Here is a 72089-nt window from a genome sequence, read left to right on the forward strand (position 1 = left end):
ATGAAAATTTTTTGCTGGACATAAAATTAAAAGTGTTAGTTTTCTACATGATATTTTGGTTTCAATGAAATTTTTTCGTTATCGATAAGATGCCTTTTAGAAATTTCAGTTTGAAAAACTGTTCTATTTTCAGTTTTTTCTGAATTATTTGTACCTTCTTTTAGTAATATTTTACTTTTGTGGTCAAGAAGAAAACCCACAGTATCGTATTAAATTATTATTGAAATTGGATGATAATACTGCTTTAATGAATTAATAGCTGTTAGTACAACTGGTTTTATTGTATTAAATTTCTTAATTGTCAGAGTGGATAGACCCACAGACAGTGATTTTCAAACAAAAAAATAAAATATATAAAATAAAGCACTGAAAATTTTAGTTATAATTTGTAAAACAATTTCATTTCCTTATCTGTAACGACTTCTTATACAAACAAATACTATAAAAGTTAAAAATCTAAAATTTAATTTCATATGTCTGATAAAATGGAAGATATGGAAATACACTCATACCCGCCTTTTAAATTTGGCCGTTTTCTATTTTAGCAATACAACCAAAAATATACCATAAATCATTCAGGTCACCAAGTTTCATCATAAATTGAATTATTTGTTCTTAGTTCATTGTTATTATCTACACCCCCTATACCATTTTCTGTGTTTTCTCTAGAACCAGTAATCTGTTCTGAAGAAGCACCAAATTCTGTCTGCACAATGGACTTGTCAACACCACTGGCCTGCATTCCTTTACTTTCATTAGACCTACTATCAAAGAGAGCAGAAAAGGCCTGCTCTAAATCATTATCACTAGAAATTGCTTTATCCTTGTCATCTACCCTATCCTTGATATCAAAACAATCTAAAGAATTTTCTCCAAAGTTATTTCCATTACCAAACAACGGTTCTTTTTGCTCTACTTGTACTAGTGTTTCACTTTCACTAAAAATACTGATGTGTTCTGTATCTACATGTAGTAAACCTGTGTCACAACTACTACTGTTATCCGTAAAGCTATCTTGAGCAGTATTCTTCACTGTTTCTATATCTGAAATTTTGTCATTGCACAAATCCTGCTGGCCTATACATGTAGATTGTTCAGTTGATTGTTCTATAGTATTTGTTCTAGTGGCCGAGGTATGAAGATTTCTCCAATTAGCCGTGTCCGAGGAGCCGGAAAGAAACCCGCTTAACTCTTCTACATCGTTTTCTTCAGTAGACTAAAATGATAAAAATGTTACAAGAGAAAATATTGTGTCAATATATTTTTTTATTCCAGTCAATATTTTTTAAAATTATATTTGAAGCAACATTCATCATTTGACCCAACTGTAACATGAAAGAAAATTTCTGAGAAGTAAACTTAACAATGATAAGAATAAATTCTTTAGAAAAATATACATATATATGTAAGACAATCATATATCTATATTTAAATTCCACTTCAGGATTTCAGTAAAATACATGTTCTGTGCATACAATTATTCAAATCTGTATCAATTTAATACTGATCAATAGAAAATATAACAATGATACATTGATATTGTTGCTACCGAAGACATCTCATGATTAGCATTTGGACCATGACATTTAAAGTTCTCCCCCTCTTAAAATGTGACCTTGACCTTCAAACATTATCTCACCTTGGTGAACATTTTACTTTAAAATCCTCCATACAAGGTAAAATGTACTTGTACATTGAAACTGTGATACATGAAACTTTATCAAGCTTTGTACTGGCAGACACAACACGAAATAAATAGGAAACAAATTCTTTGTTACAATAACATACATGCCATAATTTTTAGGCAAATGTCTGGGACACTTTTCACTTGGAGGTGGGGCATTGATGAGCAGCCGTATAATATGCACAGTATAAATTTACCTGGAATCCTCCAAATAATGCTGAAGCAAGTTCTTGCTGTCTCTTCTCCTCCTCTGTCTGAACACTTGTCTGAAAATACATAAACAGGGACTTATATATATCAAAATGTACTTTTTGTTCAATGGCATTGCTTCACAAACTGACTGATACAATCAGGAAAATAATGACATCTTTTTTGACAGAGCCTCTGCATATTCATGATAGAAAACTTGGATAGCGCTTTCTTGCATATCAGACTGGCGTTTCCGTTAGTTTTACCCATGCCGGAAATTTCATCTGGCATGGGGGTTCCAGATGAGTCGTGTGCTGTACAATGGCACGATAAAGATGACGTCATTTTACCGTTATGAATGATTTTGTAATTCATACGCTGTTGAATGAAAGTAGTTACGGTTGTAATGATATAAATTTTCATTGAAAATAAAGATAAAGAATTTAAAATATAATTGAATATTGTAGAAAATGCAAGAAAAAATATCTGACATATGTTTGCGGTTCGGATCAGAATATCCGTCCCTTGGTCACCCGCCCATGGGCGGTAACTCGGCAAGCCTCGTTACCGCCCAATGGGCGGGTCACCTCGGGACGGATATTCCGATCCGAACCGCAAAATATGACAGATATTATTATTTTAAAACTAAAAGTGGAAAATGAAAATAATGACAATATGAAATAAGTAACCCATTATGATGTAGAAATTTAAAAACAAGCTAAACAAGAAAAATTTACTGTTAAGGAAGACGTTTCCATGTTGGTTTTAGGAGAAATGTCCAATCTCCCCTGTTTTCCCCATACCCTCTTTACACTTGGTACTTTGAGGACACTTTCACTGCAAGAAAATCAAATCATATGTCAAAAAACTGTATAAGATATTACATTCATGTAATAAACATTAAAAGATATTTTTCCATAAGATTAAATTTCAAAAGTAAATTAAAACTTCATTTTTCCAGATAGAGTAACTTGTCAAGGATTATATATAAATCTATTTGGAAGACCCTGTCTCAACTAATAAAAGTTTGCCAGTTAAACTAAGTGAATAAAATGCAGCCAGGTATATATGTCTGTGATTTTAACTTTAATGTCAATTTACAAACTACTTCAGCTTACAGCATGTCTCATATTGAGTAAGTGCCTTTATATTATAAAAACTGTCTGTTAGAAATAACTTTTCAACAAATATATTTTTTGTGAACATACAGTATTTTTTAATGAGCATAAAGTTAAATGAAATATTTGAGACAGACCTTTCTTCTGCTGTTTTCATTGAGGAAGAGTTACTTTCAGTTCTAGGTCTTCCACTAGAATAGGTGTCATCTTGCCCAGTTGGTTCACTCATTACACCACTGAATAAACCAGGTGAAGCCTCGGGCTCTACAATGTTACAGTAAATGTTTATTGCAGCATGCTTTCTTTCAAACATCAGCATATAAGTTAATAGCATGAAATACAATTTTCTGAAGGATAAAACACAAAAATTTAGCTAAAAGGATATAAAATAATGGCAGTCTATACCAAAATTTATTTATTTCAAGCATTAATTTAAACACAAATTTTGAGAAAAAAAACAAGAATAAATGTAAAGTTGGTTAACCACTAATATGTCAAAATTATGCTTGTTAAATTAGTTTTACAGTTTTAAAGCTCAAAGCTTATAACGCACACAGATGTGTATCTTTCATCCATTGAGGTTTCAACATATCCTAACAAACGCCACTTACTAATAAATATTTAGAAACACCTAAAAATAGCCCTCTTGTTGATGTGAATGCCACTAAAGCATAGGAAGTTTGGTTGCTGTATTGATCTAAAACAATGCATTAAATGGAAAGTCCAACATCATCTTTAACAATGCCTCTCTACAACCTTTCTTGGGATTGTGGATTCAAGCTAAATTACTACTTACCATTGTTTAACAGGTTTATAATTAATCTTGAGTAAGATTCAATTAAGATGACAGATTCCATCTCCTTGAAACAAGACCATAAAAACACAAGTTTCTTTTGTATATCCTGTAAACTTTATTTAGTACCATAAGTGTGTTGGCTTCACCTTATAATATGATTTTTGTCGTTTACTGAATATATTTTTATTTGTAATACAGACTTTAATATGGTCGGCAGCGAGATTCAGGGTTAGTTAAAAACTGAAAACAAGCATTTGATTAAGTCATTAATTTGAAGAAATAGTTTAACTTGCAGATCATTTATGGCGGCAAATTTTAGGTACTACCTGAAGTAACACCTCTCAGATGTGGAGGTATATAAGCTTTTCCACCTTGTTCAAGGTCATCAGTCACAAGGTCATCCAAAAAGGTTAAGGTCGTATCAATGTTTCCACTGAAGGTAATTGTCAGACCATATTTACACACCCCTAGTAACACAGAAAGACTCTGAAATGAACCCAAAATTACATTTTTCATTTGTCTTACATGCGGTGTCATTTGCCCCTAGTCTTCTAGGGGCAAATGAATATACATGTACTCGGGCAACCTGTGCAGACCAAGATTACCCAGCACATCTGTGGCTTTTGATCAGGGTCTGCACTATTAGATATTCAGTCTGTACATATTTCAATATTTTTTTTTTAATTTCTCTAAAAATGATGAATGATTTTGTCTAGACTGAAAGATAGACAAGTCCATGTAAGAAAATTTAAAACAGAATATTTATTTTGCAATTATTGTGATGGATAAAAAATGGCTTAGTTCTCCAATATTTCAAATTAGGACAAATCTATTTAAAAGAAAAATGTAACAAGAGGGCCATGATGGCCCTGAGGTCGCTCACCTGTATATAGGCCCCCCAACCCCCCCCCCCCCCAAACGTTGCAGGGCCAATTTAACCAAAGGGCTTTTATTTGCACAAACTTGGTAGACACCCATAAGAAGATGTTTCATGCTAAACATCTAAGCTCTAGCTCATTGGGCTATTTAAAAGAAGATTTTTTTAAAGTTTTTACTATACACATATAGTTAAAAACAATGACACCCCTGGGGCCGGGCTAGTTATGACCCCAGGGTTTTTATTTGAACAAACTTTGTAGACACTTACTAGAATATGTTTCATGCTTAATATCTAAACTCTAGCTATTTGGGTTTTTTCAAAGAAGATTTTAAGTTTTTGCTATACACATATAAGGAAAATCAATGACCCCGAGGCGGGGCCAATTTTGACCCCAGGTCTTTTATTTGAACAAACTTTGTAGACACTCACTAAAAGATGTTTCATGCTTAATATCTTAACTCTAGCTATTTGGGTTTTTTTTTCAAAAAAGATTTTTTAAGTTTTTGCTATACACATTTAAGGAAAATCAATGAACCCCCGGGCGGGGCCAATTCTGACCCCAGGGCTTTTATTTGAACAAACTTGGTAGACACCTATTAGAACATGTTTGATGCTAAATATCTTAACCATAGCTCTTTGAGTTCTTTAAAAGAAGATTTTTTAAGTTTTTACTATATGCATATAATAGGAAAATCAATGACCCCCCGGGGCGGGGTCAATTTTGATCCCAGGGCTTTTATTTGAACAAACTTGGTAGACACTTATTAGAACATGTTTCATGCTAAATATCTTAGCTCTAACTCTTTTGGTTCTTTAAAAGAAGATTTTTTAAGTTTTTACTATATGCATATAGGGAAAATCAATGACCCCCTGGGGCGGGGCCAATTTTGACCCCAGGGCTTTTCTTTGAACAAACTTGGTAGACACCTATTAGAACATGTTTGATGCTCAATATCTTAGCCATAGCTCTTTGAGTTCTTTAAAAGAAGATTTTTAAGTTTTTACTATATGCATATAGGGAAAATCAATGACCCCCCGGGGCGGGGCCAATTTTGACCCCAGGGCTTTTATTTGAACAAACTTGGTAGACACTGACTAGAAGATGTTTCATGCCAAATATCTAAGCTCTAGCTCTTTTGGTTTTTTAAAAGAAGATATTTAAAGTTTTTTCTTTCGGTTGCCATGGCAACCAGAGTTCTGCATGGAATTAAATTCTTTGAACAATTTTTAAAGGTGACCACCAAAGGAACATTCCTGTGAAGTTTGGATGAAATTGGCCTTGTGGTTTATGAGGAGATGTCATTTAAAGTAAAAGTTTACGGACGCCGGACGGACGACGGACGGACGCCGGACGAAAAGCGATCACAAAAGCTCACCCTGTCACTTTGTGACAGGTGAGCTAAAAACTGAAGAAAAGATAAAGATTACACTATAGATGAAGTTCAAGTCAGTAATAAAGCATAGCTGACAAGTGATAATTTAAAATACTTAAACAATCTGATTTATTTACTAACTATATTTGTTATACACATAGTATGGAAACACAAATTATTTTTGGAACCTTGTAAGAATTGCATGCTAAAGATACTTTGGGCATATAATGTTTAATACAAATACCTACTTTGTGTAAAAACAAAATAGTATATGGAAAGACAGACAGGAAAAACAAATAAGACAAAATCATATAATCTGTCACAAAATAGTTTATGCATACAAACAGTAATTATTATTAATTTTACCTGTTTTATCACTATAGGTAGCTGTTCCATTAAACACTCATTTATTTTTGTTGACATATTATCACAATTAACAACCCCTTTTATCACAAGGTTCTGTAATGCAGTTACAATACAGCTCTGTGTCGAATATCCAAGCTTCTCATTACCCAGATGACGTGTAAAAAGGGAGATTACTTTGTCATCTGGCATATTCTTTAAAATGGGACATAACTCTCCTAAAACCTGAAAAATTATAGTTGACATTATTATGGATAATTGAAAAAAGTATATATATATAGTTAAAGTGAATTGTTCCATAACTGAAGGTCTATAATACCATGAATAATTATGTTGCTACTGCATGTATTTAAAATATCATACTTGACAAGCAAAAACATGAAATAATTTTATCTGAATGCTGTTGTTAAGTGTGAGATACATGATCCAATGTTATGTGTAGCAGATAATAAATTGTTCTAGAACAAAATATTATTATTCCTAAAATAAGAATCCATGATTAAATCATTTAGAACTCTATCAACATTATGTTTTCCAGAAATATCTTTATAAGAACAGCCACACCAAAGCTCTTCATTTTATATCTAACTTGTTTTCAAACATAATGTGCGAATAAAAAATAATACTGTTTTGAACTGAAATTTCATTATTTAGCACAAAATCAGTGACATTGAGTTCAACTATTAAACACTGGTATGAATTATTCTGTTTGAATGTCTTCTCAATCTGTCAGTCATACTGTAATTGTATTTCTTTCATGTACATCTAGCATGTACAGCTTCAAGTCCATAAATAAACATGTACCTGCCTAATTAATCATATCACAAAACAGTTTTCAGTTCAAGAAATCCTATTTTTCGCAAATATTTCCACACGCAAAACATCAATTTTTTAACATTCGCAAAATTTTTGTGACAAATAAATATCCACTTTTACAGTATTATGCGGGTAACTGACGATGATGAAAATTATTCATACATGTGCATATATTAGCAGTATCTCGGGATTTTTCTCCTTATAGAGTAAAAAGAAAAGCAAAAGCAACAAGAGCTGTCAGAGGACAGTGACACTCGACAATCTGAAAAAATGGTCACAAGGGTGTTTCATTGAGTATAATAATGCTTACCTATATGAATACATGAAATTGTCCAAAAAGGTACAAATGCTTGTTATTAAGATGTTTATCGAGTAAATTACTGCTTGATTATTATGAATGCATAAAATTGTCACAAAAAAAGGCACAAACCCTTCAATAGTTAACCAGCTTACAAGCAAAAAGTTAACCAAGAATTTCTAAGTCGAAAAGGGAGCATAATTACGCAAAAAAGCAAATCAGAGTTTTGGGGCTTGTGCCAATCATGTTAGATAATCACAGCAAACAATTCTGTGAAGTTTCAATCCATTCCCTTCAGTAGTTATGGAGATACCAGCTTGCACGCAAAAACTTAACCACAGGGACACCGATGCCAACAAACAGGTGACTGAATTTGCCCAATTATTCTGTGAATAGTCAAGCTAAAAACTGGTTATACACTGATGTCATGATTTGATTTTTTCCATATTAAATGTTATATATCCAGAATCAAATGAGAAAGTGAACTTGTCTTTAATTTGATTTCATTTTCATTTCTTAAGCGATTTTGTAATTAATCTTGTCAAGTTAGCTCTAAGCCTATGAATAATTTACTTTGAAAACAAAAACATACTGACCCATGTTGCTATATGCAGGCTGGTAGTTGGAGAATTTTTATTTACAAGAACTTCCACACATTTCTGAACCAGTAACTTCTGTCTTCTCTCATCTGCTCCATACAACATAAATTCTGCAAAAATATTAAACAACAACCAGTACATGTGTATACCTTTATGCACAAGAGAAGTACAGTAGAACACCCGTATGTTCATAATGTACCTAAGTACACCAGTATGTACAAAAGTACACCAGTATATTATGTACAAAAATACATCAGTATGTACATAAGTACACCAGCTTGTACTGGAGCATAACAATATGAGTACACCAGTAAGTAGATATGTATGTCATTATGCACATGAGTAAGCAATCAATATATACTCAACATCACTAATTCCGCGTCATCACTTATCTCACAGTAATGGCATATTTTCATGTTACCAGTGTTAAAATTGGTCAGAATTGACACATTTTATTCAAACACCTTAACAACAAAATTTTTGTGCAAAATAATTTAAATCTATAGATTTTTACGTAAAACTGAACAACATTTTACAAACTTCTGCAAAACACAACAATAGTCCATTAAATTTGTGCATACGTCTGAAACAATCATCATTTTCTAAATGTTCTTGTTTGTTGAAAAAATAAATTTTGAGTTACAATGTGAAGATACTTTTAATATTTAAAATTATGCAAAATAACTTAAAACAGTGTATTATTTGAAGATGGAATAATTATTAAACCTGGAATACACTTAAAAATCATTTCCTGAGATTTAGTTCATCTAAGAGGGGGTTAGTTGTTGCGGCACATCAACTTATGGGGGTTAGTTCATCTAATGTGGGGTTAGTTGCTGCCTGGCATTAACTATGGGGTCTTAGTCCATGTAAAGGGGGGTTAGTTGATGCGCCGCATCAACTAACCCTTATATAGTCTAAATGGGGTTAGTTGATGCGCCGCATCAACTAACCCTGAAACATAGAAAATAGGGTTAGTTGATGCGGCGCATCGACTAACCCTGTATTCAGTCTAAAGGGGGTTAGTTGATGCGGCGCATCAACTAACCCTATTTTCTATGTTTCAGGGTTAGTTGATGCGGCGCATCAACTAACCCTATGGTGCTTTATAAAACAGCACTGAAGAGTATTAACTGGTTAGAAATGGCCTTTTTAACAAGGATTTTGGGAAGATGGATCAACTTTACCTGATGCACTAGAATGAACACTTTTATAATCTTACCACTTTTCCAAAAACTGACAACAAACTGACCTCTATCCATTTTCATAGGTTCATTTCAAGTGGTAGGTCATAGTATTTATGATTTTTGCACTGGTAAGTTTGTGTTGAATCAGTATATAATGTTTATGTCATATTTTTTTCTCCTTTTCTAATAGGTGCAGCAGAATAATGTATGAGGAAATATTTTCATTCCACTAATTCTTGTATAAAGGTAAATTGACAACAACAACAAAACTAGCAAGTGAAGGGACATATTTAATAACTGAAATGGAAGAACCATCAAGCCATCGAATTAACGATGTACCTTCTTTTGTTTATCACAGTTTTTTCTAAAATAAATTTAATGTAATAGGTAATCCAAATAATTAAATGAACAATTAAAAAATCAATATAAATACATAATTAATTAATTGTAATACATTTATTTTTAACATTTACACAGTAACATGGCTGGCTTTGTCTTCAGAAGATCAGAAATGAAGCATGTGAGACATGAAATATTTATCAATTTTTCTTAAAGCAGCACGCCTCCAGAATCATACTAATTTCCACGAAAATTTTGAAAATGTATTTGAATGTTTAATATTGTGAACAAATTAAAAGGAAGGAATTTACACTTTATTGATGGCACTTATAAACCACCTATATTAATCACCAAAAAATGGTCAAAATATTCCATAAATAATCTTTACTTAGTTAATAACACATTAGAATATATTTGTAAATACTGAAAATTCAGTCAAAAATTGCAATTAAATGATATGTAAGATATATCTAGAATCTTGACTTTCTTTACTTTTTCTTACATTTTAAAGCAATTTTCTCATGTTTGCTTTTATTAAAATTTTTTTACTCATCTGGGGGCATGTAGCTTTTATGCTATATTTTACAATTATAAATGATTCATGAGGAAAATACACATACATACTAAATACATTTTTTTTAAAAACTAATACAGATAAATGTTTCAATTGAAATCAACAATAATATATTTGTTACAAATATTTTTGAAAGGTTATATGCCCCTGTATAAACAACCGTTTGAAATTATAATCCGTCCCGCTATAGATGAGGGTTATATTGCAAACAACTGTTTATATATGGTCATTTAACCTTTCAGGAGTATTTGTTACAAATGTTAATACAGCAGCCGTGTTTATAAAACTATAAAAACATCACGATTGTCTAATGAAATTTGATGTTACAAAAGTGCAGTGTTGTAAAAATTCCATTTATGCACTATGAATTAAAATTTATATGCTTATCAATTATTGTTATTTAACCTTCCATAGGAAATATTGAAAAATTTGTTGAAATACAATCTAAAATTGGATAAATTTAAGGAATATCCAGTAAATTTTTGGAAAAGTTCCCAATAAATTTGAGTATTTCTATAAGTTCACTTTTTTAATACAATTTCACAAGTTGAATAATCACATACTTTGCAACCAACTGTAAGCAACATGTACTTAATTTTTGTCTATTACACTGACAATGTAAAATACCATTTACAATTTGAAAGTTATTGAAAAATTAGTTTTCCAACAGTAATATTTATCACGAAATACATATTTCAATGGACAACCATCTGCAGTCCCTAAAGCATATTATCATTTTGATGGTGAAAGATCCCTAAGATTAATTACCAACAAGATGTTTTCTTTATAAATGTGATTGCAATTTGTAAGGGACAATTTTCCTATTTTCTTGTTTTTGAATGTGTATTCATTACAACAATGTTAATTCACATTAACTTACAAGAAAACAGATCAATATCCCTATGAATGATTACCTACAAGATGTTTCATCTATAAATGAGATTGCAATTTGTAAGGGACAATTTTCCTATTTTCTTGTTTTTGAGTGTGTATTTCATTACAACAATGTTAATTCACATTAACTTACAAGAAAGCAGATCAATATCCCTAAGAATAATTAACAACAAGATGTTTTCTTTGAAAATGTGATTGCAATTTGTAAGGGACAATTTTCCTATTTTCTTGTTTTTGAATGTGTATTTCATTACAACAATGTTAATTCACATTAACTTACAAGAAAGCAGATCAATATCCCTAAGACTAATTACCTACAAGATGTTTTCTTTATAAATGTGATTGCAATTTGTAAGGGACAATTTTCCTATTTTCTTGTTTTTGAATGTGTATTTCATTACAACAATGTTAATTCACATTAACTTACAAGAAAGCAGATCAATATCCCTATGAATGATTACCTACAAGATGTTTCATCTATAAATGAGATTGCAATTTGTAAGGGACAATTTTCCTATTTTCTTGTATTTGAATGTGTATTTCATTACAACAATGTTAATTCACATTAACTTACAAGAAAGCAGATCAATATCCCTAAGACTAATTACCTAAAAGATGTTTTCTTTATAAATGTGATTGCAATTTGTAAGGGACAATTTTCCTATTTTCTTGTTTTTGAATGTGTATTTCATTACAACAATGTTAATTCACATTAACTTACAAGAAAGCAGATCAAATATCCCTATGAATGATTACCTACAAGATGTTTCATCTATAAATGAGATTGCAATTTGTAAGGGACAATTTTCCACTTTTCTTGTATTTGAATGTGTATTTCATTACAACAATGTTAATTCACATTAACTTACAAGAAAGCAGATCAATATCCCTAAGACTAATTACATAAAAGATGTTTTCTTTATAAATGTGATTGCAATTTGTAAGGGACCAATTTTCCTATTTTCTTGTTTTTGAATGTGTATTTTATTACAACAATGTTAATTCACATTAACTTACAAGAAAGCAGATCAATATCCCTATGAATGATTACCTACAAGATGTTTCATCTATAAATGAGATTGCAATTTGTAAGGGACAATTTTCCTATTTTCTTGTATTTGAATGTGTATTTCATTACAACAATGTTAATTCACATTAACTTACAAGAAAGCAGATCAATATCCCTAATACTAATTACCTAAAAGATGTTTTTTATAAATGTGATTGCAATTTGTAAGGGACAATTTTCATATTTTTTTGTATTTGAATGTGTATTTCATTACAACAATGTTTATATTCATTAACTTACAAGAAAGCAGATGAATATCCCTAAGATTAATTACCAACAAGATGTTTTCTTTATAAATGTGATTGCAAAATTTGTAAGGGACAATTTTGCTATTTTCTTGTATTTGAATGTGTTTTTTTCTTTCCAACAATGTTTATATTCATTTACTTTAAAAGAAATAAGATCAAAATCCCTAAGATTAATTACCTACAAGATGTTTTTTTTATAAATGTGATTGCAATTTGTAAGGACAATTTCCCTCTTTCCTTGTTTTTGAATGTGTTTTTTTATTGTTACATCAATGTTAATACACATTAATTTACAAGAAAAGAGATCAATATCCCTAAAATTGCATTGTACGTGATTGCTATGTAAAGGAAAATTTTCTGATTTCTTGTGTTATAATGTGTTGAATAGTGAGCAATATCTTCACACACTACATAACCAGAAAGCATATTAATTTTACTTACATCAATTACCAATAACAGATGTTTTCAACAATTTGTTTGGGATTGCATTTAATTAGATTACATGAAAGGATATGAGGTTATCTAAACTAAATTAACTATATGCATATTTATTTCATCAGAATTTTTTTTGTATGTTTTACAATCATTTATCTTTTTCTTCACATAAATTCTTTGTATGCATATGCAAATTGTAAAGGAAAATATTTTCAGTTATCTTTTTTCTTCATGGCGTAAAAAAAATTTGATATAATTTACCAGAATGCAGATAACTTTAAATTTTAAGTATCACTGTGTAATGAATATGTAACATGGAGAATGCAAAATGTATGTTTTCCTTATTTAGAAGAGAGAAAAAATTTGATGATGTCTGTATGTAAATTATGAATTGTAAGGATTAATTAGCTGTGTAACTTCCATTAATTATGGTCTCGCTCATTCAAGCAGTATTTTTCAATCATTCACAAAAATTTAATTCAATGCTTGTTAGTATACGATCCTCATGTTTTCGAAGATTGGAAGTGTTTAAAACATTGGCAATTATCATGTGACTATTTACATAGAGGATATTTGTTTTGCATGCAAGATTGAATATATTTCACTGAGTGAACACCAGCTGTAATATTTTCACGAGTGGCTTACCCACCAGTGAAAATATAATAGCTGGTGTTCACAAATAAAATATATTTCAATCTTATATGTAACACAAATAAATTTCTTTTTTATTTCATGCTTTTTAAGTGATTTTAAGTATATTTTTACTGATTTCAAATAATGACGTCAAATTATCAATTTTAAAAATATAGGTCTGTTAATTTTCTCAAGTTTGTAAGATTTTTAACTTGAGTATGATGACATCGACTTATGTTTTCTTAAAGAAGCACACTTTAGGCATGACGGCTTTTATTTATGCCAGTTATTCCATTCAGTTATGATTTTCTTTTCATCTGCATTCAGAAATATTAATGCTACAGTGAAATTTATATTTTATAAATTTCAATGGTGTTTTATCAGAATATGATCATCTGTTACATTATAATAAAACACTGGAAAGCACGAAATAAATTCTGATAACGTTTTAACACTTTCCCTAACAATAACGTATTATTTATTTTCCTTTATTTATGAGCATTATGTCCGTATAATGTAAAGTTTCAATCATTATTTTTCCTGAAATTGTAATTGGTAATTGTTTTGGCATACACTGGATATATTTGTTAGCAGTCATAAACATTTAAGCCTAGATATTTCAGCTAATAACTCAATTGTACGAATAAGCTTGTCTTATCATGTGACCCAATGTTGAATTCAGTGCATTATTTCCCCCCGGGGAGTCTTTAACTAGAGGTATATGTTATAATTACATCTAATTATATCCACTGTGTTTCTACTAATTTATTTATAGAAAACCATGTCTGAACTGTCCGTTGTTCAGTATTTCTGTGGAATAGTCGGGGCATTTCATTGTTTTCACATTGACTAGGCTACGGACACACGTTTCCTCCTGTCTTATGATAAAACAAAGCAGGGGGTTTTTCGTGGGCCGCCCGTATTCTGAATACAGAAATATGCAATCGAATTTGGTATTCCATCATATATAATTATCAAACTTTGGGTAAGGTTGATACAAAATACGTTTTAGGCAAAACGTAGAAATCATGCTGTCTTGCAGTTACATAAGCCAATCTTTTGTTAGGAACAAACACTTTTCAAAAATTCAAATACCTTTATTTCATCAGACATAAAAATAATATAACAAAAACGAAGGTTATGAGAAAATTATATGTCAGTTGATTACATTATTATTACATTACAAATTTATTTATATCCTTCAATGATTATTACAACTGTACAGACACTGAAAAATACACAAAAAATTTATTTCGAAAAAAACTCTTTCACAGCAAAGTAAAACATGGTATATCGTTAATTCGATTGCAGCATGCTTGATGTCTACTTTTGTTCAGTCAATAAACATGTGCCTTCACTTGCTAGTTGTGTTGTTGTTGTCAATTTACCTACATACTACAATTAGTGGAATGAAAATATTTTCTCATACTGCACCTATTAGAAAAGGAGAAAAAAATATGACATAAACATTATATACTGATTCAACACAAACTTACCAGTGCAAAAATCATAAATACTATGACCTACCACTTGAAATGAACCTATGAAAATGGACAGAGGTCAGTTTTTGGAAAAGTGGTAAGATCATACAGGTGTTCATTCCAGTGCATCAGGTAAAGTTGATCCATCTTCCCAAAATCCTTGTTAAAAATGCCTATTTCTAACCAGTTAATACTCTTCAGTGCTGTTTTATAAAGCACCATGGGGTTAGTTGATGCGCCGCATCAACTAACCCTGAAACATAGAAAATAGGGTTAGTTGATGCGCCGCATCAACTAACCCCCTTTAGACTGAATACAGGGTTAGTCGATGCGCCGCATCAACTAACCCTATTTTCTATGTTTCAGGGTTAGTTGATGCGGCGCATCAACTAACCACCCCCTTTATACTATATAAGGGTTAGTTGATGCGGCGCATCAACTAACCCCCCTTTACATGGACTAAGACCCCATAGTTGATGCCAGGCAGCAACTAACCCCACATTAGATGAACTAACCCCCCTAAGTTGATGTGCCGCAACAACTAACCCCCCCTTAGATGAACTAAATCTCAGGAAATGATTTTTAAGTGTATTCCAGGTTTAATAATTATTCCATCTTCAAATAATACACTGTTTTAAAGAAATTTTAACTGAAACATGAAAAAACTGAAATAAAACACCATTACCGCGAGTTAAATGATGACATACTGTTTTCAAAATGGCCGACACACGGTCTACATCTGACAAATTAAAACTAATTTTGATTGAATATATTGTTGTTTCCTTGTGTCATATAGCAGAAAAATGACTAAATGATAGAGTTTATGACAGTTTTTGTAGTTTAAGTTTATTTTTTGTGTTCTTTACTGTTTTAAAGTGTTAAGTACCGTGAACTAAGAGGAGCACAGTATACTACTTTATTTTACTCTAATTATATTGAAATGTGCTTAATATACCACATCACATTTTTTCTTCATTTGTTTAACCTTAAGGAAAAACAAATGCTGAATTCCAGAACCGAAGAGAAAGGATAACACACAATGTGGTTTGAACTTACTTTCTTCTATCAAACACATCATTGATTTCAGCGTTGTATCTTCTATTATGTCATTTCCAAGCTGTAAACATGTAAACAATCTCTCTACTCTCCATCCAACATCACCATCATACCTGTAATATAAATAGTGAACAAGACTGGTCACTATAATTCATTCTCCTAAACTGACAACCTGAGGATATTTAAGACATAACATCAAAATAATTTCTGAGTGGCTCAAAAAAATAACAACTTTTCTAACACTTTAGTCTATCTAATAATGCATTCTTACTCATTTCCACGCTATAAATCTTAAATGGACTTGTCCATTTTTCAATTGAGACAGAACCATTCCTCATTTTTTGGGAAATATCAAAATATGTATGGACTGAATAGCGATAGTGAAAAGAAGTGACAGCTGATCTTAGTCTGCATTTGTTACATAGGTAAGACTCCTTAGTGGCCTGCATTCTAGGGGTAAATAAAAGTGGGGAAAAAAACCTTGATATTGATTCATCATTGTTCAAATACTGATCAAGGAACAGATTAAAATTGCAGTGCAGAAAACTAACATTCCTTTATTAACTTAAACCATACAGATGTATCCAATGCATCAAATATCTATAACTAAACATATCATAGTAATTCACTCAAGTTGTTAAGTTAAGCAAATAATTTGAACAGATCATAGTAAAATGTAGAAGTGGAACAGTAGATGATAAGTATTATACATGTAGTTCGAGCAAGTGCACTTTCTTTGGTAAAGAGGTCAAAATTGTACAAAATACAAGGTGGTGACATCAACTGACCTCTCTAGAATATTAAGTACCATAGTGATGACCTCTGACCTCCAGAATTTATCAGAAGATGTCTGTAATTGGGTAAATAGTTTGGCACAAACCGTTGTCACATTTGTCTCGTTGGTTATCTCGTACAACAGTTTGTGTGTCTGAAATATTCATCTACAACTTCCTCACAATAGTCACAACAACTGTTATAGTCAGCTTATTTGTATATACATGTACTTGCATATATATTGAAATGTGTTGTTTTAAGGACATGGTTTTACAAGTAAATTTGTTTTAGTTATATCCCTCCACCGAGTACTATTAAACCAGTCTTTGATGAGAAAATTCACAATTGACATAGATATGCTGAAGTCCAGTCAGTTGTTAAAAAATATTATTCTTTGTACATAATAAAAATTTAGGGCCATAACAGAGGTCATAACTCAATAGCTGATCGGGGACATGCCAATGATAGGATGCAAATTTCCTTTTCGTATTGATGGTTCCCATAGTCTTGTTGAAATCAATCCAGCAGTTGCAAAGTTGATAATAAAAGCTAATTTGTTGTTGAATATAATAAACCATAAGGTTATGAAGACCAGATAATTTTAATGTACATAAATTTTTTCATCAGATGCAGCTTTATACATACGCTCCATTCTCAGCTTACTGAATGCACTCACGCTACTTCAGACGTGAGCGTTAGTGAAACATTCGACCGACGCGCAGGAGAGTACTTTATACACTGCAAAAATTGACATTTCCAAATTCAAAACAGAACAAGTGTAATATGCTAACTCAAAAAAGTTAAGGTGTTGAAATTGTTACCTTTCGTTGAACATTCGTATCAGGATTATCCAAAGATTGAACAATAAGCTGTTGATAATCAAACGCGTATTTTGGGTTCACTCTCACCAACATGGTCAGTAACTTTACACCTGAATATAACAAGCCAAATAAACAGCACATGCCTATCTCTAAAGGATTAAGGGTTTGAGATCTAATGGGATCAGAAACCTATTTAGAGCTCTAATGGGGCCACAAACCAGTTTAGAACCCTAATAGGGATACAAACAAGTTTAAAGCCCTAATGGGGGTGATAAATGAGCTTAGAGTCCTAATGGGGTCATAAATGAGTTGAGATATCTAATGGGGGCACAAACGAGTCTAATAGGATCACAAACCAATTATAAGCTCTAATTGGGTCACAAGCCAGTTTAAAGTTAGAATTGGGTCATAAACCAGTATAGAGCCCTAATGAGGTCACAAACAAGTAAACATAAATGTAAGTTTCCAGAAGCAAATTTAGCAAATGATATTCATACTGAAAGACTTATGATACCAGTGGCAATGATGAAACAACCATAACATCTTCAAATTCCATAATCATGGGTCAAAGCTCCCCTATAGCTCCTCTTTTAACAAAAATATATGTTTTGTATAGGTATATAAATTCAAAAGTGATTTAATTCAGCTAAAAGTTTCTTCAAGACAGAACATTAAAGAAAATATTATTTTAAGTTAGTATGGATTTAGTATTGGATTTTATGAAATTACAGAAGTGTTGTGTTGTACCCTTAATGACTTCTACAAATTACAACCATGCCACTTATAAATAAGTTTTTGCAACTTTTAAATTTATAGAATAATTCTAGCTTTCACTATGGAATAATTCTAAATTAATCCACGGTGAAGTTCAAAATAATTCTGAAGTAAACTAAGGAATAATTCCAGAGTAGTAAACTGTTGAATAATCGCAGAAAAAATTGTGGGATGATTCTATGGTAAACCATGGAATTATTCTAAAGTAAACTGTAGAATAATGCCAGAGTTAACTATAGAGTAATTCTAGAGTAAACCGTGGCATAATTGTAGAATAAACAATGGAATTATTCTAGAGAAAACGGTGGAATAATTCTAGAGTTGACTGTAGAATAATTCAACCGTAAACTGTAATAATTCTAGAAATTAACTGTAGAATAATTCTAGATTAACTGTGGAATAATGCTAGAGTAAACTATATAATTATTCTGAAGTAAACTGTAGAATAATGTCGGGTAAAAGTATGGAATAATTTTAGAATATACTATGGAATAATTCTAGAATTTGATTGTAGACTAATACCAGAGTAAACTGTAGAATAATTCTAGAGTTAACTATGGAATAATTCTATAGTTTTTCAGCATGTGACCACAACTTCTTGTGTCGTGTTTTAACAAATATCTGAAGAGTTTATCCCATCATTTTTATACCTAATCAACATTTCTTACTATTGACAGTCATACGTTACACATAAAACATCCTGCATAAAACTGGTACATATACACATAACACATCCTGCATAAACTGGTATCAAAGGTACATACCTATAAATTTCATATTAGCATTGCTAGACAATATAAAGCCTCTGATATTCACGGCAGCTACATCTAATAGATGTTTTGGTGGGTTGATACTCAGTATACATTGCAAACATTCATATACTATAGCTGTAATCAACAAAGAAATTAAATGAAATACATGATATTGAAAAACTGTAGGTTCAATATTGAATATTCATCTAACAAGCTGAATAAATTTTTATTATGACAGACTGCAGACAAATAATATTACAAATAGTAATATTGCATTTTTGTAGAAGATCCTTACTGTAAATTGCCAATTACCTCTTCAAGTTAAATTTCTTTACAGAGCAAATCGTTAGAAAAGCTATCCAGTTAGGTAACAAACAATAAAAGTTCAACCCAAGCTGTCAACTTGAGTAAAAAAGATCGAACTAAACCTTACACTTTTTTCATGTGATTTTAGTAATGTCTTTTTTTACCAAAAATTTAAAACAGAAATAACAATGACATAGGCTAATGTACACAAGTCAACAAGAAATAATTTAGATGACTTGTAATATCAAAATGTAGATGATACAATTTACTCCTTCTAAAACAATCAGTAATTTAATGGCATTTACATGATTAAGTAAAACAAGTATCATTCCAGTTAAAGGAACTCTACTAAGGAAACAAAAGCCTAAAACATAAAAAAAATCTTACATTAATCAGCTGGGGCACCTAAAGCAGACATAATATTACATGCAAAAGATAATCAGGAAATATACCCAGAAATAAATTGAAAATCATATTTTATGCCCTTTTTAGCCCAATTTGATTGAAATGTGTTGCAACACTTTTAAATTTTGGGTTGTTTTTCACAATTAATTCTGAAAAAAAAAACAACAGAGTAAGTGAAAGATCTGCACACAAGTCTTTTTTAGTTTGTACAGAATTTATTTTCCTTGTTTAACGCAAGTTATTAGCTTATTGATACACTCTACAAATTGGTTCCTGGACCAAACCAGTACTGAGCTACAAGTCCACAAATTTCTTGCTCAAGGACTTATCCATGACATTTTTATCTGGCAGGACTTCAACTTACATAATGCAATCATTTCTTTTCTGCTTGTTCTTTGTAATATTTCCTTCAAAAATGGTACCAGGCTTGCAGCAAAGCTAAAATACAAAAAAACAACAACACCATAAACAATTACACAATTAAAAGCTTGTTATTACACTGAAACCAGAAAAATAGTAAATGCTAGAAAACTGAAAATAAATTAATTCTCCATGAGCCCAACATGTTTAAAATTTAGTAATACAAAAGAGTTTAAAATAATTTTTGAAATTTATAAAGAAAGGCTTTAACACGAGTATGGAAAATGAAAATAAAAATTATGATTTAGAATGCTGCAAAATAAGATACCAAAGAGATGTACATGTATATAATTAAATCCATTTCTCTAATGTTCCAGTTAGTAAAATGTTGTCTTCTGCATGTGTGCATGCTTCAAGTCATGCACATATGTGTGAGTGGGTAAAAACCTGTTGGAAACACAAGTGATTAGTCTTTGCCATCTGTATAGAGCCAGGCAAGGCAGGCAGTCTGACCAGGCTCTCTTTACTGTTGGCAGCTCAATTTATTGTATTTGAAATTAAAATTCTTTAATCTCAGACAGTTCTAAATGCAACCTAGACAAAATTGTTTACACAAATTCACCAGGTTAAGGTAAGAATATAAAAATCTCCCTCAACACTTTTTCAGTGAAATAAATGTGACAATGCCAAAAGGCAGCAATAAAGACAATGATCAATTCTATACAATCATGGGAATTTACCTCACCTAGTCACATGACTCCAGACTAACCAGTCCCCACTTAATGTTATGTGCAAAGTTCAGACAGCATTTATAACCACATCTAATAATGGGATTTGGTATGGCTAGACTGGGGATTAAATTCACTAACTCGAGCATAAGAGGCGGATACTTTACCACTTAACTATCACTGTAATTAAACAGTAATCTAACATCTGGATAATTACCTTTCATCCTGTTTGGCAAGTTTAGTCAGACATTTAATTATCTGAACCTGTAACCATGGAAACGGCACAGATTGATATTCAAACATGCTCGCCATTTTGTGTGAAGAAATCTGTGTGAGTATAGACACTAGAGTCTCTCCAAATCTTTGACATCTTGTAGGGTCTCTCTAAAGATAAATGACAAAATAGCATTTAAAACATTTTAAGCACACGTGTAGGATCTGACGCAAGGCAGTCTTTCATAAAAATCGCTTATGTTGAATATGTTTAAGAATGTTTTCAAGGTAGCCTTTGATGAGTTTTCTAATAAAAGCCTCTGGTAAAAACCCATAGAAGTATTACCAAGGAATGTTAAATTTGTTTTATTGTATCATTGGGAAAATAATCTATTTGTATTAATAAATCATGAAATTACAAAACTATACAATTATTTTCAGTTCATGACATGAAATAACATTAATGGGGAAAAATGAAATTATCATATGCTCCTGACAGAATACTAACATACAATTTGTTCATGAAAGACAATATAAATAATGGGTTCATGAGATAAAATGATTAGTTTGTGTTTTACGTCTCACTGACACAGTATAGGTCATATGGCAACATTTCAGCTTTACTGGTGGAGGTAGACCTCCGGTGCCCTTCCATGCTTTATTTCTTGCATGTACGGGCAACTGAGTAGAACCACTGACGTTCTGTAAGCTAGCTGGATAGCTTCCTCACATAAAAGAATCCAAAGTCCCTGTCGGGATTCGAACCCACAGCGGTGAGGGGCAAGTGGTTTGAAGTGAACGAGCTTAACCACTCGGCCACTATGCTCAAGTATTGTATTTAAAATAATTGTACATGTATTGAAGTTTCGCTCTCTTCTGTACATTTCAAACTACGGATATATATACTAGTATCTAGTATTAAAACTAGCCTTGGTAATAACATCAAAAAATCCTGAGAAAACTTTTGGATTTTATTTTTATTTCACACAATTTATTTAAGAGCAATATGACATGATATGTTGAACAAATATAATACATGGGTGAAATTGTATACTACATTTTTACATAATTTTTACAATGGTTAATACAATACACCAGTAAGCAGGCTCTTTTAAATAGAATTTCTATTTGAAAGGCCCTGCAGTAAGTAACCTTTATGAAATGAATCCTACCTTGTTTTAAGTACAAACTGTACAGCAAGACACAAGCAATCGAATAACTAGTGGTTGCATTTCTTAAATATTCTATAATGTAGATTTGAATCTACATGTATTAATACAATGAACATAGAATGAATTAAAAAGAAATGACAATGAAAATAAATGGACATTTAATCTAGCTGAATAGCTTTCTCACATACAAGATTCCAAAGTCCCAGTTGGGATGCGAACCCACAGCTATGAGGAGCATGAGACAAAATGAAAACAAAATTACAAAGTTTTAATATAGAAGCTATGAAATAACGCTACAAAAAGACATAAATAGTTCACCTCTATAGCATGTTGAATGATATGAACAGCTGCTGCCATGACACCTGGATCTTTATCATACAACATTCTCTCTAAATCCTCCTGTCTATGTTCCAACAAATCAGGGGCAAGTAACTGGAACTGATGTAAACATAGCACAGCCTTCTGTCTCACTAACTCTCTATAGGAAAAAGTATGCTAATCAGTAGATTGTGTATACTATACAGTGGTACAAATATTTCAAAGTATTCCATGTATTATATAAATGTAATACTGCACATTTGTAACGTCACTTTTCATTGGATAATCATGATGTTTAAGTAGTTTTATATACATGGCTAATGTCAATTTATCAAAAAAATCTCACTTTTTTTCTCTAAAAGATGATGCTTTCTGTATTATAAAATAAATATTTCTGACAGGTTATATGGTCGTATATAAATGTTGTTTTTTTTAATTATATCCCGAGCTGCTTTTCCAAACAACTTTTTATATTATATGTTATTTTGGTTTTGGAGTTATATATGTGGATATATTACCTGTTAAGATTTTATATCACCCGAGCCGTTAGGCGAGGGTGATATTTTATCTTGGCAGGTAATATATCAACATATATCACTCCAAAACCAAAATAATAATTTTATTACCCTTCCCCTGCCGAGTTTAGACGATTTTTAAAATAATCATTGCTGTTTCAAATGAAACATCGAAATAAGATTCCCTTTAGGATACCTCTTCGTCACAACATGACGTCACATAAATACATGACGTATTTTTCCCGTACCTTACAAAAGTAAACAAGAGAAAAGGAGAAGTCTATTGAACGCACTTTTTTGTAATTAATATCAAGCTTTCACAAGGTCATATTTGTTTTCGATACTGATGGTTATATGTATCATAACTCTACTTTGGTAAATATTTATCATTTGACAGTTAAAAAGTGTTTTTAAATCGGAATTTACACCGCGTAAAATCGAACCGTACGCGCATCATCTCCGCGCATGTTGTTTACAACGTTGGGTACCAAACGGGGAAATTTAGTGTGTATATTACCCGTCTGGCTGGGTTATATCAATTTCTTTCGGGTGATCAATATCCAATCAAAAAGGCGGAAAAAATCTGGAAGGGTAATAAATCTTTATAACTTATAAAATATGAGCTTTTCCACAAGGTTTCAACACCATTTCTTAAACTGCTGATCTCCTTGTGAAATATTCATGTACTTGCAATAATTTTATCATTTTGTTAACTTTTTATAAATGTATATAATTTCTATGTTACTTTTGAATACTTAAGCAGTGTGGACAAATGTGACATCCCTCCCTCCTCATACACCCTTAGTGTTTTTTCTCCATTAATTGGGAAGAAGCCTTAGCCTATTGACTTTGGAAAGGATTACTGCTTAAATTGCTAATTTTGGAAGTAAAAAAACTGGTTTAAGTTCAGATTTTTGGGAAAACTGCATTATTTTAAAGGAAATTTAAAGCCTCTGTTATAAAATGTGGGATAAAACACTGACCCTGACACATCTAAACAAGAGCCCGGTTTGAGCCGGGTGATGCTCCCCGAATAGGTTTTGGACACAGGAAAGAACAACTCTTGTAGTTTCAGAGTTATGTCCCTGGAAAATGTTCAAAGTGCAATAATTACAAAATTAGGCAAGGCAGAGTTACTGTTCTTTGCAGTGCACTTCTAATCACTGTGATCTATCAACCTACAAAGTTTCTTGTTGATATCTCTTATGGTTTCCGAGTTATGTTCCGGACAACTTCAAAAAGTAAAAATAAACAAAGGGCAATAATCCCAGAATTAGGCAAGGCAGAGTTATGATTTTTGTGCACTGCCATCTACCCATTGACATATATTTACCTACAAAGTTTCATGTTGATATCTCTTATAGTTTTACAGCTATGTCCAGTACAAGATTTTTCTAAAAGGGGAAATAATTCAAAAATGAGGCTTAACAGAGTTATGGTTCTTTTGCACTGCACTTCTACTCAATGAGATCTATCTACCTACAATGTTTCATCTTGATATCTCTTATAGTTTAAGAGTTATGTTCCGGAAAAAAGTTCAAAGTGTTGAAATTAACAAAGGGCAGTAACTCCAAAATTAGGACAAAAAGAGTTATTGTTCTTATGCACTGCACATCTACCCATTGAGATCTATTCACCTACAAAGTTTCATGTTGATATCTCTTATAGTTTTAGAGTTATGCCCCGGAACAAGATTTTTCTATAAGGGGAGATAATTCAAAAACCGGGCAAAATAGAGTTATGGTTCTTTGACATTGCACTCCCCCTCAATGCCCTCTACCACTGTATGAAGTTTAAACAAATTATCTCCAAGGGTTTTCAAGTTATGCTCCAGACAAGACAATGGATGGACGGACGGACAGACGGACAAGGCGCCGACTATATGCTCCCCGAAATTTTTCGGGGAGCATAAAAATGTTGCCATGTTTTGCAAAGTGTAATGCATTACATTTTGCTTGTTCATTACTAATTTACAGTTGTAGTAACTTGTTTGTTTTTCTGTTACTCTATGCCAATTTAAACAAATATTTTGGTCATACCTTTGCAGCTGATCCATCACACTGACTTCCCTGGATAAATAACTTGTAATTATCAATTTTTTTGCATGTGATAGGCTACTTATCCAACATGATTTCTTAATCAGTGGTGAAAGACATATGACTATTAGACTGAATGTCCAAGACCGGTTGTCACAGAGAAATATTGCCGCGCCCGTGGATAGAACCAGTGATCACTGAATTACTGATCAAATGCTCTCCCTATTGATCTAAGTGGGCAAACTCATGACATATAACATGTATAATAAATGTAATATCAATTTGTTAAATGTAGTATAAAAATATTATGAAGACAAACCTTGAATGTTTTAGATTAGATAGGACTCCATCTAGAATGTAGGGTATTGAATGAACTGCTGTCAGCTGACTACATGCTGACAAACCCATTAATATTTCTAGAAGGTTAGAGCTGGTTATATTCTGTAAATCACAAAGAAAAAATGAAATTAAGTTAAAATATCATCTTTCTTTGGTATCAAAAAAATACATACTTATATAGCACAGATGGTTATTATGAAAAAAATGTTTGACCAAAAAAGATTTTTTTTTTCAAATTCTAATACATGTATTATTATTTTGTAATACAAGTATAATTTTAAGTCAAAAGATTATGTAACTGCAAATCAAGGCTACTGAAGGTTTGACTATAAAATATCATAATTATGCTAAATCATAATCTATGCCATACCATTGGGCACATATGTGGTACGATGATTGAGATGGTCTTTTTTGTGGGTGTTAGAACACATTGTAATGGATTATATAAAATATTTTCAGTCAGTTTCCAAATAACTTTGTTATATTGCTCCACAAGATGAATGGTCAAGAAAACAAACCTTTTGGAATGTACACATAAGTAGCAAGGTGATTTCATCAGTTCGGTTCATTAGAAGACAACTGATCATAAAACCTGAAAAAAGAAGGAAACAAAAGTGATGCCATTAATTTTAGCTGGCAATTACTCATTGAAATATTGTCATGGATTAAAGTATATATTCTGTATCTAATTTTATCCCTTGCAACTAAAACTTCAAAATTTAGCTCTTTATTTCATACAACTTGGTCAGTTACATGACCATATCACCAAGTCCCATATCAAATATTTAGGGAAAAAAAAACGTTTCATTCCTACAATGATATTTAACAATTTTGATAAACATTTTTATACAAGGTCAAATTGGCATAAAATTACTCATACAGGAAAAAAGGAACTTTTTATATACATTGTAACCATTATAATATTCATTTTATATACCTTGTTTGTATTGTACAATTTACATACATGTAAGTAACACTACAGAAATCTTTCAAGAAGCATTTTACTTTAAACAGAAAAGTGATATTAAACCATTTCTGACATAAAGATTATCATTAATATAACTTTTGTACTTTTATTTTATGCTAACTACTTTCAATAAATCTCAGCTTAGGCCTATTAGTAGCATACAATTATAAAAAAAAATCTTCATATATGTAACAGAAGTGGTTCACCCCACCATGGTCATATTTAAATCGAGGTTGGCTGGGCCAAGATTTATTAAACTACTGAAGGGGCTTACTAGACAATGCTTAAGCTCTAGGCCTTATAATTTCAGAGAAAATAAATTAAGGCCTTTTCTTGTACATGCTTATTATGCTAACAGTTTTAGGCCCTTTAATTCCAGAAGATTTTTTTCTAAACAATTTTTCATCCCTAAAGACAACATAGCATGGATTCTACAGAATCTTACCTGTTTTACTGTCAATAGGATCCATACGTCCGGCAAGCTTTGCACCTTCAATGCAACCAAACTCCACATCATAACCTATCATCCTAGCATATACCAGCCTCCAGAGGTAGTCCCTCATCTGAGCCTGCAATGAATATGCAATAAATACACATTCTGTAATACAATGAAAAATTATACTTCATATTACTATCACAAATCATATAATTACTTAAAGCTAAAACAAATACCAGAATTACTGGGTTTAATGAGAAGGATAGAATCTAATTAATTCATTGCAGCACTCATGCAAAAAATAGAAGAAGAAGGGAAAAACAAAGGACATGAATAAAGACAAAAAAAACCAACAAAGTAATTAATAAAATACAAAGTAAAAGTACAGCCTTTTTTCAAGAAGAAATGTGAACATTTATTTCTTTGTAAATTACAACAATTTATGATGCATTACAGCCCATGTTCAGGTGACATTGCTTCTTCCAAGTTTCACTTACAAGCAGGTTCCTCTATATCTTAAGCCCAGGAGATGGGGCACCTGCTTAGAGCCATTATCCTTCTATAAGCTCCCAGGTTAATAATTCTAGCACATAAGAATTCTGCACAGAATGCATAAAACATGTACCTGAGATGCATCTCCTATACTTGACTTTATTGTCTGCAATTCCCTGTTGACAATCTGTTGCTCATCCTTTAAAAAATGAAAGAAAATACTGAACTTCACTGAACATGACAAATAAATATTAAACATAAAAATGTTTAAACCATCTATTGTTAGTACCATATCCATGAATCATGATTATTGCACTAGCTTTGTGCCGTGATACAATGCTGAGGTTTACATCGATACATGGTGTTACATCTTTTTATTGTCTAATTTAACTGTTTAAACAGAACTGTAACTTCTAAGAGTTGTAATTGCTTATTGTTTTAATTATTACATTGTAAAATATATAAAGCAAAAGGAATGATGTAAAAATACTCATTCTAAGATTTAAAGTTTGTTGGAATTAAGATCTAATATCGAATAAACAGAACTATGGTATCACGATACTGTATCATGAAACAAGAATATTATTTTGATAATATCATTATGCGAGGTCTCGCGTGGCCCCTAAATATCATGGCCGACTGTAGTCGGCGTAAATGATGTTTTACAGTTAAATAGGCAATTTTAATGACGGTATCAATATCTTAATACTTGAATTGGTAATTAGAACAATGTTAAAATAATTGTTTTATCGTAAAATGCACAAGAATTGATTGGGTCAAGTGAATTTTGCAAGTGAAAAATAAGGTTAAATCAACTTATGTTATTCTGGTTAGGTTTCGTAACGGGTCTAATCCAAAACTTTAATGCCGCATCAGATGAGAAACAAAAATTTTAAATAGGGGCTTATAAAGTTTTGGAAGCCAGAACTACAAATAAATAAAAGAACATAATGCACATGTCACATCTATGCCACCTTAGCTAAGTGATGCACATAGTCATTCGAACCAATTTAGTGGCCTCTTGAAATCACCAGGAATAAATGGTTGCTGCAATTCTGATGCCTTACCAGTTCAATCCTTACAAGCAACCTCTCAGCAACAGGAATCTGTTTAATTAGGCATAATCAAAACTCTGAAATTTAATATCCAATGTCTCTGAAATTACCCAATATCAGTTTTAAAGAAGCAAAGTGACCGTAATTGGTGTTATATAATGACTTACATATTTGTTTTTTGCTCTGTGAACTGACTGAACGAACAGCTCGAATCCCCGTGATATTCCCTCAATAGATTTTTCAGTGGGTGGGGAAGTCCCAACTAAGTTTCCGAAGAATTTCGGCAATACTGAAAAACTCTTATTTGACATGTTCTCAAATCAATATATATTTACAAAGTACAAACTGTTATGACATGATGATATCTTATTAATTCAAAGGAGATCTTATTTTCTATCTTCTTCAGACTCTATTTTTATTATTTTTTTGTTGGACTTTGCTAGCTTTGTTGACAATTTACACGGTGTATTATTTCAGCACGTTGTGATATTTTAAGTGATGGTGAAACACCACGAAATATTATCAAAAATTTGACATTGCCATACTGTACAGATTATCTAGAAATAGTTGAAATATATGTGATTTTATATTTAAAAAAAAAAAAGAAAGAAAAGAAAGAAAGAAAGTAAAAAAACTCTTCTTAAGACCACCCCTGAAAATCTTATTAAGACCAATTTTTAAAGCCACTCTTTCAACCGTTGTGATAAATTAGTCCAGCTAATTAGACTTGTAAAAGAGACGTCGGGGCGATGTCTTTTCAGTAAAGGAAAAAAAAATTTGTAAAAAAAGGATCAAAAAAGGGCCCCGCCGAATTAAAATTTGGGTAGTGATAAAATTTAAAAATTTTTCAAAATTTTTACAAAATTTCAAAAAAAATGGGTTTAAATTCCCCAACTTTAAAGGCCCGAACTCCACGAGGTCCAAAAACTGAAACATATAAAATTTTAATTTCTTTTAAGTTACATAGATAACTTGGGGGAAATTAAAACGAAGGGGTGGGAAAAATAGAAATATACTCCCAAAAAATTGGAAAAAACGTAATTTGTGGGAAATTTTTGCCCGAATTTTTGTGAATAACGTTGCAAGCCCTTTCCCAAATTTTGGGAAAATTTTTTTTCAATAAAAATAATCAAATTTAGTTCTGGAAAAAACATTGAGAAATGATTTAAATTTTTTATACAAGTTTGGGCTAAAAATAAAAATAAACCCAAACAAAAACTCGAAAAAATTTATCTCCAGTCCCGTCATTATTAAAAACCTAAGAAATCCAAAAGTTATATGATTCTACGTTTTTGGACCTCAGTGGAGTTCCTTTAAAGTTTGGGAACTTAACCATTTATTTGCTATAAAGATTTGCGTTTTCTAAAAATATGATAACGATAAACTCTCTTTACTTCTCTTTGATATAGAGACCACCCTGTTTGCATTCCAAATTGCCACATATATACGTACACGTACCATTTCGATATGTTGAGACTTTGTCATTAATCAGAGTTTTATATTAGGATCGAAATGCGATTATTAGCATTAATTACTTTTTCTTGAAAAATAAATTTGTCTCGAGCATTAATTGATTGCTTCTGAAAATATTATTCTTAGCACATTGTACAAATTAGCAGTGCAAATTTGTGTTCGAAAGTCATACGAATTTGATAAGTCGACTAAAAAAAACAGATTCTAGATGATTATGGATTTTCTGATATATTTGTAAATAGTAATGATTGTTTATCTGCAAAACATTTCCACGAATTTCGGATATAACAACTCAATTTGCTGTGTCCCTAGAAATTCGTTTTAAGCATATTTCACTATAATCCATCAGCCCAATTTTGTATTTTCAATATTTTCTTTAAGGACATTGAATTACCATAAAACCAAATGGTACATCAATGCATGAAATTCAAAATCGGCACTTAAATTATATGCATTGTAACACCTGTTCGAAAGTCAGAAATATATCTTAATAATACTATTTTGAGTTGCGTGTGTTTTTTGTTGTTGTTGTTGTTGTTTTCTTTTAGAACAAACGGCTTCATTTTGATAATTCCAGGACATTGTATAATCTTAATAAACAACCCCTTGCATGTGACTGAGAGGTTGCCTCTAAAAGTTGTTGCATTAGAAATGCAGCGACCGTTTAATCCTGCGTGATCGTAAAAGGCGACTAAATGGGCTTGAATATCTGGAGTCTATGCATCTCTTAGCTCCAGCAAGGTAGGTGGTTTTGACCCTTAGCTGGTAGTGCTTTATGATATGTGTATAAACATATGGTAAATGCGTTTATGTATTAAAAATCAATAAATATACAACAATTTTGCATTAATTGTTCATGTAATGTATATTTTTGTATGTATGCACATGTATATGTGTGTATGTATGTGTATATGTATATATAAGAGACCTATAAGTTAGTGGTTCAAAGATAAATTTTGATATGAAAATGTTCATTATGTAACTACTTAAGAAAACTTCGACTGGTATTTGCTTTATCAATAAAAATTGATCTTCTCCAAACTTTTATGATTGTTGATATTATGTATATATGTTTATGTTCTGTTCGTTATTGTGCATGTCCTTGTGGGCTTTAAAGCCTATTGAAATAAATAAGATGTCTACTCTCTACTTTAAGTTTGTAACACCCACGACATTAGCCAAAATCATCCTTCCCGTTCCGGCGCCAAATGTCCTAAATTGTGTTAGTGCACCGTAAAACCAAACAAGACAAAAAAGAATCTACAAAACACTTATTTATTTTTCCTCGGCTAGATTCTTGAATACCTGAAGACTATATAGTCAAAGTGAAACTTTGTACGAGGTAAGAGTTAAGTGCTACACGGAGTGTTTTATGACACTATTTATCTACATTTTGGTATTTTAAATGCCAATAAAACACTCCAATGTATCATTTATACTTTTATGTTGTATAACCTAAGATCACAGTTGTTTACAATACAGCAGATAACGGCACTGTTAAATGGTAAAATGTCCTGTCACATGTTTCTAAAACGCAATTGTGGATAATTTCAATATTGAATAAAGTTTTTAGTAGGAAAGTATAATGAATATTAAGTAGTGACAAATTAAATATACAATTTCGATCATTGTTTGTGATTTTTCGATGTCGGCGACGCATTTGTTTCAAATCGCTTTCACCTCTGAACTGGATACTTCTTCTTGCCTGCATGAAAGATTTCCTCCGGGACGTAAAATTGGAAGTTCAAACTGCGAGGAGAAAAATAATCTCAATAGATATGAATATCAAGAGGCAGGAATTGACCAACAGTGTATAATGACGGACCCAAATGATGCTAGTAAATGTAAGGATGGTTCTGTGAACTTAAAGTTACCAATGCTTTATTCGGACAAATCTTTCATGCAAAGGAAAGGCTCAACTTGCTCGTATGTCAATAATCATAAGACTTATCTTAAAATGAAAGGTTTTGATGTAAATCACTTGTATTCCTTGAGAAGGAATCAGATGAAGGTTGATACAAAAGCAAATGGTTTGAAACATTCTAATGTTGAACATGCAGACCTGACAAAACTGTCGAAAAGCGACATGACCATTATAGAAGCAGGGAAAAGTGCACTATCAACGGAAAAAGAGGCCAGTTCTAAGAAGGAAGCGGAGAGAGTCTGGCGACCAAATGATTCTAGAAAACAAAGCTATGGACATATGAAAGCTGATGAAACACAAATGTATAATCAAAGAAGAGTTGGTTATCTGTCAAGTAAGCGTTTAGGCAAGGTTATGACAAGGACGCATCTAAGATCCCTGCTTGCTGTAGATGAACCTGGCGTTCCAAGTACATATTATATGGATTTCATAGACCATGGTTGCAAATAATTAACGTGTTTTTTCCATGATGCAATGAAAAACAATTTATTCAGTTATCTGGTAATTTTATTAACTTGTTGTACAAAAATTGTTTTTTTTTAAATTTGTTTTTAACGGTCGGAATTAATTATCAGTTATCTATGTAAAAATTCTATATGCTAAATAAACAAATGTACGTTGTATCACCAAACACATTAATAAATTTGGAGTATATCAAGTATAAAATTAGAAATAAGAAGGTAATACCACAATCTATATTGTAGTAATTCTTTGAACACATTGTCTGCTTTATTTGAATGTACTTGTTGTAACCTATTTTAGAGATAAGCGATGTAATGATTTTAATCCCTAGAAAATATGCTTGTATCATTAAATTTTAACGACAATCTCAATACATAAAGGAAATGTAAAAATGATTTTAAGTACTATATAATCGATTATTTTAAAACATTAAGTAAGTTTTACTAGTTTTGATAGGGAAAAAACTAAAAGAAGAACTTCTTCTTTTATGAAATGGTAAAGGATTTTAGGTAAAATCAATGCGATCGACTAGCACCTTTGTACCAAAAGACACAAAATAAAATAAAAAAAACTTTTCGGATACTCTCAGTAGATTATCTTCAGTGTATATCGGTATAATATTATATGATAATTGATGTGTTCAATTGATATAACTTATATATTTTTGCATATTTATCAAGCATATATACAAGTGTAGATGAATACGTAAGTGTACCGAAACACGACATTTTCATTTAGAATTATTTCTTGCAGTGTTTTCAAGATCTAAACAAAAGTCCGAAATAACCTAGCTATGCAAGTAAAAGTAGTTTTATTTCGCCCGAGAATCTTTTTTAAAGATACTTCTTGTTTAAATACATATATTTAGTGGTTTAATAAATATTTGTTGGCCATATTAAAATTTTTGCACCTCATAAATTTTTTAAAACACGATTTTTAAAAATGCTTTTATATTTTTATTGGACAAATACATTTTTAGTAAAACAATTTATTTGACATTGGACAATTCAACGTTTGTCACTCCATAGACGGGAATAATTCAACGTTTGTCACTCCATAGATGGGAATAATTCAACGTTTGTCACTCCATAGACGGAACAAAGTAGAATAAATATGAGCGGTATCTTTCAGTATAAAACTGAATGTATAAAATAATCTTCTAAACCTAATTTATTGTTCGCTTCGTCATCTTGGCGTCTTTATAACGTGTAATTAATAAAATCAAACTATTGATATATTGAACAAGACTTCGATTTCAACAATTTATTTTCACCGTTATCTGTGACTGAAGTAGATAATTGAAATCATATATCACTTTCGCTTTATTCCCTACATATACTTCTTCAAGATCCGGAAACACTCAAAGTCATTGTTTATTTCTTGAAAAAAGGTTCACCATTACAAATATCTATCATACAATAGACAAATTTTCAATGATAGATATGTTGTCTGGTTGCAATAATTCAACGGGATAAAAAATGGTATACGTGGTTACACCGGAAAACTACGAGTGAATCACCGGGACGAATATCAATCTGTACTATGTTGCAGTTCGGATTGGAACATCCGGCCCGAGACTTAGGGTGCGGTAACGATGTTTGCCACATCATATGATATATTTTAACAAGCTTATTGACAGGAGCGATCCAAATTACAATGTTTAACTATTGCCGCCATAAAGTAATACTGACAATGCATCTACATATAACCATTTGTCACCCATTCATTTTCCGTTTTCTTTCATGTCAGTGTTTCAGATACTTCACATACGTGTTATTTCTTTTATTTATTTTAGAAACCGAGGGAACTGTTTTACAACTTAATTAAACTCTAGCTATACATATGTGTACCTACTTTAGAGAGGGAAACTATGATATGCAAATGAGGACACGTGGGGTCCTAACATAAACCTATGGTACGGTATCCCGTTACGACCATCGTCGCATACTTTTACATCGATACAACGATGCGATACTACGATGATGAAAATAGAAAGCACGATACCACGACGGTGAGAATTAGAGAGGATGAATATTTTTGTAAATATATAATATATCTCACTAAGACTAAGATTAAATTTAAAAATAAAACGTTTTCAAGAACGCAAAACGCGAGTGAAAATATAAACGTAAGATTTTATTACCCTTCCAGATTTTTTCCGCCTTTTTGATTGGATATTGATCACCCGAAAGAAATTGATATAACCGAGCCAGACGGGTAATATACACACTAATTTTCCCCGTTTGGTACCCAACGTTGTAAACAATATGCGCTGAGGTGATGCGCGTACGGTTCGATTTTACGCGGTGTAAATTCCGATTTAAAAGCACTTTTTAACTGTCAAATGATAAATATTTACCAAAGTAGAGTAATGGTATATATAACCATCAGTATCGAAAACAAATATGACCTTGTGAAAGCTTGATATTAATTACAAAAAAGTGCGTTCAACAGACTACTCCTTTTCTCTTGTTTACTTTCGTAAGGTACGGGAAAAATACGTCATGTATTTATGTGACGTCATGTTGTGACGAAGAGGTATCCTAAAGGGAATCTTATTTCGACGTTTCATTTGAAACAGCAATGATTTTTTAAAAAATCGTCTAAACTCGGCAGGGGAAGGGTAATAAAATTATTATTTTGGTTTTGGAGTGATATATGTGGATATATTACCTGCCAAGATAAAATATCACCCTCGCCTAACGGCTCGGGTGATATAAAATCTTAACAGGTAATATATCCACATATATCACTCCAAAACCAAAATAACATATAATATAACGGTATATCTTACAAAAAGTGTGATATGGCTTATATCTTGATGATATTTTTTCAATATCGCATTGAAGAGCATACGATAAATATTGATAAATAGATAAATATATATAATCAAATTGGGGACGGACATCATGCCGTTACATAACAAACGAATTTAATGTAACTCATTTTCACCAAGTTTAGAAGGAATCGCAGCATATTGAGAAACAATAAAAACAATTTGCTAGTATAAAAAGTCTTTTAACTTTTATTTCTTATTAAATTCATCCGAATACTTGTCCTGGAGTACTTGTACAAATACCATAGCCATGTCCAAGTAAAAGCAGCTCTGCTTGATGAACGGGGTCACCTCCTAATCCGGGAGTGAAATGGATCTCATCGCATGTTAGACCTGAAATAATAAGTCTTGTATAAAAAAAGGAATTATACGGGAACTGTCCATTATATCAATTGTGTGGATATCTAAATAAAAAAAAAAGTCAGCAATAATATAGTAGCCCATACGGAATACCATACATACATAGATCTATTTTGCGATCTATAAATTTTTTTACAATATCATTTTAAATCATTATAGTGTATTTTCGATTTTTGAGAATTAAGAAACAATGCCATCTGAGTCATTGATCTTTCTGTAAAATTATCGAAAACATGAAAGAAATTGCTTAGTTCTCAATAGTAGAGCTCGTTTTTTTTAACAAACATGCATTTGCTAACGTTATGCAATCCCCTACGCAGTGATATCCCCCTTATCAGTTGAGAGAATCTGCCAAGGGAGGTAATCAATGTGAGATGTGCGTCAGGGGAGATATCTAGAGCATCCTCTCGGTAAATTCTCGATTACGTACCTTGTTTACAACCACATGGATACAGCATCACTGTGTGGTTATGATTTGGGAGGTGACATCCTTGTGATTCGTTTTGAAACTGGTGACATTTGGCTCCATGTAGCCGGTCAGAGTAACAACATCCGCCTGGGCAATCCGAATCTTGCGTACAGGACTGTGCCTTAAATTATATGGTCAGAAAAATCATGATACAAGAACTACACTGGATGAACTTCAAAAGCAAACGTGATATAACTTTCTTTTTGACAAGATAACGATATACATTATATGACAATAGAAACGTTATTGTATCGTTAGGGTGAATGACGCAACGTGTTGCAGATGTATAAATCAAGCCCCCACAATGTAACAAAATATATACTTACTAGTACAAAGTATATAGAAAAAGTCACGATGAATATTGCACAAAATCTCATTTTAAAATTTGATATGTTGTCAATTTTGTCAACTCAATTCAACTGGTTTGATCAAGGCAAACGTAAAGATAAGACCACTATATTTCGACATTCGGACACATTTTAACTTGTGGTGTGTCAGATAATGAACTTTCACCGTAGGAGGCACAATTTCGGCACATCCGATGGGAATTACAACCTGCTTATCATTTCATTAGAGAGATAGCTACGTTGATGTAACGTAGACTGTTATGCACATGGACCTAATTTAATTAACGGTCACTGTCCTGACATAATATATATATATTGGCCTCCGTGACCGAGTGTGAATCCCATTTCTTTTACTCACTGATTAAGCAATGTATGGGCTAAGCTTTTCTTATTACTGTAGATAAAAAAGTTCCGTCAAAATTTGTGAATGCGTATTAAGGTGTGCAAACTAATAAGGGTTATTTGGAAGTAAACTTTCCACCAGTCAATAGGTACTTAATTTGTCGGCCTATATAGCTATTAATTGTAGCAAATTTGAAAATATTTCACGTTTTGAACTATATGAAATTCATTGCGAACTAGAACATTTTACCTTCGCTACATCTTATGAACTGTAAAAACAAAGCTTTATTTGTTCACTGGGAAATAATAATAATTTAATTTGGCTCAATTTTGCTGATTGTTCAAACTTATTTAAACAACTAGTTCGCTTCCATGAGCTCAACAATACTAGTACCATACGAGTTAATATTGTTGTGACCCCAGCAACCACCGGGCCACCGCTTCATGATAACTAGTTAGGACATTCACATATTTTGAATTCGTTCACCAACTTTTTATTTTATTACTAGTTTCCATCTGAATAGTATATTTGTTTGTTTGTTTGTTTAATTGGGCTATACTTCACACCGACACATTAATTATAGGTCATATGGCGACGTTCCAGGCCCTTCCGTGCATTATTTCAGGCACGAATGGGCACCTGAGTAGAAACACCGACGTTCCGTAAGCTAGCTGGATAGCTTCCTCACATGAAAGAATCCAAAGTCCCTGTCCGGATTCGAACCCACAGCGGTGGGGGACAAGTGCTGAATAGTATATACATGTCTTGCAACTTTAAGGCCTGATAGTTTTATTAAAATAAGATTGCATAAGTCCAACAATGTTACTTAAAAATATTCCCGAATAAACGTAAAATAAATATTTAAGAGCGTTTTACGGGGCTTAAACAACTGTACAGGGATCTATTCTTGGCTTGGTTACTGTAGCTGCGAAGTGCAATTTTTATTTCTACATTTGTCTCTTCTTTTATGGATGAAACACACGTAACATATATTTTCTGTGGACTTAAAATATGTTTATTTTACATTAACCAAGCGACTGTATTGCGATTATAAGTTGTTTTTTTTCAAATTTGAGCATAATATATCTTATAAATAAATATGCAACACATAAAAATGTATGATATCTTTATTAAAATCTTTTTGCATGTGGCAAAAATAAGCGATTGTGACTAATATCATGAAATAATACAAATGATCAGTGAATAACGATCTTTGAAACAAGAATATAACAATAATACATCTTAATAATCTATATGTCATTATAAAATGGGTACTGTTAATTTACTGACCCTGTGGTACAGTGACATGGTTAACATTTACTCTGAAACACCAACATAGTGATATACTGTGTTACACAATATTAATATCAGGTTTTTCTTGTTTATAAAATATATGCATTTTTTTAACTTTGCTGAATCTTTGCAATAAACTTATCCACTTTCTAAAATGTTAAAACCAACAATCCAACAATATTGGGTGTATATTGTATAGGCCGACTACTCTATATTGGCTGTTTTGGCCAGCTTTATCTTGGCTGTATTGGCCAGCACTATATTGGCTCTATAGGCCAGCTTTATATTGGCCAGCACTATATTGACTGTATTGGCCAGCTCTTTATTGGCCAGCACTATATTGGCTAGTTTTATATTGGCCAGCACTATATTGACTGTATAGGCCAGTTCTATATTGGCTGTATTGGCCAGTACTATATTGACAGTATTGGCCATCTCTATATTGGCCAGCACTATCTTGGCTGTATTGGCCAGCTCTTTATTGGCCAGCACTATCTTGGCTGTATTGGCCAGCTCTTTATTGGCCAGCACTATATTGGCTAGTTTTATATTGGCCAGCACTATATTGACTGTATAGGCCAGTTCTATATTGGCTGTATTGGCCAGTACTATATTGACTGTATTGGCCATCTCTATATTGGCCAGCACTAATATTGACTGTATTGGCCAGCTCTTTATTGGCCAGCACTATATTGACTGTATAGGCCAGTTCTATATTGGCTGTATTGGCCAGTACTATTTTGACTGTATTGGCCATCTCTATATTGGCCTGCACTGGCCAGTTTTATACTGGCCTGTTCTTATTGTAGCAAGCATTCAAGTTCTGTTAATAGTGTGCAACACTGTATATCACTACCAGCATAATCCTTTCTTAATATACATGGACATAAACTCTGTTTTGAACATGTTAATACATGTATACACTTATGATTGACACTAGATATACATAGAACATTTACAGCAACTCCCATTATACTAATTTAATACACATGTACATCATGTAATATATATGTCATATACACACTTTCGCAAAGCTCTTCTATCATCCACTCAACAGTTTGAAATAATTAGTAATACAACACAACATAAATTGTGGAGCCAGAAGGTTGATCATAAAAATTAAATACAGCCTTGTTTTAATAATCAAAAATAATATATAATAACATTTGAAATGGCCATTATTATTATAAAATACATAAATCTTTAAAGCTGCCTTCAGCTTTTATTTTTTGTTGGAAAAAACAATTCTGTGTGGATTCAAACCAAGTATTTCAGTATTTTTATCTTGGAAAAGTGCATTATATCACTGTAAGCCATCTTCAAAACAGCATCCCAAGAGCTAATTATAACATGTGACTTTTGTTTCTAACAAGAGCTGTCAGTAGGACAGCATGCTCGACTATTCTAAGTGCTTGATAGTAAAGAGCCTTGATAATGTTAAATTTTTTAAGTTCACAAAAGGGCTAATTTTTTTTATAAGTTCATGTTATAGGCCTTAGAGAGACTCTAATTATACAGTATTGGCTTGGCTATTCGGAATGTAATGTCACAAGGGTGTTTTATTTAGTGTAATAATACTAATTACCTATGAATACATAAATTTGACAGAAAAGGTACAAAGGCTTGTTATTAAGATGTTTTATCAAGTAAATCACTGCTTTATTATTATGAATGCATAAAATTGTCCCAAAAAAGGCACAAACCCTTCAGTAGTTATTGAGATAACAGCTTACAAGCAAAACTTTACCATGAATTTCTAAGTTGAAAAAGGGGAGAAAAATCAGCCTAAATGCAAGATAGAATTATGGATCTTTGTCAGTGACCTACAATTATGACCCTAAATGCATATGTGAAGTTTTAAATAAATATCTTTAATAGTTATTGAGATATGTAAAACTTGCATGTAAACATTAACCAAGAGACTAAGTAGAAAAGGGGATATGAATCAGCCTTAATGCAAGATAGAGTTATGGAACTTGGTCAGTGACATACAATTATGACCCTCCAATTATGACCCTAAGTGCATGTGTAAAGTTTCAAGTAAATATCTTTGAAGACTTTTAACCTTTAACCAAAATTTCTAAGTTTCAAAGGGGCAAATAATTCTGCAAATATTGCAGGCAGAGTTATGCAATTTTGCAAACTGATGTACATTGTTACTATAAAAAAGTATTTTAAATTTCAATTGAATATCTCAAGCAATAATTGAGATATTTGACTTTACAAAAAACTTTAACCAAAATTTCTAAGTTAAAAAGGGGCATAATTCTGTCAATATTGTAGGCAGAGTTATCCAACTTGTCAATCTGATGTACCTTGTTACTATAAATAAGTATTGTAAGTTTCAATTGAATATCTCAAGTAATAATTGAGATATTTGACTTTACAAAAAACTTTAACCAACGCAGACGCCGACGCGGACGCTGACGCCGACGCCGGGGCGACTACAATAGCTCTCATATTCTTCGAATAGTCGAGCTAAAAATAAAAACAAATCGTCCGCTTTTCTAATTCAAATATAGGAAGCTGACTCGTTCAATGTTTCTAATTGATGACAAATTTCATTTTCCGCTTATTTTGATTTGACAATTACATTTATATGAAACAATTTATCAAAAAATAACGTATTTAACCTTTAGAAAAGCTGTAGGCCACTTTAAGATAAGTATATAAATACATACTGACAGCTTTAATCACTATAATACAGACTAACAATGTCAATAAAAGTTTCTTGAGCCAAGACTTGTATAAGCTACAATGGCACAAGCATGTCAGTACCAAATGAGATCTCTAGCTGACCAAGCAAACTTTTAACATTTACAAGTCACAGATCAAGATACTTATACTTTTAAAATGACATTTTTCAACATAAACCTTCACATATTTTAACTGTTTTCTTCACCATAAAAAAAAGATATTTTTCAACAAAAACCTTAACATACATCTACCTTATTCTTCATCATAAAGTTTGTTTGTTTGTTTATTTCATTTTACGCCTTTTCCCAACAGTATTTCAGTCATATAGGCGGGTAGTTTCCTAACCATTGTTCATCATAAAGAAATGAGAATAATTTCTACAACATAACATTCATATGTAACACTAATTTTCATTCCTGTCAGCTCATATTTTCAATTTTTTTATACATGCAGCAGATTATAAGCATAATTATATACATATTGAACAAAACTAATTTCTAGGTACCTTTAATGACAAATTTAACAAAATTTATATCTAAGTACCTTTCATGACAAATTGAACAAAACTTATATCCAGGTACCTTTAATGACAAATTGAACAAAACTTATATCCGGGTACATGTACCTTAAATGATAGATATATCTATATCCTAATCATCTTCGTGCATTAAAACTAAAATAATGCACAGAATCTGAACTATTCTTAAATTAGACAATGATATGATATTCACACAAATAATTCTATTACAATGTACATCCTTTGGTAAAAATATCTCTTTCCTGACCACCTTTATTAGTACAACAATACAGTATTCAAATTTAGTACTTCATATCCAAATTAAATTCTCTATTCAAAATTCGGTAAAATAATCATGCCTTTACTTACAAGTAATGTTTTCTTTTTTTTTTTGGTTTTGTTTTACGTCTCCCAAATATAGTATAGGTCATATGGAGACTTTCCAGCTTTACTGGTGGCGGAAGACCTCAGGTGCCCTTTTGTGCATTATTTCAGGCACAAATAGGCAAATGAGTAAAACCACCGATATTATGTAAGCTCCAACTAGCTTCCAGAAATACAGATTAAACAATTGTCTTATTAAATCAATGTAACTATTATACTAATTATCCATTTTTCCATACAGCATGTATCATGAAAACTAAATAATGTTTTTGCTATAAAACTACATTGTAGTTATGAAAAATGTCTGATGGGTAATAGCACTTATTAAACTTCATAGACACAATATTGCCTACGTAAATCTTGATGAAGATTACAATTTGTATGTTTTGTTAGTAATATAGTAAATCAAATCAAAGAGGTGAATATTTACATAATATGGTCAAGTTATTCAATGATGATACATAGAGAATGGGAAATATAATGATGTAAAAATAGAAATGTGATTTTTTTTTAAAGTATCGGTACCCTAAAACTTTGGTATATTTAATTAAGCAAGAGATACAATGTACAATAATTACAATGTACTTGAACTACCAGATCATGTAAGTTCTCTATTATTCTCAATATAAATGTAAATTCATTAAAAATTACACAATCAAATTCATGGTTACTTGTATATATATATATATATATTATATATCTAATATTTATAAATATTCTCACAAATTTATTCGTAATGAGCAATTAAAGTCAAAGTCTTATCACATGTTTGAAAAATGTTACCTCGAATGCCTGTGTGTTTACCACTCAAGCTAATGCCCTTATAGCCAGTGCAAAAAAAAGGTTTATCTCCCTTATGTCATATGATTGAGTTAAACCATTTTGAACTTGGTCTGCAAAGTTATATTGTCCTACAGAAACATTTTCTGGTCAGTTAGCTATCATGCAGAAAAATCATTACAATAGTAATAATAAATACATGTAATTATGAAGAAAAACAAAACACAATTAAAACTTTATTAAAACTGTGACATGCTTTTCTAAAAATGTTCTAATTTATGCAATATCATTGTTTTCATTAAAAAAAACCCTCAAAGAATTCAGATGTAGATCTACTGTGATTTCAACATACTTTTATTAAAGTGACATTAGCCATACACAACATTTCTTTAATGTTCAGTTGACCCTTACATGTACTATAAATAACAATGACAAATTGTTATGCACCAGTCAATTCAACCGTAACCCAATCCCATCTCCAAAAACTGAAAAAAAGTTTTCTTAACTGCAAGGTCAATGCAATGGTTTTGTTGGTGCTTAAATATAGCAATGGATATGTCTGTCACACTGCCCAGCAGGATCTGGCTTATACCAACAGAAAATCAACAAGTTTAAGTCCCCACTTTTCACTGGGCGTGTATTAAGTTAAGTCCCCACTTTTCCCTGGGTGTGTGTTATGTGAAGTCCCCACTTTTCCCTTGGTGTGTGTTATGTTAAGTCCCCACTTTTCCCTCGGTGTGTGTTATGTTAAGTCCCCACTTTTCCCTTGGTGTGTGTTATGTTAAGTCCAGACTGTTCCCTTGGTGTGTGTTATGTTAAGTCCCCACTTTTCCCTGTGTGTGCATTGTGTAAAGTCCCCACTTTTCCTTCTGTGTGTGTTATATGTGTGGTGTGTGAGTTGGTGGGTAGATGAGTTTGGAGATTACAACTAACTGGTGCATAACCGAAAACACGCAAAAATAAACATTCATTCTAGACTAGAATTTTGAAATTTCAGCATGGCATCTATAAATAAGTCACCTCTATAACATTTCAAATACAGCTTTCAGTATTACAAAAAAATTATTATCACATAATAATTAGTAAAGCTACTATTCATATATTAAAACAATTTTAATCAGAAAACTAACAGTTTTACCTGTCTTTAAAGTTAAAAACATGGAGAAAAAAAACAACTGAAGATTCTTAACATTTTTGAATAACGTAACAATTGCAAGTTCTTAGAAACAATTTAATACATATGAATGGAAAACATTTCTTATAATATGAAGAAGCTTTGAAAACTTGCAAGTCATCAATACCTGAGCAGAATAACTGACCACTCAGTTAACATCATTGGTCCCTATAGGTCAATAATTTCATGATTCATCTACATAAAAAATATTTGATAGTTAATTTCATATCAAATTGTACCTTCAAATGTCATATGGCAACTTTCCAGCTAAATACTGGTAAAGGAAGACTTCAGACCTTTCAAGCATAAGTGGGTACCAGAATACAAGCAACTAACTGTAAGGAAGCTGGCTATGCCTCACCACATGCAAGAATCAAACGTTTTTAGTGAGATTTAATCCCACAGTAGTGAGGGTTAAGTAAGTATTTGGTTAGTGACTTAAATCTTTAACCAATCAATTTCAAAGGCTTCTGGTAACATAATTACCTTGTATACTCAAAGCTATTCATTAAATAAAATACCTTTATTTTCAAAATGCACGATCCAAGATCAATTTTAAAGCTTGCTGATTTTTTTCCCATTTTACTAACAACATTAAATATTGCTAACACTTTAGAAAGAATCTCATTTATCATTATCAATACTGATCTCTCTATGATTTCTTTTTGTACAAAAATATGAAAAAGACTGTCCTACATGTAAGTAAACAATAAAATATAATTAACCATTCATTACAATTTGCACCATATGATGAATTATATCTACATACCATACTGATATTTGATGACAACTTTACATCAAAATTTTCAATCACTACTAACCAAATTCTCATTGGCTGATTAAATGAATTAAATTTTCAAATTGACCAATGAATGGATGACTCATTTAAAAACCTAGTCTTTCAGCTTAGGTCGAAAATAAATTCCTGCACTGACATCAGGTAACTTTATGATATTTTCCCACAACCAAAATGATAAATGAATAATGAATTTATGATAACATATGATTAGATAACAAAATGAACTTACAAAATAATACAGTTGAAGATTGGGACAAAATATTTGTGTTGATAAAAAATAAATTATCAACAAATTTACTTATCAATACAAGGATGATAATTATTTTTTGAAACAAGAGCATCACATGCAGTCTAATGCTCGTCTGTTTAAAAACTGTTTTTTGACTAAAATTCTGAGTTAAAAAGGGTCATAACTCCAAAAATATAGCTTTCAGAATTATGCCCCTTGTCTTACAACTGCCTCTTGTCATGATAAGCAAGTATTCCAAGTATTATATTGATGACATTTTCTTTGAAACAGATGAGACAACAAATGATATGGTGGTCATAAAATAAGGCTTCATTTTACCATTAACTTGAATGTTTATTTAAGATCACTAAGTAACAATACTGACAATTTATGCCCCTCTGCCACCACCAACAAATTACCAATTCTTGAAAATGTAGGAGTAAGTATTTAAAAATTAACTTACAGCCTGAAATGTCTTAAACATTCTAAAATGACACATTACCATCACAAAAAACATTTAAGCAAAAATCAGAAGTATACCACCAAATACACTGCTGTTAGTTCTTATCTGTTGTTTCATTATTGTTCTGGACAGCATGCACCCTCATCCATTAAATACACAACAATTTAGGCTTGTTCTGGCCATGATGAGATTAGTTGAATGAGGTCACTAGAATGTTAATGAGGTCACTCAAATAGTAATGAGGTGAATCCTCTGGTAATGAAGCTACTTATGTGGACAAAGGTCTCATTCATTTTATTACAAATATCTATAAGTGTTACATATATGTCAACAAAATTTGACAAACATTGCATCAGTAGGGAATCGATCGCAGTATCAAAATGGAATAAACATCGCACAAGTAGGGAAATGATCGCTGTTATCAAAATGGAATAACTTCCTGTCCTGAAGAAATCAGGTGACCTAAATTTCCTGTCAATGGTAAGAAAGTAACATTCATGCACATGAAACACAAGATTTATAACACTTTAAATAACTTTTATATACTTATATACTTCTAACTTTAAATGCATCAAATATAAAGTCAACTTTATTTATCTTTACCAACTTTAATTAAAATTTTAAAAAAATTTGCTCAAGGCATCAAATGTAAAATATTTCAATTCATAAAACTTTTTGTATTTCAAAATGAAATATCAAATCAATACAAAATAACTTTTTAACTTAAATTTCACGAAATTCATAAATAAACTTATTTCATGTCACGTAAAATAATGCAAAAAAAAATTCCTTACTTTAAACATAGCCTTACTGCAATCTAAACTTTATATACAAGAGCCCCATATGTTTCCAAGTTAAAAAGGGGCATAACTCCAAAAATATTCCTTTTATAATTATGTCCCATGTCTTACAACTGCACCTTGTCATGATAAGCAAGTATTACGAGTTTCATGTTGATAATTTTTAACATATTTAAACAATGGGCTAAATTAAAGTTTTTGAACAAAGACAACAATGATAACAGACCAGTGATCATAATATCTCGACATTTTCTTCGAAACAGACAAGCTAATAAATAAACTGTTTCACATCCCATATAACATTACTAATAATCATTTTAGATATGACACAATAAAAACTACAGCAAACATTGTACAGAAAATCCATATCAGTACTGTTAGCAATGATTATGAAACAGCCATATTGAAAGTAGGAATAAGAAAACCAATTCTAATTCATTATTCTAAATTCTCCTAATCTACATATCTGGTACATATAAAAATATCTCTTGAAAACATTGAATTCAATTCTTTTAGAAATCAAAACACACATGAAGCTTTGAATCGTCATGTTATATAAATGTACTTAATTTTGATCCCTTCATGGCAGAGAAGCAACAGGTTTGTTGTTGCCTCTCATCTGATTGGTTGCTTCAATACCCCTATTTTTAAAGTGACCAATGAAAATAATAAATTTTATATAGCCAAATCAATTATTCAGAAAAATATTCAAATTAATTCTACATGATTAAGAAACAGTCCTTTGTCAATATAATGATAATCAATTATTTAATTTAAAGCTTAACACCTCAAAATGAGTAAAAAGGAATCTTAAAGAAATCTTATAAAAAAGTATATTTATAATTTGAGCCGTGTCACGACAAAACCAACATAATGGGTTTGCGACCAGCATGGATCCAGACCAGCCTGCACATCCACGCAGTCTGATCAGGATCCATGCTGTTCGCTTTCAGTTTTTCGACTTGTAAAAGCGTTGATAAGCGCAGACTGGTCTGGATCCATGCTGGACGCAAACCCATTATGTTGGTTTTGTCATGACGCGGCTCATTTAAGAAATATACAGGTACATGTGTTCACAATCCAGGTGAATATAATAAATATGACAAACATTGTTTTTGAACCAACATTTTAAAGTTATATCTCGTTACTAACTCGGTAAAAGCAATTTCTGCATATTGAAGAAGTTGAAAATTTGGTAACTTCCGAAGGATATTTAATGTTATAACCTAATTTAAATCATGTTATTAAACATTATTCATTCAATTTTTTTGAAATCATGTACATGTTTATTAGAACAATCTTTTCTAATTTGAAAATATCCGTTCCTAATTCAAAACATAATACATGTACATAGAGTGAAAAATAAAAATCAATTGCTACCATGATTACTGATTATCAACAACAAGGTGCCTTGAAACCAGTGACTACCAATTTCATGAATTTGACAGAATTTGATCTGTTGGACCCTCGAGTCAAAAATAATACAATCCCATTTCAATGATTTTACCAATCTCATAAATCCTCTTTCATAACAATCTTTGATAAAAAATTACTTAAAACCTAAATACATAGTTCATCAATTTTTTGGCTTATTCTGCTGCCCACCCCTTACCACTTTTTCATCAGGGTTCATTTCTTGATTCTGTACCCTTTGACCTCCTTTTATATATTGTTCATTTTCTTTTTTGTTCACATTATCTTTAGTGTCATCATTTTTAGCATTAACTTTCTCTTCTGGTTTCTCTATTTTTGACTTCTGAGTGGTGCTGGTGGGTTTTGTGGTTGTAGTTGGCTTTTGAGTGGTACTGGGCTTCTGGGTAGTTGTAGGCTTTTGAGTAGTTGTAGGCTTTTGTGTGGTTGTTGTTGTAGGCTTTTGAGTAGTGGTAGTAGGTTTTTCAGTGGTGGTTGTTGTAGTTGTTGGTTTTTGGGTTGTTGTGGTAGTGGGTTTTTGAGTAGTAGTTGTTGTGGTAGTTGGTTTCTGAGTGGTAGTGGTGGTAGTTGGTGGTGGTAGTTGGGTTTTTCAGTAGTTGTGGTGGTTGGCTTTGGAGTAGTTGTTGTTGTAGTGGTAGGCTTTTGAGTAGTGGTTGTTGTGGTAGTGGGTTTTTGAGTGGTGGTAGTTGTAGTGGTAGGCTTTGGAGTAGTGGTTGTTGTAGTGGTAGGCTTTTGAGTAGTGGTTGTTGTGGTAGTGGGTTTCTGAGTGGTGGTAGTTGTAGGTTTGGGAGTAGTAGTAGTTGTGGTAGTGGGCTTCTGAGTGGTTGTGGTTGTTGTGGTAGGCTTAGGAGTAGTGGTGGTTGTAGTGGTAGGCTTTTGAGTGGTGGTAGTTGTTGGTTTGGGAGTAGTGGTTGTTGTAGTAGTAGGTTTTTGAGTGGTGGTAGTTGTAGGTTTAGGAGTAGTAGTTGTTGTGGTAGTGGGCTTCTGAGTGGTAGTGGTTGTTGTGGTAGGCTTAGGAGTAGTGGTTGTTGTGGGTTTTGGGGTAGTGGTAGTTGTTGTGGTAGGTTTTTGAGTGGTAGTAGTTGTGGTAGGTTTTTGAGTTGTTGTTGGTTTTTGAGTGGTGGTTGTTGTGGTTGTGGGTTTGGAGGTGGTAGTGGTAGTAGGTCTTTGAGTTGTGGTTGTTGTTGGTTTAGCTGAAGGTACCTTTTTCTTTGATGCTGCTGCTTCCTTTTTAGCAAGCTCCTCATCCTCACCAGTAAAAGATCTATACTTTGCAAGGACAAATTCTTGAACATCATTCCATTTCTGTTTCACATTGTTAACATAGACTGGTCCATTTGTTTGTACCCAAACAATACCATTATCAGCATAAAGCTTTACCTTCCTTCCAACGTCAGCAGCAACATCTTGCCCCTTTTCAATGTAAGGTACAATGTTCGTTTTGGTCCATGGTACAACAGCAGTCTCAAACTGTATCACTTCACAGAAGTTATGTTTCGGGTCATTCTGACAGAAGCCAAGGATACCGGTTATAGCTGCCAGGAGAACACCGAGAGTAAGGAAGATCCAGAACAGGACTTTCAAACAGCATTGACTGCCACCTCCTCCGCCATCTTCTGTAAATGTATCAATACAATATGAGCCGTGTCACGACAAAATCAACATAGTGGGTTTGCGACCAGCATGGATCCAGACCAGCCTGCGCCTCTGTGCAGTCTGATCAGGATCCATACTGTTTGCTATCAGATTCTCTACTTTTAATAGGGTTTGTAAGCGAACAGCATGGATCTTTATCAGACTGCGCGGATGATCAGGCTGGTCTGGAAATGCACTATGTTGACTATGTCATGGCACGGCTACATTACTTTTTCCTTGCAACAATATATGCTTTTCCAAGTGGGAAATAAAGATAAAGTAGCCATTAAGAAAATATAAAAAATACAGATGATATCATACACATATATAAACCTGATTTTTCATAAGAAATCATATGCTACAAAAATGTTGAGAGCCATTTCTGAGAATTTTTTTAAAAATTCACAAAATTTTCAAAATTAAATTGTAACTTTCAACATTCCTTTTTATTACTAGGAAATGACTTTAAAAAATATAGGTCAGTAATTTTGTCTTATGTCTAATTATTAATTCATCTGCTTTTGTGTGTGTGGTTTTTTTTTACGGTTCTTATGATACATTAAGTTTCATACAGTTCTTTTTTACTTTTCACAAACACTGAAAATGTATCCAATTTTTACAGCATTTATATGTCTTATATATGCCCAGAGTAAATATTTAAGAAACCACCTTAGTGAGATATATTTCATATCAATTTTAAACAATCATTCTCTTTTTGTGTTGCCATATCTTTACATCAGCTATGAACAAAATATTATAATTTACCTTTCTTTGCTGCCTTTTGTTTTGTTTTGCTTGTTGATGGTTTTGGTTCATCTAAAAAAACAGAATCAAATTTACAATTTTAGAACAGCTGTGGACGTGGCTGGTCACTTTTACTGTGACTAATCATAAAATCTTTTCTACAGCCATTGGCACTTTACATTTGCTCTGGCATGTATAGAAGTTTTAAGGTCTATGTGAAAGTAAAGGCAAACAGTACTGGCAAACTGCTTGACAGTCTGCCCAGGAATGATATGGTGGCAGAACTGTGCTCTGATGAATTCAAGGTGGCTAACTGCCATGATCTGGAGGGTAAAGTACTAACACCCCCACCACTTTGTGCAAGAAAAAACCCCAAGAGTAATAAAATATAAAGTTAGATATTGACTAAGCAAATGACCTTTGCAAAATCCATTACATTGCATGAATACCATAAAAGATGATAAGAATTCAACAATTTTTTTCTCAAGATATTAAATTTTATCTTTAAGACCTAGTAACCAGGTAAAATCCCAAGCAATGTATAATGGGCCATCCTGCTACTATTTTTACCCATCTACTTTATAAAACGACCCTGCTTATGACCCAGACCCCTAAAAGGCTAAATCTGTCCCATTATCATCATTTCATTAAAACTGGCAATGTAAACGCAAATACAAGTTAGTTAATACAAATTTATTTCAGTTCGATTGTGTTGGAAGCTATAAACTTATTGAAACACTCTCGAATCCATTCCTGGAACCAACCAGTACTATCGTAAGCTATAAATGTAAAGTTTCATGTTCAAGGAAATAACAGCTTGCCCCTGACAGGGTTTGAACCCACGCGGTCAGCAATCCTTAGATTACTAGTCCAACGCGTTACCCACTTGGCCATGCCGCCACCTACATAAAGATAGATTGTAACTCACTCTGTTGTTCTTGTCTTTCAGGTGTAGTTTGTTTCTTGGCTTTCTGGGCTTGACGCTTCTCTTGTTTCTTTCTTTTCTTATCTTCGGATATTCTTTGTTTCTCTGCCTCTAATTTAGCTTCTTCTGCTTGCCTTTTTTCTATTATACATTATATATCATATGAAACAATAATTTTATAAGAACTTAGTACTTACATGCAACAGGAAATTGTCACAAAACCAGTTTACTGCCAATATTACATATGTTAAAAACAATATAATCTAGATGAAATCTTTCGAGAAATATAGAAATTATGCTGGGAAAAAAAATGTTTACACTCTGTTGTCTGCCAACAAAACCAATAACCAAACATGGCGTACTCTACATCTATCATTAAAACTTAATACACTTCTGACTGGGTAAAAATTACAATTGTTCATTTCTAAAACTTAATTATCCTCCATATGTACTCACTTTTCTCTTCTTCACGCTGTGCCTGTATTTTCTTCTGTATTGCATTATGAATCAACTTGTTATGTGCAACAACCTGTAAAAGCAATTATAAAATTTTGCATTTTAAACAACAATAAAATAAACAATGAATTATAATAATGTTTTATCATCAAACAGTAGACACTGAAGAATATATCCATTTTTCAGTATATGAGAATATACAGCTCATCACCTTAGCGCAGTAACAGGTTAACTCCTGATATAATTTAATTGGAGTTAATCCGTTACTGCACCAAGGTGACAAAATACATTTTTCAGTTAATAAATAAATGTATACATTATGTAATAGAAAGAGCATCGAAACACGAGGCTATCTGATTTGTACGAAAGGGCATAGTTTTGATGTTCTTTCTCTTTTGTATCATAGTCAAACATAAAAACACGTTCCCTGTTGTCACAATATGAAACCCCGGGAAAAAGTAACCAATGAACGAGCATCTGAATATGATTTTTCTGTCAATTTCCCTTTCTCTTCTGTCACAATAAGTAAACCTCAACAAAAATGAGCCAATCAATTGGCATGCTTTGTGGTGAGTGTAACTAATACCTGCACTCCAGTTAACGCACTGTGCATTTATAATATGTATACCATTTAACTCTGACATATTTTCAACAGAAAGGTCCTCAAACTATGATACAACAAAGACTTACCCTTCAGTTTATAAATATTTAAAGACTTATTTTTCAGTTTATAAGTAAATTTTTTTCCCCCTATTTGTATGATAAACAAGCAATTATCATAGTATTGCAAGCAATCCATAAGTCCCCTACCGGTTAGAACCTTATCAACATTCTAAAGGGCCATTAGTCATTCACTAATGTTTCAATTTTTCTATATTTTAAGTGAATTTGTTGGAAAAGTTCTTTAAAAGTGATCACAGGAAACAGTTTTTATGAACAGACAGACAGACAGACTGAAGGACAGTCCACACTCTAAAGTTAATATTTGAAACATCCCTGTTACCAAAATATAACATTTTTAAAAGCAAAATTCTTAAAAAGGAGATAACTCTTGAATTAAAGATGCAATTTCATAAAAAACTAGAAATGTGTCCATAGGACACGGGTGCCCCCACCGCGACACTGTTCTGTCAATCTTTTTACTAAGTCAAGGGAAATAACTCTACAAATACTGGATAAATCCACAAGCCAAACCCCAGGTGCAAATCTAAAATATGCTGAGCAACCTGCCTATAAGGTTTATTGACTATGTCAAATCCTTTTCGAGAAACTTGCGACACAAGTTGAAAATTGCAAAAATTTTCTACGTGAAGGGCAATAACTCTAAAAATACTAAATAAATCCAGACGAAAATACCTGGTGCACAACTGCACATGCTGATCAATATTCCTGTAAAGTTACATGACTCTACGTCAAATACTTTTTGAGTTATGTGCGACACATGTTGAAAATTGCAAAATTTTACTAAGTCAAGGGCAATAACTCTGAAAATACTAAAAATATCCAGACGAAAATACCCAGGTGCACAACTACACATGCTGATCAACATTCCTGTAAAGTTTCATGACTCTAGGTCAATTACTTTTTGAGTTACATGCGACACAAGTTAAAAATTGCAAAATTTTACTAAGTCAAGGGCAATAACTCTGAAAATACTAAAAATATGCACATGAAAATACCCAGGTGCACAACTACACATGCTGATCAACATTCCTGTAAAGTTTCATGACTCTAGGTCAAATACTTTTTGAGTTACATGCGACACAAGTTGAAAATTGCAAAATTTTACTAAATCAAGGGCAATAACTCTGAAAATACTAAAAATATCCAGACCAAAATACCCAGGTGCACAACTACACATGCTGATCAACATTCCTGTAAAGTTTCATGACTCTAGGTCAAATACTTTTTGAGTTACATGCGACACAAGTTGAAAATTGCAAAATTTTACTAAGTCAAGGGCAATAACTCTGAAAATACTAAAAATATCCAGACCAAAATACCCAGGTGCACAACTACACATGCTGATCAACATTCCTGTAAAGTTTCATGACTCTAGGTCAAATACTTTTGGAGTTACAAGCGACACAAGTTGAAAATTGCCAAATTTTACTAAGTCAAGGGCAATAACTCTGAAAATACTAAAAATATCCAGACCAAAATACCCAGGTGCACAACTACACATGCTGATCAACATTCCTGTAAAGTTTCATGACTCTAGGTCAAATACTTTTTGAGTTACGTGCGACACAAAAGTGAACGGACGGACAGACGGAAGGACGGACGGAAGGACGGACGGAAGGACAAGGGCAGACCTGGGGTAATCACTAATCGTAATCATCGATTTTTTAATTGATTACATGATTACACTGTAATCATCATGTAATTGATTACCTTGCTCAAAATTGATTACAGTAATTGTAATTAATCAATTACAGCTAAAATTCAGTCTGTAATTATGATTACAATTTGATTGATGTTGATTACTTTCAGATTTTATATGAAACTATTGAAATTCAAATGATTTATTTCACATGTTACAGTTTAACTTATACTCCTTTATAATGATATTTAATCACAAATTGTGGAGTGTAAATTGATTGATTTTGATACACAATAGCAACATTTTTATTGAATAGAAAGAATGTTCTCTATTGATATCCATATTTGAAGTAAATAATAGAAATTGTCATAATAAACAATGATTGTCCATAAAGGTAGTAAAATATCAAGTGAGATGTTTTAAGACATCACTCACAATGAAGAAAAAAGTTATAATCCATACAGTTAATCAAATTCTAACTGAAAGATAGACATCATTGTTTGGCTGGTATTCTTACCAAAATGTCAAATCATTGGATTTATGATGTCTTTGAATTTCCTAAAGAGACATCTGGAAATGTGACAGCACAGTGCAAATTGTGTCCTAGGAAGATAAATGGAAACACTAAGTCACATCCAAAATTTCATTACCCACATAAAGGTATGTTAAATTTAGTTTAACATATTTTGGTTTAACCATTTTTAAAAAGTTTCAAACAATGAAGATAACTTCTTTACTTTGTATATTCTAGAGTTTATGTCAGATGCATATTACCATATTTTAATTATATGCAACAGTTATTTTGTAAGGTGAGAGACAATGTGTCTAAATTATAATGGATACTGTTGTACCATTGAAGTGTTTGTAAAAAATCAATAATTTCTTTGTAAAGCCTATTGTCTCTTTAAATTCCCATACAAAAATTTATTGTTTTCACACCTGTTTTAACACCTGTATACAACATACTGTACAATTGACACTTTTCAAAATTTCTGTTGCAGAGAGCTCATTATGAAACCTATACCAAGAAGACTGATGACCATTCCTGCATCATAGGCCCCTGTAGAGTGTTTGTTTGATGTTGCGGGTCAAATTTTCCGTCCTGATAGATGCAGTCTGACTGACAAGACGGTTTCATGAACTTATGATGCTAAAGTGCAATACTAAAATATGATAAAGTGATGTGACAGTAACTAAAAGTGTGTTAAAATGATGTCACTGTTGATGAGCTGGAAATCCTTTGTGTATATAATGTATATATTAAATAGCATTAAGAAACTTTTGTTTATAGTTATACATTGAATGTAATCAATTATCAATCAATTACTTTCTTAAAGTAATTGTAATTTAATTGATTACAGAGGCAAGTCTGAGTAATCAATTGTAATCAATTACAATAAAATCTGAAAGTAATTGTAATTAAATCAATTACTGATCAATGTAATCATCCCCAGGTCTGGACAAGGGTAAATCTAAATGCCCGCCACTAACGTGGGGGCACAAAAAATCAGCTCTTTTTGGCTAATCACAAATTATGTTATATCTGCCATGTTTTAAGACTATTTTTTGCCAAGGCAACCAATATTTTTTCAAAATAGGGAGAACAGATAAGACATGCATAATCTCAAGACTGCCATCTATCCATATGTCAAGTTTCATAAAAATATTTCCAGTACTTTTTGAGTTATCACTGGATTCAATGTATGTGTAAAATTTGCCATATTTTCAGTCTATGTGTTGCCATAGCAACCAGAATTTTCAACATAGGAAGAAAAGAAAAAGAAGTGCATAATCTCCAGACTGCCATCTACCCATATTACAAGTTTCATAAAAATATTTCTATTACTTTTTGCGTTTACACAGGATCCAGTTTATGTGTAAAATTTGCCAATTTTCAGTCTATTTGTTGCCATGGCAACTAGAAATTTCAACATAGGAAGAAAAGAAAAAGACGAGCATAATCTCCAGACTGCCATCTACCCACATTTCAAGTTTCATAAAAATATTTCCAGTACTTTTTGCGTTATCACTGGATCCAGTTTATGTGTAAAATTTGCCATATTTTAAGCCTATTTGTTGCCATAGCAACCAGAATTTTCAACATAGGAAGAAAAGAAAAAGACGTGCATAATCTCCATACTGCCATCTATCCATATTATAAGTTTCATAAAAATATTTTCAGTACTTTTCAAGTTATCGCGGGATCCAGTTTTGTGGACGGACGGACTGACAGACAGACAGACGGACAGACAGACAGACGGACGGAGGGTAAACCTAAAGTCCCCTCCGGTTAACTGGTAGGGGACTAATAAAGTCTTTTTATGTTTAGAAGAACATGTATATAAAGACTTACATCAGTAGCACATTTCTTGCACTGTTTCTCGTCTAAGCAGTCTCCAGCAATTTTCTTCAGTCCCGGTTCCAGCGGGTTATCTTTCAGATCAAGCCATCTGAGTTTGGTCAGCTGGTACATGCTTACAGGTAAACCTGTGAGTTTATTACCAAGGAGATCTAGATGCTGAAGCCGAATCAAGTTTCCGAAATCATCGGGGAGTTTTGTTAGAAGATTCTTGCTAAGATCTATCTTCACGAGATGTGTCAGTGTACAGAATGTATCCTGAAAAATAATGTGAAATGTGCCTATCTCTTCAAAAAACAACAACATAAAAAACCCAACTACAACAAACAATAAAATCGAAATATTTCATACAGTGAATAGGTCACACAACCCCTCTGAGTATCTGCTTAATTGGTAATCAAATAAGGTGAATTAGAAAAATATATGTCTTGGTATAATAATAAAGCAAATTAATGAATCTTGAATAAATTATTGATGACATTTTGGGTAAAAATAAGAATTTTCAGTGATTGTGAATGGGTCCCTTAACTGAAAGTATCTACAGTCTTGGTAAACTTTACATCACTTTGAAAAAATGATAGTTTCAATGACTGTCGCACAGGATAAATCCAAAAACAATATCATGTCAATAGACAAAGCTGTCTTTAAACACAGTGCACAGAATCAATTTGTGCATAAATCTAATTCTTAACCTGCATAGGTGCAGGCTGACCTGGCTCTATACTGGTAGCAATGACTGACCACATTTGGTTACAGCAGCTCCATAGCTAATGATGAGTATTTACAACTAATATTTTCAACTGATATTTAACTGCTATATCAATTATTTAAAAACTGAAGACTATGTAACATATGTTTTAATAACAAAGCCACTTACAGGTAAATCAGCTAGGAGGTTACATGACAGATCTAAATGTGTTGCTTTCTGCAGCTCTGCCTGAAATAGACAATTATCATCAAAACACATTAAAACTTAAAAGGGGTTGATAATATATAAAAAGGCAGATATATTTATTATATTAGAATTCTGATATATTTATATACTGTTACTTGCTGTTACCAGAAATAAACTTTTTTATGCCTAATGAATGAAAAAGTAATAACAGTCGATTATGTAAAACAAGACGGTGGAAATCAACCAACTTTAGGGTTGGATACCGATAACCGGTACTTAGACCGTACCGAAAACCGTTTCATAATTTACCGGTATATACCGTTTCAAAAAGTACCGGTATTTTTAACGGTATTTTCAAAATTAAAAGCAACGAATATTTACAAAAAAAACAAAGGAAAATGAATAAAATTAACGATTATTTACGTCAATAATATCACAAAAAGAATGCAAAAAGGCCGTGGTCAGAAACGTCCATAGTGCAAGTCAAGGGAGATCACTACCGAGTGCACGTGGTAGCAGCGATATTCGTATTTACAACAAGAACTGTCGGAGGACAGTAACGCTCGACTATTCGAAAATTTGTCACAAGGGTGTTTCATTGAGTATAATAATGCTTACCTATATGAATACATAAAATTGTCCGAAAAGGTACAAACTCTTCAAGTTTCAATACATTCCCTTCAGTAGTTATGGAGAGACAAGCTTACATGCAAAAACTTTACCAAGAATTCATGAGTCGAAAAAGGGGCATAATTATGCAAAAAAAGCAAATCAGAGTTATGGGACTTGTGCCAATCATCTTAGATAATCACAGAGAACAAGTGTGTGAAGTTTCAATCAATTCCCTTCAGTAGTTATGGAGATACCAGCTTACATACAAAAACTTAACCAAGAATTTCTAAGTCGAAAAAGGGGCATAATTATGAAAAAAAGTAAATCAGAGTTATGGGACTTGTGCCAATCAGCTTAGATAATCACAGAGACCAAGTGTGTGAAGTTTCAATCCATTCCCTTCAGTAGTTATGGAGATACCAGCTTACATGCAAAAACTTAACCAAGAATTTCTAAGTCGAAAAAGGGGCATAATTATGTAAAAAAGCAAATCAGAGTTATGGGACTTGTGGCAATTATCTTAAATAATCACAGAGAACAAGTGTGTGAAGTTTCAATCCATTCCCTTCAGTAGTTATGGAGATACCAGCTTACACGCAAAAACTTAACCAAGAATTTCTAAGTCGAAAAAGGGGCATAATTATGTAAAAAAGCAAATCAGAGTTATGGGACTTGTGCCAATCATCTTAGATAATTACAGAGAACAAGTGTGTGAAGTTTCAATCAATTCCCTTCAGTAGTTATGGAGATAACAGCTTACATACAAAAACTTAACCAAGAATTTCTAAGTCGAAAAAGGGGCATAATTATAAAAAAAAGCAAATCAGAGTTATGGGACTTGTGCCAATCATCTTAGATAATCACAGAGAACAAGTGTGTGAAGTTTCAATCCATTCCCTTCAGTAGTTATGGAGATACCAGCTTACATACAAAAACTTAACCAAGAATTTCTAAGTCGAAAAAGGGGCATAATTATAAAAAAAAGCAAATCAGAGTTATGGGACTTGTGCCAATCATCTTAGATAATCACAGAGAACAAGTGTGTAAAGTTTCAATCCATTCCCTTCAGTAGTTATGGAGATACCAGCTTACATACAAAAACTTAACCAAGAATTTCTAAGTCGAAAAAGGGGCATAATTATGAAAAAAAGCAAATCAGAGTTATGGGACTTGTGCCAATCATCTTAGATAATCACAGAGAACAAGTGTGTGAAGTTTCAATCCATTCCCTTCAGTAGTTATGGAGATACCAGCTTACATACAAAAACTTAACCAAGAATTTCTAAGTCGAAAAAGGGGCATAATTATAAAAAAAAGCAAATCAGAGTTATGGGACTTGTGCCAATCATCTTAGATAATCACAGAGAACAAGTTTTTTTAAAGTTTCAATCCATTCCCTTCAGTAGTTATGGAGATACCAGCTTACATACAAAAACTTAACCAAGAATTTCTAAGTCGAAAAAGGGGCATAATTATGAAAAAAAGCAAATCAGAGTTATGGGACTTGTGCCAATCATCTTAGATAATCACAGAGAACAAGTGTGTGAAGTTTCAATCCATTCCCTTCAGTAGTTATGGAGATACCAGCTTACATACAAAAACTTAACCACAGGGACGCCGACGCCGACGCCGACAAATGGGTGACTGCATTAGCTCGATTATTCTGCGAATAGTCGAGCTAAAAACCATTATAATAACATGCTGCATAAATTCAAATACTTGATACAGCATTTGTTGATCACTTTTTGATGTATTATTCGATTTTTATTCCCAAAAAATATTGTTACTTGCTATTAAACATTTCTGCAATATTCATTAAAATATTCGAATTTTATACATGTCGTTGCTCATGTCAACAATATTATGGTGGGGTCTCGATCAAAGCGGTCTCCGGTCTGGGCACATTTCACTCCTAAAGAAGGAGGTGGTGTTTGCATTTATTGCCAAACGTTTTGCCTTGGGAAAGGTGAAAAAACCAGTAATTTAATAAAATACCTGAGACTTAAACACAATTTACAACTGAAACAATGTTCTCTATTTGACTCGTTGAAGCCGGAGACTGCTCAAGGAATATAGAATATAGTAAGCAATTTCACAAAGAAGCTTGAATTTAATTTTTATTTCATTATAAAACAAATCAAAATAAAATACCTATAGCAATAATGAATACATAATGAATACGGCTGCTGAAACATACACTTTCAAGTATCGAGTATCGGTATCGATAATATACCGTATCGTTTCATGAGTATCGGTATCGTATCGTATCGTTTCGTTCTTAATGATATCCAACCCTAACCAACTTCAAGGGTGGATCCAGCATGCCCACTCAATTTTAAATGTAGGGGTACATGTACCCCCTGTCATTGAATATTGGGGGTACATTTCAAAATCTGGGGGTACACATAAGTTTAAACATGTTTTTGTTTGTAAGAACATTTTAGTCAACATGATATTAATGAACAGCTGTTTCACTTAGTATTACTACCAAGTAACACTGACACAAACTCATCACTTAAGGTAGCAATATAACAGCCATTACAATCACTGGTATTTTGTTTAGTCCATACGATTATTACCCATAACCAAAATTTTGTATATCCGAGATTATGTACATTTATTTTAAAATCTCAATTATTTACATTTTCATTTCATATGACCTGCATAAAGTTCACAATTGAAGGTAGTTGTTAAAAAATCAAGTGATTAACTTTTTGCTGATCATTGGAGAACTCAAAATACTTTTTGGCAGTTGTAAATATCCAAAACTTTTCCGTTTCGTTCTTATTTTCTTAAGACAGTACATGTGACGTCAAAACATGACTAAAATATTTACGAATCAGACTGAGATGACTTTGAAAGCAGACATGCAATTGTGGCCGGGTTTAGACTGTTCCTATCCATAGGTAGATGGCAACGACATTTAGTTAGGCTATCCCAAACATTCATTCTGACTATTTTACTTTGCGTGCATGTACCCCCTGCTTACAATTTTTATGCCTGCATCTAGAATTGTGTGCGTGAATTATGCACTGTAGTGCATGAATGGGCATGCTGGGGTCTAGAGGAGAAAATGATCTGTTTTGGAGTCTCTGTATCAAACATTTAAGTCTGATTTTACTGAAAAAAAACTGTTATAAAAGTGAATCACGAATTACAGTCAACCCGGCCCCAAGTCAACCTGGCCCCAAGTCAGCCTGGTCCCTAATTGGTCAACCCGGCCCCAAACCAATTTTATTTCTGGTCAACCCGGCCCCATTTTTTTTATTATTTATTTTGCTTTAAAATGTAAACACTTATCAAGAAATAAGATAAAAATTAACAACAAAAAAAAAGTTCAATGATGATATCTTTTATTATTATTTTATATATTCATTGTAGTGCTTAGACATATTTAGGGATATACTGTAAAAAGATCAAACTTCTGATAGTACTTTAACAGTTGATGAATAGTGTTTTTATTCAAAATAGCACGTTTAAAGATAAAGATGTTAAATTTGGGAAACTAAACTTTTTTTTGACATATCATGGAAAAGAAACCTTAATGTGTTAATTTAATTAACAACAATAATGATATGATCATTTATATTAGATTAAACGCAAAACACTATCAATTTTCCAAACACTTAGTAATATTCCAATACCTTTTTACACAGTAAATATTCTTTGAAAATAAGTTAATAAAAAACGAAACAAATATTAATTATAATGATGAACGTATTCAATAAAAACATTCAAATGAATTGAAAAAATATTGGTGGAAACTATATTTATACAAACCTTTTAACTCGAAATTCTATGCATTTCTTCCTAATAATTGCATTAACACTCACGAAATCATCTTTAATTTACATCGAATAAAGACATGAAAGATACTACCAACTTATTAAAAGGATTTGTTTTCACAGCTATACCTTTTTTGTTAATTGATTGCTTTAAACTGTTTGATTATCGCATCTGAATTAAATAATGTTGATGTACATATAATTGTTGATGTTATATAATAATTCATCATCAATATTGCGCATTAAAGACTTAATCGGCGCAATTAAATTTACCGACAAATATATATTTTGGGGCCGGAATGACCAATTTTGGGGCCGCACTGACCAATTTTGGGGCCGGGTTGACCAAATAAAAAAACCGTGGGGCCGGATTGACCAATTTTGGGGGGTTGACTTTGGGCCGGGATGACTTGGGGCCGGGTTGACTTGTACAGGTGAATCACACATGAATCCATCACAGACAAGTAATTATAAGAAACAATCAATGTATAATTGAAATAATGATATCTGTCATTCACCATAGATATATATTGTCAAATATTCTTTGCACTGAGTAACTGATACTGATAGTTCTAAATTCTATTACAAATCAAAATCATTCAATTACAGTAACTTGTCTATAGATGACATGTGTTTATGTTACGGAGAAATTACTGCTGTGTGTAATAAATATGTCAGTTTGATGTTTTTCGAACTTTAACAACCAGATGCTGAAAATTAGCAAAATGAAAGTAGAAAATTTGTACCCCACCCACGTCTTACACAGTGAACGACAATAATAATTACCAATTCTTTCACAGGAACTGTAGTTAAATTATTCAGACTCAGATCCAATTCATTTCCGTCAAGCTTTTCCTTTAAATTTTCTTTCGGCATGATGAACTGATAAAGAAAACTCGAATTATAAAATCACCGAATTTTATTTTTGGACGTTTTTGCTAAACGTATCACTTCCGCCTGTAACGGACTGAATGGGTGGCCTTTAATATCGATATTTTTTTCGTGTATTTCAACCAAATTTATTAAATCTGTTTTAAATTATTTTCTTGTTATTAAATTTAAACGTAAAAGTTCATATAAAGTCCATTTATTCCTGATTTTTTTTTTATTGAAAAAAAAAATATATTCGCTTCATTTAAAACGAAAGTAAAGATCCGGTTGCCCCATGTTTTGAAGGACAATCGTGAAAAACTGAATTCAATGGTATTATATGTTTTATTTGTAATCCTGCTTAAAACTTTTAACTGCACGTTATTTTTATTAAATGATTTTTACTACTTTCAAGACTGATATTTATCATATCATACATAAAAAGGGAAATTATACGATTAAATAGTCCACGGGGAATAACTCTGTTTTCATTGCATGTTGTCATGTTTCTTGAATCTTATGCAATGAAATGATTATTTTCTGAATTTGTATAACATTTCATCATCAAGTTGGTTAGCGTAAAATCATAGATATTTGAAATCATGTCAACTTTTTTATGATTGGAAAAACTTGCCCCATAAAGTGAAAAATTACATATCTATTTTTATTAAATTAAAAATGAATCTTAAAATAATTATTTATTGTCTAAACCAGGTCTAGGATTTCATATTTTCAGACAGTCCAAATTTTACAGATTCTTTTTATTGGTAAATTTTAATTTAAAAAATAGTTGGAGGTGCATTAAAATTCAAAACCGCAGGTTAAAATGAACAAGGTTACATATTATATTATTAAATGTAACAGTATGGTTATATTCAGAACAATTTGATAACTGTCAATTTTCACTTTTTTAAAAAATTTCAAAATTATCATACAAAGCAGGGCTAGACATTAACGGTTGTCCGACTGCCCGGGACAACCAAAAGTTTTGTCAGAGCAAGTGAATTTCAAAAGAACTTGTCCGACAGGGCAAGTGAAAAAAATCATAAGTAAACATATTAAATTCCAATATTATGACCAATAATCCTTGCAAATTACAATTTCAATCTTAATTAGACTTAATTAGAATGAATCACATTTGTGGAGACGATAAATAACGAACCTCACAGCAGGGGCAATTGTACATGTACACAGACTATCCGGTTGTCTGATGAATATGTCAAAACTTGATTAGCATTATAAATTATGTCAACACCTCTTCTTATTAAAGGTGTTCAAACCTTGTTGAAGTTCAAATCACAACCTTGAACTTATAGTTTAATTTATCCGTCTAAACATTTGACGATTTCTGGCTGTTTATTTTTGCCGTTAAAATCTAAAATTTATCGTATATCCGTTTCTCCTGTAGATAATTGTGAAAATAATAACAATTCATCTACAAATGTGTTACAGAGTCATATCCACAAGGAAAAAAGATGTGAATTAAGAAAGTAAAAAGAATACAAAATCGGTAAATGAAATTGTCACATATTTTCACGACTTAAGACGTGGTAAACAAAAAACCTACAAAGTTTCTGTCCACAACTTTATAAAAATTCTTTTATGAAGAAAGTACTATATCTAAGTGATTTTTATATATCAAATGCACAAAACTTTTTTTTTGTCACAATAACCTTTTTTTTTTGACTTTTTTTTTCTTCAAAATACATGTAACTTAATTACTGAAAACATTTTAAAATGTTTAAAATTTGTTTAGCCCCTTTTAACCTTCCTTCTATTTCCAACCAATTTTAGTGAAAAAATGAGTATGATTTTGTCACAAAATGTCTTAATTTCTTAAAAGCAAGCTTTGGGTCAGGGCAAGTAATTTTCAAAAGTACTTGCCCGACAGGACAACCAAATAAAAAAGTTAATGTCAAGGCCTGCAAAGATGAAACTCGCCCATTACCTTTGTAAATATAAACAATCAATAAAACAACTTGTCTTGGGCCGGTATTCCATTCATACAGGAGCCCAACATGAACGTTTAGCGTGAGCGTGAAACTTGAACGTGAGGCGCGAGTTTCCAATCACACTATATATTTCCGTTCATTCGGTTAGCGTGAAAACAATTGTTTGTTCCATTTTTGTTGGAAAGAAAATACCGGTATGTCATTAGATGAGTGGAATTTAATAGTTGAATTTTGTAATTACAACAGAATTGTCATAAGCAATAATAAAGTTTAAGCATGCTTGCAAAAACTACACACACTTAAATTAACATTGTTTTGCAACTGAAATTAATTTATGTTAGGTGTACCTTTCAAGCCAGGAATGTTGAGAGTCAGCAATTGTCTGCAACACCCGGTCTTTGATGTCTGTGTCTCTGTACTCCTTTAGTATGTTTAGGGTCATACAGAATAGGGCATTTTCTAATTGCCTCACTTAATTTTTCTGTTGCATCTGGCATAGACAGAGGACCTTTCATGGTGGCTTCAGTTCACGTCTGTGAATGCCGTACGTGAACGTGAAAAATCACTACATGTAGGGATCGGTTTCATGCGCGCGTTACAATGTCACATGTCATAAATTCACGTTTCACTCTCACATCGGGCTCACGTCAATAAGGAATACATACAATAGCAAATCATTTGTTTGATTTTTCACGTTTGCACTTAACGTTCTCGCTACACATTCCCGTATAGATGGAATACCGGCCTTAAGCTGCCGATTTAAGTGTTAAACTAAAAACAGCAAATTTCACATTGAATATCTTTGAAAAATCTTTAAATTTCTAGACTATCTACACATGTATGGACAGTCAATAAATATCATGAAATTCTAGACCTCTAAATGGCAACAAGTGAAGGTAATATATATAAAATGCAGGATTTTTTTTTGGCTTATTTTATAGCCGATATTCGGTCATTTTCCCTTTTGAAAATAGTATATTATTTTCCCAATGCACAGGAAAAAATCCCAATTGCAAGTTACAAAATAAAAATATTGAAAATCAAATTCTAAAATCCTTGAAAATAAGGGCTTCTTCACTGTTATGGTGTTTAAATGTTTGAAGATGCCATCCTAGACAGTGATTCTTTGCATTCATTTAATCACTGAAAAAAATGAAGTCATGAATTTTTTCCCAAATTTTAAGAAAAAAGCTGAAATACCCAATTCTATGGGTATGGGTCATGTTACCAAAATCCTTGAAAAAAAACCCTGTCTAGAACTCTTCATGCATAATTTAATGATAATAGCCATAATTAGATTAGTAACACTCATGATTTTATTGTTGTCTTCAAAAGACAAGCAATGGCAACTCCTGCAATGCTATTGTTCTTATAGAACCACCTATTTTAATATTGATTTTGATATGATTTTGCATTACATTTTGTATATCAATATGTGTAGCACATAATTCTGTCATTCATGAATGCATTTTGAAATAAAATAACAAACTGAGAAGGTAAAAGAAGTGTTTATTAATACTGTTTGAACTTTCTGTAGTATTTTTACACTCTTTCTATAATAAACATGCCTTTGATGTTATTCTATGAGTAGGTCATTATTTGTTTATTTTGCCCAGCTTTGGGCACATTTGTCTATTACCAAGGTCAAGTCTTGATCCTAATCATATTGATCCTCCGGTAATATTTATACTGATATAAATCATAGCATTTTATTTTATATTTCAGGCTAAAGAATTATTTAAAGTTATAATTGCTGGAGGAAAGGTTGTAGGACAGGCATTTACGCGAGCATTAAAGCAAGAGTATGAGGCTAGTCAAAGAGCAGCACAGCGTGCAGGTGGAGGGAGTCAAGGAAGGAAAAGTGCCGCTACTGATACATTTACGGGCATGACTTTACAGGTATAAACTAGATTTTCAGCTCAAGTTTTTGGGCTAGAGGGTCTCTTTTGTAGCGTGTTTAGTAATATTATTTATCCAAAGAGAGATATCTCAAATTATATCTCAAGCATATTTTTAGTGTAAAATAAGCTTTTGTCAGATTTATTATTCCTTGCATAATATTTGAAAATTGCAATTTCAAAGCATCTTTACAGAGGTATTTCTCGATAGATTTTATTCTTTAAACTTGTAGAGCTAGAAACTACTTGTTTTGTAAGCATTCAGTTCCTTCAGTCTATTTAAAAGAATATCAATCTCGACATTATGACTAAAATAGTTGTTGCCAAACTACAAAACTTTGAAAAATTAGTGATTTGCTGTCAAATTGAATGTAGCAAATTTATTATTGCTTGTGATAAATTTTAAATATCTGTATTAAGTTTATAATTCTTGTTACATATTCGATCATAATTTTCAATATATTTTACAGGAAGCCAAAGAAATACTGAATGTTTCGGATATCACAGATGCTGAGGGGGTACAATCAAATTATGATCATTTATTTAAAGTGAATGACAAGGCAAAAGGGGGATCATTTTATTTACAGTCAAAGGTTAGTGAAATCTTATGTTGCAACATTTACTCAACAATTTTAGCATAATTAAATAATAATGATAGAAAATACTTTGTTAATGCAGTGTCTGTGTATTAACCAGTCACTTATACAAAGGGCTTTAAAAACTGCAAAGGAGATCATCATTATATAGGGGGTCATTTAATTTAACTTGACTATTCAAAGAATGCCCTGGCATTGTCATCACAATTAGGTTAAGTTTTTGGGTGCAAGTTGGTATCTGTGAAATTACTAAAGGGAATTTGTTGAAACTTAACACACAGGTCCATAACTTTAAAATTTATTTTGTGAGAGTTAAAGCCTTTTTTTTAACTTTAAAAAATCTACATTATCCAGGCTCTTGTTTTACTATGAAGCACTAAGAATAGTTAAGCACAATGTTCTACTGACAGGACTTGTTTGTTAGGAAGCAATTTAACAAATTTCTAAAAGGTTGCTTGTTTTACGGTTGGTGCTTACTTGGGAATTTTCTACAGTTTTGTTAATTTCAAAGTGGCCTAATATCAGTCCATGTTTAATACAAAAAATATCACAGGCTAAAATATTCACACTAAGTAAAATATTTATTCATGAATTGATTTTGCTTTTTTCAGGTTGTAAGAGCAAAAGAGAGGATAGACACAGAGGTCAAGACAAGGTCACAACAAAAGCCAACAGAACCAGAACAAAATACCTGACACCATTTTCCCTTAGTTTATTAACGGACATTAATAAATTCATAGACAACACATAGACCCATTCTACAGAGAAGCACCAATATTAAGAGAAATTAGCACATGTCATTGAATTGATGTGCTTACAAGGGATAAATGGTGTGATAGTAATTAAAATAACTGTTATATGAATTTTTGTGATTTTTTATATGTAAAAAAGATGTTTTTATTAAGTTGAATTATGTGTGCTGACTTTGTATGTGGAGATGCTCCTTAATAGAAGTAATAAGTTGGAAGCAAAACCATTAGTAGTGAATACTGTTAAATGTATACCCAATATGCATGCAGAGCTATAGTATTCAATGTTATGCAACATTAATATTCTGAGGTTTTCAAAATAAATGTTTGTATAATATTATGTGAGTGTGAGAAAAAAAAGTTAATTCATCTTAGGGATACTGAGTCTTGTTACTTGTGTGTTTGCTTTACTATGCTTTTATTTAAAATATTAATTTTTTTTTTCAAATTTCCCTTCCTTTGCACGACTAGGGAAATTTAGCTGTCGAGCTATCTCCAAGTCTGACTAAAGTCATGTCTCAAATAATGCTTTGCTTGGAAAATGTCAGAGGTTTGCCATCTTCCCTCGGCCTACCTGACACCGTAGACGGAGAGCTTGGTTTTACTTCTAGGGCATGTCAAAATGTTTAACTTTTGGGCTTTCGGTTGAAAAAAAAATGTCGAAGAAGATAAAACAACAAATGCCATTGGTCAATTTTTATGATAAAACAACAAATGCCATTGGTCATTTTTCATGATAAAACAACAAATGCCATTGGTCATTTTTCATGATTTGGGTTTGAGATAATACAACAAATACTATTGGTCATTTTTCATGATAAAACAACAAATGCCATTGGTCATTTTTCATGATAAAACAACAAATGCCATGTGTCATTTTTCATGATTTGGGTTCGAGATAAAACAACAAATACTATTGGTCAACTTATTTATCATCAAAGTAGTGGATGTTAATAAATTTGAATAAACTAGTTCAGAAATGGTACTGTACATTCAGCAACTGTAAAATAATATAAATGCTTGTAAGGATATGGAGTGGTTACGGTCACTGACCAACTTGTTTGCGCCTCACCACAGTTGGTTTAAATCCCACCATGGACTTTAGATTCATTCATGTGAGAAAGCTATCCAGCTAGATAACAAAAGGTTGATGGTTTAATTCTGGTTTTGTGTATGCCTTAAAAAAATGTATGAGAGGCACCAAAAATTTTCCTTCAGCAGTAAAACTGGAAAGTGGCTGTATGACCTTTTCAATGTTGGTGTGACTCTGTGGTTGTGTGGTTAAGGTTGCCGGCTTCAAATTGTTTGCCCCTGACAACAGTGGGTTTAACTCATTGTCGGGGGACTTTAATTTAATTCCTGTGAGGAAGCTATCCAGCCTGGTTATAACAGGTTGATGGTTCTACCTGAGTTTTGCTCATGCATGAAATAATACATGAAGGAACGACACATGAGGTTTTTCTCCGGTTGTAAAGCTGGAAAATCACCTTATGACCAGTCCCCTTTTCAATGTTGGTTGTGCATTAAAACCCCAAACAAAACAAACCAACAAGTATATAAATGGCATAAAGTCCAAACTTGGGGGAAAAAACTACCGATAAAAGTGAATTTTGTGAATAAGTTGAGAAGCATATAAAATTTAAAAAGAGTAAATCACAGACACTGATCATGTAATTTCTCCTTAGTTCTCTCCATTAAATAGTTAGTTTTACATTAATTCTTTGTTTCTACTAAGTACATAACTTTAGTTTTTGTAACTTGAATTTTATCTTATTTAGGAGTCCAAGATCAAGTTCTGGCACACAGTGTACAATTTTTGTAGGATTTAATATTTAAAGCTGATTTTCTATATTTACTGGAAAACTATGTTCATATTTCGTAAACAAAAAACAATAGAGTAAGTGAAATAATATTTGAATATACAAAAAAAGTCATGTAATTAAATACTTTTATCTTTCACATTTGTACATGTATATACATGTATTTAAATTGTTAAACAACATGTATGGTGATGTAAATAAAGATGAATAATTTAAGAGAAAAAAGCTTTGTTCTGATATTTCTTGGTAAAAAAGTCGCTGATTAATGTATGTTAGCTAGTTGTTTTCTTTATTGAGGAAAATTTCACATAGACTTGTACTACTCTAAATTTTTACACAATTGTGCATTACTTGCGAGTTATTAAACTGTACAGTGTATTCAAACTGCACAATTTCTTAAATGTTGCTTATTTCCCAAAAATTTAATTTCCAGGAAAGCAAAGGTGTCCTTGATACAACTTTAATACAGCAGTGTCTGTAATCTAGTGGTTAAGGTCATTGACTTCAAACCGCTTGCCCCACACCACCGTGTTTGAATCCCGACAAGGACTTTGGATTCTTTTATGTGAGGAAGCTATCCAGCTAGCTTACAGAACGACGCTGGTTCTGCTAAAGTTGTGCCTGAAATAATGCACTGATGGGCACCTGAGGTCTTCCTCCACCAGTAAAGCTGGAATGCCGCCATATGACCTATACTGTGTTGGTATGACAATGTAAAACCCAATCAAAACAAACAAACCAAATCTGACCCAAAATACATGTATTTAAAGTGAATAGGTCCATAAGGAAAGATCATAAATATCATAAATAATCATATTGATAGTATTTAGTATTATGCATAACTAAAAATCCTGTAAGAATGTAAGTGAGAGCACGGATTTGTAATGTAAATCCGTGGTGAGAGATACATGTTCAGGTAATTGGTAGTGGACCAAGCCCTACTCACAGGGATTTACCCCACAGGACCCTCTATTCTACCAACCTCCAAAAACACATATTTCTCATTCAAAATACATGACAATTCAAAATCAAACAATCAATACAAAATCAAACAATTCTATTAAAACAAGATATGTTTGTAAAACATGAATGCCCCCTATCAGCAGCCAATTAGTCGTGTGATAAGGTTATTATGCATGACTTCTGACCCAGTGATCAAACAATTAATAAGGGTTATCAAGTATCTACTGGTCATGACCCCTTGACCCAAAACTCAATAGGGGTCATCTGCTGGTCACGACCAATCATCATACAAAGTTTGAAGTTCCTAGGCCTAAGCATTTTAGTTAATTGATCGGAAACCGTTTTACCTACAAGGTCAATGTGACCTTGACCTTTGACCCCTTGACCCCAGTTTCAATAGGTCATCTGCTGGTCATGACCAATCACCATACCAAGTTTGAAGTTCCTAGGCCTAAGGGTTCTTTAGTTATTTATCGGAAACCGTTTTAACATACAAGGGCAATGTGACCTTGACATTTGACCCCAAAATCGATAGAGGTCATCTCCTGGTCATGACCAATCACAATGCCAAGTTTGAAGTTCCTAGGCCAAAGCCTTCTTTAGTTATTGATCAGAAACCATTTTTACTTACAATGTCAATGTGACCTTGACCTTTGACCCCTTGTTCTCAAAATCAATAGGGGTAATCTGCTGGTCATGACAAATCACCATACCAAATTTGAAGTTCCTAGGCCTAAGCGTTCTGAAGTTATTGATCAGAAACCGTTTTTACTTACAAGGTCAATGTGACCTTGACCTTTGACCCCTTGACCCAAAACTCAATAGGGGTCATCTGCTGGTCACGACCAATCATAATACAAAGTTTGAAGTTCCTAGGCCTAAGCATTTTTAGTTAATTGATCGGAAACTGTTTTTACCTACAAGGTCAATGTGACCTTGACCTTTGACCCCAAAATCAATAGGTCATCTGCTTGTCATAACCAATCACCGTACCAAGTTTGAAGTTCCTAGGCCTTAAAGTTCTTTAGTTATTGATCGGAAACCGTTTTAACATACAAGGTCAATGTGACCTTGACTTTTGACCCCAAAATCAATAGGGGTCATCTGCCGGTCATGACCAATCACCATGCCAAGTTTGAAGTTCCTAGGCCAAAGCTTTCTTTAGTTATTGATCAGAAACCATTTTTACTTACAATGTCAATGTGACCTTGACCTTTGACCCCTTGATCTCAAAATCAATAGGGGTAATCTGCTGGTCATGACAAATCACCATACCAAGTTTAAAGTTCCTAGGCCTAAGCGTTCTTAAGTTATTGATCAGAAACCGTTTTTACTTACAAGGTCAATGTGACCTTGACCTTTGACCCCTTGACCCAAAACTCAATAGGGGTCATCTGCTGGTCACGACCAATCATAATACAAAGTTTGAAGTTCCTAGGCCTAAGCGTTTTTACCTACAAGGTCAATGTGACCTTGACCTTTGACCCCTTGACCCAAAATCAATAGGTCATCTGCTGGTCATGACCAATCACCATACCAAGTTTGAAGTTCCTAGGCCTAAGGGTTCTTAAGTTATTGATTGGAAAGCATTTTTTCCTACAAGGTCAATGTGACCTTGACCTTTGACCCCTTAACCCCAATATCAATAGGGGTCATCTGCTGGTCATGACCAATCACCATACCAAGTTTGAAGTCCCTAGGCTTAAGGGTTCTTTCGTTATTGATCGGAAACCGTTTTTACCTACAAGGTCAATGTGACCTTGACCTTTGACCCCTTAACCCCAAAATCAATAGCGGTCATCTGCTGGTTATAACCTAGGCCTAAGGGTTCTTTTGTTATGATCAGAAACTGTTTTTACCCAAGAGGTCAATGTGACTTTGACCCCTTGACCCCAAAATCGATAGGGGTCATCTACTGATCATGACCAATCACCATACCAAGTTTGAAGTTCATAGGCCTTAAAGTTCTTTAGTTATTGATCGGAAACTGTTTTTGCTTTCAAGGTCAATGTGACCTTGACCTTTGACCCCAAAATCAATAGGGGTCATCTACTGATCATGACCAATCACCATACCAAGTTTGAAGTTCCTAGGCCTTAAGGTTCTTTAGTTATTGATCGGAAACCGTTTTTGCTTACAAGGTCAATGTGACCTTGACCTTTCACCCCTTGACTCCAAAATCGATAGGGGTCATCTACTGATCATGACCAATCACCATACCAAGTTTGAAG

At 32.4% G+C, this 72089-nt stretch overlaps 4 protein-coding genes across 4 annotated transcripts; 1 reads left to right on the forward strand and 3 right to left on the reverse strand.

Moving 5' to 3' along the window:
* Positions 1–350: 350 nt before the first annotated feature.
* LOC132759374 (AP-4 complex subunit epsilon-1-like) lies at positions 351–28966 on the reverse strand. The gene is made up of 19 exons (XM_060751139.1): positions 28663–28966; positions 27574–27639; positions 26958–27081; positions 26064–26137; positions 25526–25647; positions 22656–22815; positions 21170–21336; positions 20229–20302; positions 19166–19288; positions 17628–17737; positions 16821–16960; positions 16033–16145; positions 8114–8226; positions 6407–6628; positions 4114–4273; positions 3129–3255; positions 2611–2710; positions 1882–1950; positions 351–1216 (listed from the first exon to the last, which is right to left on the reverse strand). The coding sequence occupies exons 1-19, from the start codon at positions 28804–28806 to the stop codon at positions 581–583; spliced, it is 2844 nt and encodes a 947-aa protein (XP_060607122.1). The 5' UTR covers positions 28807–28966; the 3' UTR covers positions 351–580.
* Positions 28967–35361: 6395 nt separating this feature from the next.
* Positions 35362–36504, reverse strand: LOC132759381 (U19-ctenitoxin-Pn1a-like). The gene is made up of 3 exons (XM_060751145.1): positions 36346–36504; positions 35981–36140; positions 35362–35523 (listed from the first exon to the last, which is right to left on the reverse strand). The coding sequence occupies exons 1-3, from the start codon at positions 36394–36396 to the stop codon at positions 35396–35398; spliced, it is 339 nt and encodes a 112-aa protein (XP_060607128.1). The 5' UTR covers positions 36397–36504; the 3' UTR covers positions 35362–35395.
* An 11084-nt stretch (positions 36505–47588) lies between these two features.
* Positions 47589–61994, reverse strand: LOC132759361 (uncharacterized). Its single transcript, XM_060751125.1, has 7 exons — positions 61797–61994; positions 56596–56655; positions 55713–55976; positions 51037–51109; positions 50584–50721; positions 49677–49727; positions 47589–48892 (listed from the first exon to the last, which is right to left on the reverse strand). Exons 1-7 carry the CDS (start codon positions 61884–61886, stop codon positions 47589–47591), a joined length of 1980 nt encoding a protein of 659 aa, XP_060607108.1. The 5' UTR covers positions 61887–61994.
* A 74-nt stretch (positions 61995–62068) lies between these two features.
* Positions 62069–69120, forward strand: LOC132759378 (mitochondrial import inner membrane translocase subunit Tim16-like). The gene is made up of 4 exons (XM_060751142.1): positions 62069–62213; positions 65558–65731; positions 66201–66323; positions 66938–69120. Exons 1-4 carry the CDS (start codon positions 62211–62213, stop codon positions 67019–67021), a joined length of 384 nt encoding a protein of 127 aa, XP_060607125.1. The 5' UTR covers positions 62069–62210; the 3' UTR covers positions 67022–69120.
* The last annotated feature ends 2969 nt before the right edge of the window (positions 69121–72089 follow it).

This window comes from Ruditapes philippinarum, unplaced genomic scaffold (genome assembly GCF_026571515.1).
Source record: "Ruditapes philippinarum isolate M1 unplaced genomic scaffold, ASM2657151v2 ctg374_1_1_1_1, whole genome shotgun sequence".
NCBI lineage: Eukaryota > Metazoa > Mollusca > Bivalvia > Venerida > Veneridae > Ruditapes > Ruditapes philippinarum.

Coding starts and splice junctions, on each gene's coding strand:
- LOC132759374 (XM_060751139.1), bottom strand. CDS start 28,806: ATGTCAAATAAGAGTTTTTCAGTATTGCCGAAATTCTTCGGAAACTTA. Junction 27,082..27,573: donor GTATAGGAGATGCATCTCAG/GTACATGTTTTA, acceptor TATTCATTGCAG/GCTCAGATGAGGGACTACCT. Junction 16,146..16,820: donor GTACTTAATATTCTAGAGAG/GTCAGTTGATGT, acceptor TTTATATTACAG/GTATGATGGTGATGTTGGAT.
- LOC132759381 (XM_060751145.1), bottom strand. CDS start 36,396: ATGAGATTTTGTGCAATATTCATCGTGACTTTTTCTATATACTTTGTA. Junction 36,141..36,345: donor TTTCTATATACTTTGTACTA/GTAAGTATATAT, acceptor ATATAATTTAAG/GCACAGTCCTGTACGCAAGA. Junction 35,524..35,980: donor TCCATGTGGTTGTAAACAAG/GTACGTAATCGA, acceptor TTATTATTTCAG/GTCTAACATGCGATGAGATC.
- LOC132759361 (XM_060751125.1), bottom strand. CDS start 61,886: ATGCCGAAAGAAAATTTAAAGGAAAAGCTTGACGGAAATGAATTGGAT. Junction 56,656..61,796: donor CAGTTCCTGTGAAAGAATTG/GTAATTATTATT, acceptor TGTCTATTTCAG/GCAGAGCTGCAGAAAGCAAC. Junction 49,728..50,583: donor TGAAAGACAAGAACAACAGA/GTGAGTTACAAT, acceptor CTGTTTTTTTAG/ATGAACCAAAACCATCAACA.
- LOC132759378 (XM_060751142.1), top strand. Junction 65,732..66,200: donor TTACGGGCATGACTTTACAG/GTATAAACTAGA, acceptor TATATTTTACAG/GAAGCCAAAGAAATACTGAA. Junction 66,324..66,937: donor CATTTTATTTACAGTCAAAG/GTTAGTGAAATC, acceptor TGCTTTTTTCAG/GTTGTAAGAGCAAAAGAGAG.